The sequence below is a fragment of the Somniosus microcephalus genome, chromosome 2 (genome assembly GCF_052327205.1).
Source record: "Somniosus microcephalus isolate GS21.2 chromosome 2, FLI_Smic_1.0, whole genome shotgun sequence".
NCBI lineage: Eukaryota > Metazoa > Chordata > Chondrichthyes > Squaliformes > Somniosidae > Somniosus > Somniosus microcephalus.
In genome coordinates, this window is record NC_140988.1 from 119313744 (window position 1) to 119385832 (window position 72089).

Sequence of the window (72089 nt, forward strand, 5' to 3'; positions counted from 1 at the left end):
GCTCAGGAGAGATACAACCAGGCACACGTGTCCACACGTCAAGTGGTGGAGAGGACAATAGGATTTCTGAAATCACGCTTCCGGTGCCTGGATAGGTCAGCGGGGACCTTGCAGTACTCTCACCAGAAAGTGGCAAGGATTGTGATGGCCTGTTGTGCTTTGCATAACTTTGCCCTGCAGGAAGGACTGACCCTTAACACTGCAGAAGAGCTCCCTGCTGAAATGGAGGATGAAGGCGATGGCAATGTGCATGTGGCCAGGCCTCATAGGGAGGAGCCAAGTGCTTCCGAAAGTAAGGCTGCTCGGGAACTGCTAGTAGCCAACACCTTCACGAGGTAGTGTCGCCTTGTACCTACCCCTCCCCCTGCAAGGCAAAGAAAGGAGCAGACACAATTTAAAGTGAACAGTGAACTTTTATTGCATCATCAAACAGTTTTCAGGTTCAGTTTTGATGTAGATAGTTTATAACTTTTAAATGTTAACTAGCTATTTTCTACTTTTCAAACATTTGTAAACATGAATAGTTCAGAAAAAAATTTGGAAACAGTTTAACGTGACTTTTTCTGGTTTTAGTGCAATAAAGACATTCAAGGTGGAAACTAGCTATTTTCTAATTTTCAAACAGTTGTTGTAAAAATACTTTTGCTCCAATAAAAGTTGAAATTTCTCTCAAATTTCTGTACTGTTTAAATGAAAAGGTTACATATCCTTTCAGTCACAAATATACATTTCAATGAAAAAAGCAAAGACAACATTTAACATGTCAATAAAATGAAAAATTTTACAATTGAACAATTTGCCCCCTCGCATCTGTGACAGAGGGTCCAAGGAGGTGCATTGTGCAAAAGGTCGTTGTCGTACGTTTCTTCGCACTGTTCCCTTTGGGGAACTGTATGAAGTGGTGGAAGGATTTCTGGCCGCGTTAACGCTCCTTCCGTGACCGTAACCATCTTCATACCAGCCATTAGGGTAGTTAGTCCTATGGCGGGAGGGTTTTGCGGGCTCCCACAACCCATACGAGGGGGGGGTGCACCCACACCCACGGACGCAAGTATTCCGCTGGATGTCAACCCAGAATTTAGAGTCGGAGCTTCGACTCCACTTGCCGGGACTGTGTAGAGCAGTGATCGAAACCCTACTCCTTCTGGCCCAGCGGCGGGGATGCTTACTGCTACGCAAAAGGCCCACTCCGCGCAAAAGGTGACACCCTAACGTTTCCTGCACCTTTTCCCTCCCCGTGACTGGAGCCCTATGCTGCCACTTGAAAGACCAAGCTATCATCTGTCCTTTTCGCGGCGCCCTGGACTTCTCATTCCCAATGATGCGCAGGCACTGCGCCTGCACCTCGTTGAGGAGATTGCTGAGGTCATCGTCAGTGAAATTTTTAGTTCTTTTAATGACGTGAATTGTGCTCATTCCAGCCATTTCACATTGCTAATTAAATAAACTGAATGAAAAAAATGCTTTCAGGGCTTTTAAAACTCTTTAAATTGCTTAAATTCTGTTTAAAGCTACTTCAGATTCTTCAAAATCATGTAAAAGTATTTAAAAGTTTATAAAAGTTACCAAAAGATTCATAAAAATACAAAGAACCTACTAAAAATCCTGCTCTGCATGTAACAAGGCTTTGCAGCTTGTGAGAAAGATTGGGGGCGTGTCCTATGCTAATGCGACCTCACAGGGCGTGTCTCACTTACACTCCGCGCTGGACGCTTCGCGCTGGCTGCACTCCTGGGTGGCGTGACGTCAGACGCTGCCCGGGAGTGATCCTCAGCAAAACGTAAATCCACGGAGGCCCAGGCCTCAAATGTCGGCATGATAGGTATGTGTAGGTCGGGGGCTTGCACCCGCGGGAAGCCCCCGACACGAATTTCTGGGCCAATATATATTAATGATCTAGACGAGGGAACTAGATGTAATATATCCAAGTTTGCAGATGACACAAAGCTGGGTGGGTGTGTGTGCTGTGAGGAGGATGCAGAGAAACTCCAGTACGATTTGGACAGGTTGGGTGATTGGGCAGATGCATGGCAGATGCAGTATAATGTGGATAAATGCGAAGTAATCCACTTTGGTGGCAAAAACAGGAAGGCAGATTATTATCTGAATGGCAATAGATTGGGAAAGGGGAAGTGCAACGAGACCTGGGTGTCCTTGTGCACCAGTCGCTGAAGGTAAGCATGCAGGTGCAGCAGGCAGTTAAGAAGGCAAATGGTATGCTGGCCTTCATAACGAGAGGATTCGAGTACAGGAACAAGGATGTCTTGCTGCAGTTGTACAGGGCCTTGGTGAGACCACACCTTGAGTATTGTGTGCAGTTTTGGTCGCCTCATCTGAGGAAGGATGTTCTTGCCATGGAGAGAGTGCAGCAAAGATTCACCAGACTGATACCTGGGATGGCAGGAATGACGTATGAGGAGAGATTGGGTCAATTCGGCTTATATTCACTAGAGTTTAGAAGAATGAGAGGGGATCTCATTGTAACTTATAAAATTCTAAAAGGCTAGACAGACTGGAATCAGGAAGGCTATTCCTGATGGTGGGGAGTCCAGAACCAGGGGTCACAGTCTAAGGATAAGTGGTAAGCCATTTAGGACTGAGATGAGGAGGAATTTCTTCACCCAGAGAGTGGTGAACCTGTGGAATTCTCTACCACAGAAGACAGTTCAGGCCAATTCATTAAATATATTCAAGAAGGAGTTAGATATATTTCTTAAGGCTAAGGGGATCAAGGGATATGGGGAGAAAGCAGGGACAGGATACTGAATTTGGATAGCAAAATACTGCAGATGCTGGAAATCCGAAATAACAACAGAAAATGCTGGAAAAATTCAGCAGGTCAGGCAACATCCGTGGAGAGAAATAGAGTTGATGTTTCGGGTCGAAACCCATTTTCAAAACTGGAAAGGAAATGAAATAGATCGAAGGCAAGGCTGAGATAGAACAAAAGAAGTAAAGGGACATTAAGCGGTATTCAAAACCAGACGAGATGGTAATAGGACAAGTGGAGACAAAAGACTGCTCAGATTAGGTGTGAAGTGTATTGGCAGGATGAGAGACAGCTGCCATGTGGGAGAGAGATAAAAAAGGAAAGGGGGGGGAAGGGAAGTCCCAAAAAAAAGGCGTGGAAAAAAAAGTAAGTAAAAATGTAATAGGGGCCGAGATTATGATCTGAAATTGTTGAACTCAATATTGAGTCCGGAAGGCTGCAACGTTCCTAATCGGAAGACGAGGTGCTGTTCCTCGAATTTACGTTGAGCTTCCGTGGAACAATGCAAGAGGCCAAGGACAGTGAGGTCCGAGTGGGAATGGAGCGGTGAATTAAAATGACAGGTGGCTGGAAGCTCGGGGTCACCCTTACGGACTGAATGGAGGTGTTCCACAAAGCGGTCACCCAATCTGTGTTTGGTCTCCCCAATGTAGAGGAGACCGCAACGTGAGCAGCGAATACAGTAAACTAGATTGCAAGAAGTACAAGTAAATCGCTGTTTCACCTGGAAGGGGTGTTTGGGGCCCTGGACAGTGGGAAGGGGGGAGGTATAGGGGCAGGTGTTACATGGGAAGGGGGGAGGTATAGGGGCAGGTGTTACATCTCCTGCGCTTGCACGGGAAGGTGCCAGGCGAAGGGGAAGGGCTGTTGGGGGTGATAGAGGAGTGGACCAGGGTGTCTCGGAGGGAGCGGTCCCTACGGAATGCTGAAGGTGGAGGGGAGAGGAAGATGCATTTGGTGGTGGGATCACTTTGGAGGTAGCGCAAATGGCAGAGGATGATCCGTTGAATGTGGAGGCTGGTGGGGTGAAAAGTGAGGACACGGGGAACCCTATCGTGGTTCCGGGAGGGAGGGGCAGGGGTGAGGGCAGAAGTGCAGGAGATAGAATGCTCACGGTCGAGGGCCATGTCAACCACGGTAGAGGGGAATCCTTGGTTGAGGAAAAAGGAAGACATGTCGGAAGCACTGGTGTGGAAGGTGGCATCGTCGGAGCAGATACGGCGGAGATGGAGAAACTGGGAGAATGGAATAGAGTCCTTACAGGAGGTGGGGTGGGAGGAAGTGTAGTCCAGGTAGCTGTGGGAGTCAGTGGGTTTGTAGTAAATATTGGTCAATAACCTATCCCCAGAGATGGAGACGGAGAAGTCGAGGAAGGGAAGGGAAGAGTCAGAGATGGACCATGTGAAGGACCAGTCCCCATCCACCACCACCCTCCTCCAACTGGCTGAACTTGTTCTCACATTGAACAACTTCTCCTTTAACTCCACTCATTTCCTCCAAATCAAAGGTGTTGCTATGGGTACCCACATGGGTCCTAGCTATGCCTGCCTTTTTGTGGGATATGTGGAACACTCTTTGTTCCAGTCCTACTCAGGTCACCTCCCTCACCTCTTTTTCCAATACATTGATGACTGTATCGGTGCCGTTTCCTGCTCTCGCCCCGAATTAGACAATTTCATTCACTTTGCCTCCAATTTCCACCCTTCCCTCACCTTCACATGGTCCATCTCTGACTCTTCCCTTCCTTGACTTCTCCGTCTCCATCTCTGGGGATAGGTTATCGACCAATATTTAATACAAACCCACTGACTCCCACAGCTAACTGGACTACACTTCCTCCCACCCCGCCTCCTGTAAGGACTCTGTTCCATTCTCCCAGTTTCTCTGTCTCCGCCGTATCTGCTCTGACGATGCCACCTTCCACAGCAGTGCTTCCGACATGTCTTCTTTTTTCCTCAACCGAGGATTCCCCTCTACCATGGTTGACACGTCCCTCGACCGTGTCCGTTCTATCTCCCACACTGCTGCCCTCACCCCTGCCCCTCCCTCCCGGAACCACGATAGGGTTCCCCTTGTCCTCACCTTTCACCCCACCAGCCTCCACATTCAATGGATCATCCTCCGCCATTTCCGTTACCTCCAAAGTGATCCCACCACCAAACACATCTTCCCCTCCCCTCCCCTTTCAGCATTCCGTAGGGACCGCTGCCTCTGAGACACCCTGGTCCACTCCTCTATCACCCCCAACAGCCCTTCCCATTCGCCTGTCACCTTCCCGTGCAAGTGCAGGAGATGTAACACCTGCCCCTATACCTCCCCCCTTCCCACTGTCCAGGGCCCCAAACACCCCTTCCAGGTGAAACAGTGATTTACTTGTACTTCTTGCAATCTAGTTTACTGTATTCGCTGCTCACGTTGCGGTCTCCTCTACATTGGGGAGACCAAACGCAGATTGGGTGACTACTTTGCGGAACACCTCCGTTCAGTCCGTAAGGGTGACCCCGAGCTTCCGGTCGCCTGTCATTTTAATTCACCGCTCCATTCCCACTCGGACCTCACCGTCCTTGGCCTCTTGCATTGTTCCATGGAAGCTCAGCGTAAACTCGAGGAACAGCACCTCATCTTCCGATTAGGCACGTTGCAGCCTTTCGGACTCAATACCGAGTTCAACAATTTCAGATCATAACCTCGGCCCCTATTACATTTTTACTTACATTTTTTTTCCACCCCTTTGTTTTGGGACTTCCCTTCCCCCCTTTCCTTTTTTTTCTCTCTCCCTCATGGCAGCTGTCTCTCATCCTGCCAGTACACTTCACACCTAATCTGAGCAGTCTTTTGTCTCCACTTGTCCTATTACCATCTCGTCTGGTTTTGAATACCTCTTAATGTCCCTTTACTTCTTTTGTTCTATCGCAGCCTTGCCTTCGATCTATTTCATTCCCTTTCCAGTTTTGAAAAAGGGTTTTGACCCGAAACATCAACTCTATTTCTCTCCACGGATGTTGTCTGGCCTGCTGAGTTTTTCCAGCATTTTCTGTTGTTTTTACTGAATTTGGATGATCAGCCATGATCGCATTGAATGGCGGAGCAGGCTCAAGGGGCCAAATGGCCTAATCCTGCTCCTATCTTCTATGTTTCTATGTAATGATTTTAACATTTATCTCCCAGATACCGGATTTGAATATTTGGACTTTTAAACAAAAATCTCAGGACCGTTTTGGACCAGTTGAGGACGAAGTTTCAATCTAAACTTCAGCTGCAATAGTGGTTGTTCTCAGTAGGTGTTGATACAATCAGAAGCACCGCTTATACCGTGCAACCTTTTTAGCCGATACGTTTAAATTAAAGCTCGACGTTTTGTCTTTACCCTTTTGTGTGCAGAAGGAAAGGATGGTTTGTGTCAGCTCGGTGTTCTCAGCTGGCTGTCGGTACTGCTCCAATGATGTGTTTGGCGATGCTGGAGCTCTGTATTTCTAACTCCGGCAGAGCAAGAGAGCCCCAGGTGGGCAGAGGAAATGCTTCAAAGACATCCTCAAAGCCTCTTTGAAAAAGTGTAACATCCCTACAGACACCTGGGAATCCCTGGCCCAGGACCGCACAAAGTGGAGGAGAAGCATCCAGGAAGGTGCTGAACACCTCGAGTCTCTTCACCGGGAGCAAGAAGAAGCCAAGCGCAGGCAGCGCAAGGAGTGCACGTCAACCCAAGCACCCCACCCACCCGCCCCTTCAACCACCATCTGCCCCACCTGTGACAGGGACTGTAGGTCCCGCATTGGACTAATCAGTCACCTGCGAACTCAATTTTAATGTGGAAGCAAGTCATGCTCGGTCCTAAGGGACTGCCTAAGAAGGAAGAAGATTTCTAACTCACTGCACACTCCGCTCCCAAATATTGTGTGGCGTGTGCTTGGCTCTTTTCTTCCCTGTATTATTTGTGTCCATCCTCTCTGATTGTATTTATTTCCCAAATAACTACTTGTCTCCCGAAACACTAATTTGTATATCTTGTTGAACTGGTCCTTTGAGGCCCTGAAAATCACTCTTAAGATCTTTCATGTTCTGCAGAACTAATCCCAAGGACCCCTTCCAAATCCAACGTGAATGGGTCTGTATACTTCTCCTTGACTTAATCCTTGTGGAAACTCTCACCATCATAGCTTTGTTTAGTTTAGGTGATATTTAGGCATTACTGCTGACTAGCTTAATCTGGCCTCAGGTTTGTATTAACTTGTACTAACATTTGTTAATGTTAATGTTATAATGTTAATTGTTAGTGTCAGCTGTGACTCAGTTGGTAGCACACCCGTCTCTGAGTCAGAAGGTTGTGGATTCAAGTCCCACTCCAGGGATACATAAACACATAAAGCTAGGTTGGCACTACAGTGCAGTGCTGCACTGTTGGAGGTGCCGTCTTTCAGATGAGACATTCAACCGAGGCCCCGTCTGCTCTCTCAGGTGAATGTAAAAGATCCCATGGCACTATTTTGAAGAGCAGGGGAGTTATCCCTGGTGTCTTGGCCAATATTTATCCCTCAACGAACATAACAAAAACAGATTACAAAAGCAAAATACTGCGGCTGCTTGAAATCTGAAATAACAACAGAAAATGCTGGAAAAACTCAGCAGGCCAGGCAGCATCCGTGGAGAGAGAAACAGAGTTAACGTTTCAGGTCTGGGACCCTTCATCAGAACTGGAAAAAGCTGGAGATGTAACAGATATTAAGCAGGTGCAGAGACGTGGGGGGGAGGAAGGAATTGAAGGAATATACTGTGCTGTATCATACTGTAAGAGGCAGGAAAGACAAAATGTTGCAAATGGGTATGACAAAATCATACAGCATGAAAAATGGGGGCAGGGGTTATAGTCTGAAATTGTTGAACTCAATGTTGAGTCCAGAAGGCTGCAAAGTGCCTAATCGAAAGATGAGGTGCTGTTGCTCGAGCTTACATTGAGCTACATTGGAACAGTGTAAGAGGCCGAGGAGAGAGAGATCAGAGTGGGAGTGAAGTGGAGAATTAAAGTGACAGGCGACCGGAAGTTCAGGGTCATCCTTATGGACTGAACGGAGGTGTTCCGCAAAGCGGTCGCCCAATCTGCGTTTGGTCTCCCCAATGTAGAGGAGACCACATCATGAGCAGTGAATACAGTATATTAAATTGCAAGAAGTACAAGTAAATCACTGTTTCACCTGGAAGGGGTGTTTGGGGCCCTGGATAGTGGGAAGGGAGGAGGTAAAAGGGCATGTATTACATCTCCTGTGCTTGCACGGGAAGGTGCCAGGCGAATGGGAAGGGCTGTTAGGGGTGATTGAGGAATGGACCAGGGTGTCGCGGAGGGAGCGGTCCCTTTGGAATGCTGAAAGGGGAGAGGCGAGGAAGATGCGTTTGATGGTGGGATCACGTTGGAGGTGGCGGAAATGGCGGTGGTTGATCCGTTGAATGTGGAGGCTGGTAGTGTAGATGGGAGCAGAAAGTTGTAAAGGGAAATTGATAGGACAAGGGGAACCCTATCATGGTTCTGGGATGGAGGGGAAGGGGTGAGAGCAGAAATGCAGGAAATGGAATGGACACGGTCAAGGGCCGTGTCAACCACAGTAGAGGGGAATCCTCGGTTGAGGAAAAAGGAAGACATGTCGGAAGCATTGGTATGGAAGGTGGCATCGACAGAACAGATGCGGCGGAGATGGAGAAACTGGGAGAATGGAATAGAGTCCTTACAGGAAGCGGGGTGGGAGGAAGTGTAGTCCAGGTAGCTGTGGGAGTCAGTGGGCTTGTAGTGGATGTTTGTCGAAAGCCGATCGCCAGAAGTGGAGACGGAGAAGTCAAGGAAGGGAAGAGAAGAGTCGGAGATGGACCATGTGAAGGTGAAGGAAGGGTGGAAATTGGAAGTAAAGTGAATGAACTTATCTAGTTCAGGGCGAGAGCAGGAAATGGCACTGATACAGTCATCGATGTACCAGAAAAAGATTATCTGGTCATTATCACATTGCTGTTTGTGGGAACTTGCTGTGTACAAATTGGCTGCCATGTTTCCTACATTAAACAGTGACTCCACTTCAAAAGTACTTCATTGACTGTAAAGTGCTTTGAGATGTCTGGTGGTCGTGAAAGGCGCTATATAAATGCAAGTCTTTCTTTTTTCTTTTTTTATACTATTGTTATTTTGCTCTATATAATGTAATGCTGGTCTTTTTTAAATTTCTTTTTCTTTTTTACCTTTTGTTTGGGGTGTTGGGGGGGGGGGTGGGGGGTGGTCCTTTTAAACTGCAGCCACTGTTTTGTAATTCAAAATTCCAAAGATAAAATAAGTTCAGAGCTCTTTTAATTTAGAGTTAAATTAAAGTTTGGACAAATATAAGGAAACAATTAAAGGGGGAAGAGCAAATAAAGTGTAAATCTGATTTCAGATGAATTTGATACAACTCTAAGTTAGGTGGCACAGTAAATAGTGTAGATGGGAGCAGAAAGTTGCAAAGGGAAATTGATAGATTAAGTGAGTGGGAAAAACTGTGGCAGATGGAGTTCGATGTGGAAAAATGTGAGGTCATCCACTTTGGACCTCAGGAAGATAGATCAGAGCACTTTCTAAATGGCAAGAAGCTGGGAACTGTGGAGGAGCAGAGAGATTATGAGGTCCACATACAGAAATCACTAGAAGCTAATGAACAGATACAAAAAATAACGTAAAAAGCTACTGGAATGTTGGCCTTTATCTCAAGAGGGCTGGAATACAAAGAGGTGGAGGTTGTGTTACAAATGTACAGAGCATGGTTGGACTCCATCTGGTGTACTGTATTCAGTTCTATGCAACACACCTCAGGAAGGATATACCAGCTTTGAAGGGGGTGCAGCGCAGATTCGCCAGAATGATACCGGGGCATAGGTTGCATAGACTAGACTTGAGACTAAGCTTGTATTCACTTGAGTACAGAGAATAAGGGGTGATCCAATTGAGGTGTTAAAGATGATTAAAGGATTTGATAAGGTAGATAGCGAGAACCTATTTCCTCTGATGGGGGAATTCAGAACAAGGGGGCATAATCTTAAAATTGGAGCTAGGCCGATCAGGGGTGATGTCAGGAAGCAATTCTTCACACAAAGGGTGGTGGAAGTCTGGAACTCTCCCCCCCCCAAAAAAAAAATGCTGTTGAGGTTAGGTCAATTGAAAATTTCAAAACTGAGATTGATAGATTTTTGTTAGGTAAGGGTATTAAGGATTACGGAACCAAGGCGGGTAGTTCGAGTTAAGTTATAGGTCAACCTTGATCTAATTAAATGGCGGAACAGGCTCAAGGGACTGAGTGGTATACTCCCGTTCCTATGTTCCGGTGTGACAATGCAATAGATGGGTACAGGCCTTATGGAAGTTGCGTATTTACTCAATTCGTTTTTATAATGTAGTTTCGCTCAAGGTGCTGTATTGATAAAATGATCAGCCCCCAATGTATCTTAATTTAATACGCCTACGTACTCAGGGACGAACGAATGTCCTGTTAGTGAACGGAAAAAACGAGGACCCGCTGGTAAGGGAACAGTTGAACTGGTGACACCTGTAGTGACTAGCATTATACATCACATTTCACTATGAGTGAAAATGAAGAGCAAAGTGTGAACTCGGATGGTAGGGGCATCGATTGCTAAAAGTCGCTGCTCTGCTCAGTGTGGTTCTGATTGCCACGTCTAAAGGTGGTGTGAGGATGTGCTTCCACCAATGATTGACAACCTTTAATGGAAGCAAGGATAAAAGACAGCGTCCAGCAACATAAACAAGCTGTAAGTACAGAACTGTCGGGAAGGCATTCGATTTTGGTGTTACCACGGGAGCTAGTCAGCCATTAGAAGGGAATTATCTCTCGGTTACTTTAAGGAGACAGACTGCTAAATTTAAAGCTGTAACAGAGACGGTCCAATAAAGGAGGAGCATTTCGCAACCGCCCTTTTTTGGTACGAGTCAATTTCTGCTTGTTCTCGGAATAGGTCTCAATAAGTCGACCAGTAGCACAGCTCCGGGACCTTAGACTGAGTACAATGGGGAAAATTGGCAGAAATCGCAATATTACCGGCACCAGTATGGACCTTTTATTACTAAATCACGCCTATACCAAACAACAGGCACCGGATAACAAGGTCTAGCGTTCAATAGGCACATTTGTAATTTAAAAGAACTGTTTTTTCTCTCCATCAGTTTAGATCATTACTATATTTGACAAAAACCATGTCCTAAAAACACCTCGTGAAAATACGCAAAGATTTGCAAAATTAAGTTGTATATTCCAGTAAAGTTACATTTCTTATGGGGTGGTGGTGAAGGGGGTGGTGGGATATCCTACAGCAGTCAACCGATGCTGCTCCATGCTGCCACCTTTATAAACATTGATCTAACCCTACTTGAACTAGTAAGAGCCCAGGTGCGTGAAATAGTCTGCTTCATTTGGAAAAAGGCATGTTTTAACTGGACGGAAAATGAAATGTCACCCGTTTGTGGGCAGCTGATGTTATTTAAGGTGACAGCTGGAAAAGGAATAAATCACCGTGATGATTGTAAGGGAACTGATGCGGCAGAATTGGTGGAAATATTTCCTGTCAGAACAGAATATACACAAGATCTACCAGGTGACAATTCAAGAACAAACAAAATGGTTCAAACAGTTTGGCAGAATTTGAGTTTGCTTTTCAGCAGTCGCTGTGGTATATTGGTGGAAGCAAATCGTCAAATTGCCATGCAAGTACCTGACGGAAGCGTTAACATTCTGGCTGTCTGTGTGTGTGGGGGGGCGGGGGGGGGGGGGGATTTTTTCTGACAAGATACCAACTTTACTAGATCTGTACTTGAATGTAGAGCAACCCCTGCAAAATCACTACGTTAGAATTACTCCGAGGACAAATAGAATAATTTAATATTCAGAGATTTTAACCAGACACGAAGAAGATAAGTTATTTAGATAGGTGCACGCTCATGAAAGGGATTTTACAGGTATATGCGTTTGTGTGCACTCACGCCCGAATGCATAATGCTGAAATTTGTCACCCCTTTAAACAGGTCTTTAGATTGAGATTACAGACTAGGTTGAGGAAACGAAGAAAAATTGGGAGTTGTTAGAAGGGTTGGGAATAAGATACAGAACAATTGCTCTCTTTCATACATATTAAGTGGGATTAGACAAATACGTGAAACACCGGATGCTATAGAGATGTTTTATGAAATGTCGGTGTTTGAATGTAACCATAAACGGATAAGAAACAGTCGAAATTGTATCCATGCACTGTTACTAAAGTAAATTTGTCGGAAGATATAATTTAATCTAAACTGTTGTGAAGCAAATAATATAACATTAAAGCTTTAAATAAAAGTAGAATTAAACCGAATATCTACATTGTGCCCTATTACTTTGCTTCTGTCTGCAAGTAATATTGTACCGTACAATATTACCGTTTTATGTATACAGAATAAACTATTCATTGAACATTTGATGAGGTGGAATTTTGTGTAGACCTTTGTAATACTGCAAAGATAAATAGACCTGTTCGCCCAGTCATAAGAAGCAGTGTCGAACTGGGAATAAATAGACTAGAGGAAACTCTTTTTCGAATGAATATTTTTCTTGGACTTTTTTTGTCATTAAAACGAACGAACCGACACCAGACTATGGAAACTAAGACACTGTAGGGAATTTAATTGGAAATATGAAGAAATAGGACTACAGACTGAACCAATAATTGGATTGCATATCACTAAAATCTGCTGAAAAGAGGGTGGCAGGATTATAGAGTTACAGATTCAGATATATAGACAGATTCCGGAATTCTCTCGAGACACCCGGTGACCGTTGCCGAGTCAGGAAAAGAAAAGGCAAAGGATGTAAATATACCGACAATTTTTTGAAGAACAGCGAGAACGGAAGTTAAATTTTGGCACAACAGAAAAAGTAATATGGTATTAACACATTGTTTACTGTGGGTTAGGTTTTGGCATATAGTCGGAGGGTCAAAACTAGTCCCCAAACTGCAAATCAGAGAACCTGGCGATCCGAATATTACAACCAATTTCGAACGAATATCAATGTAAAATTGCGAGTTATCTAAAAACATGCCGATTGGACTTAGATGAAACGTAGCTGCCTTCTTCGTCACCGGCTTGAGTTTACTATACAGCTTACTTTTAACCAGTTATTGGGTGTTGGAGGTGTATGTGCATGTTGTGCAACACTGGGTGTTCTCGCAAAGTTCTTAAGTTGCAACGGGAAAGCTCCCCCCAATTAAAAACACATAAATGCAAAGACTCAGTATGACTGCACGCCCACACCAAGTAGGAATTCGTATCATGTCCCTGTGGGGGGAAAAACACATTTCCATTCCTGGCACGGTCACCCTTCAGCTCATAAATATATGGAAAGTCACTGTCAAAAACTGATCTATTAAGAACAAAAAAGACACACCAAGTGAACTAGTCAACTGGGGCTATGTCTCAGGGCGACACCTCAACTCCATGTTCTGTGTGTTTGTTCTCTCAGTTTGGAATGAGGTGACCTGAACACATGTTTCGTCACAAGATTGCAAAATACAGTACTGATTAATCTCCACAACATGTGACCGAGTGAACTTTTAACCTACTTATTTATTAGGCTCAATTAAAAGGTAACCATTATTGCTGATACAATAATTGGGGAATTTGTCATATACTTGGTGTGTGTCGTTCAAGTGTTCTGTCTGTCATTGCGATTATTGCTCATGTTAAAAACGGTAGCAGGAATATACAGCAACGTGTTTACCTGGAAGATCCAAACAATTAACCAACCGTGAGTGGATGTAGCATCAGAATCACTTCGCTCAGAACCTCAACTCCTGAAGAAACACCGATCACCCAGCCTAAAAATCGACAATCTGTCACTATTTTAATAACAAATGTCTCTGATAGACCCTTCAAATGTTGGCCAATGTGCATTTCAGATAGAAAATGTCCCAACATTCCTATTCAAGGGGTACCTGTTCATGGGTTAACGTCTGCCTTTAAAAAGTGCGCAAAGGAATTTAATCCGAGCGCATCAAGCGCTCGGCCGGAAAATATCCCCCTTTGTTACAACTAACTGGAACATGAAAATACCAAGCATTGTACATAGCAGGGAATGGCCAAGTCAATTTGATATTAGTATATCAATGACAGGGAATGTGTGTTTGGTTGACACCAAGTTTACGAAGTAATACTTAAGCCTATCAGTGAAAAACAAATCACGTTCGATATAAATTTGCTACACTGCCACTGTTTTGGAAAGAAACAGTTTGCGAAGTTGGTTTCCCAATAACTTAGCCAATTCCTATTCCTGTCATTTCATGTGCACGACGACTGTTGACTCTGCTGAAAGGATCCAGGAGAGAGAATACAATTAAACAGAAATGTTCAGCATAAGGCGTGGACTTTAACGGTTAATGTTCAAATAGAACATATTCTATCGCTTTGCAGGCCGTTGCTTCTATGATACTGTAATATGATTGTATTGTTGACAAAATATAACTTTCCTCACCGGAACATTTCAGAAACCTATATTACCCTGGATTGCGACCAATTGGAGGATGACTGTCTACAGGTACCACCAGTGTACTGATCACCAAGATTCCGCTCTCAAATGGTGAATTGCATTGAGGTTTAATGTTACATTGACCCTATGTCTGAGCAATCGGATTTTTCCCTCCTTTCAACAGTCTGGAAAAATATTGGTTATGCCAAGTAATTTTGTTTTGGGAAAACAAGCTGTGAAAACGTGTACGTATCGTTATGAGCTGTTTTGTTATCCAAAATACAAACCTGGTGTACTTTTAATATTAAAATGTCACATTTTGTATTTTACTCACATCTATAATTACTAATTACACTAAATAAAAACCTTGGATGCAGAGTCCGCGACCGTCCATTTCAAACTCCTAATAGATTAGGAAAGATTCCCGCTGTTCCCTATTTATCTTTAAGGCATATAAGCCCCATCAACGGAAGCCTACTTCTGTGGCTCTTTTCTGATCCCATCTATGCTGCATTTTAAAACGAATAAAATCTGACATAAAAATCTTTCTTGTTATGCACTCGTTTGCATTTACACAATTTCTACTTTATCGAGCCCAGAGATCATATTAATATTATTATTATTTCTTATAAGGCGAAGAGTATATTCATACTTCGGACTATTTTGCTGGTTCCTACTGGTCACGCGCAGTTTTATTGTTCAAATGATCTGCTTACATCGTGATCCCATGCAGTTAAAATTTGAAAAATTGATGCATTTTCATCAGAGACAATGCAGCAATAACGGAAAGAACACCAACACTCGCACTTTTAGCAGGTAAACTCTTAACAGTTCCAGTTAACTTCTACTCAGAGGTATGAGTTTTACGGGTCTGTCTATGATTGTATTGTGTTCCTTGATACAGTCAAGTGATCACTCACATGAAACATTCCCAATCTCCACACTTAACCAAGTGTTTCGTACAGTAGATATTATGCAAATTGTGACAGTCAAGTCAAAGGTACAATAAACACAAACATTCAAAGACAAGTTACCCTAACCAATATTGTGATTTGTTGCAATCATATTTCCACATTGCTTTTTCTTTGAAATGGTGTTGTTTCTTTTAATAAGCAACATATCAGCGGTATCATTACCAGTTACGATTTAATACCATTTATACTTTTTTGTTGTTGTTTAATGTTTTAATAGGAGCCACTCACCTATAAAAAGAGTTCATGCCTGGTTCTGGAAATCAGCTCAATATATTGAATTGTAATGAACCTGGATGAATACAAAAAAGAACACAAGGGCGCCGAGTTAAGCTGACATTTGCAGTAACTGGTCGTCCTCTGAACCGAGCATGATCAGGCTTAAAACTACAAGACAACAATGAGAGAGTGTTTAAAACCGATTACGAGATGAAATGCACAGTAAGAGGCGACTTTATAGTAAATGTACAGTCAAGTTCAATTCACTTTATGCAAGGATGGGCAATTATCCCTCAGTAAATTCTGCACATGTTTTAAATTGGATGGCGCTGCTGAACAGGCAATGTGGTCACGCTTCATTCAACACTTTCTTTTGCGGCACATCGACTCCGGGAGAATGAAAGACCTTTATTTTCGCCGCCAGGCAAAGCGCAAAATCACGTTTAATTTTACTGGAATAATAAATGAAGATTTCGAATAGATAACGTAAACTAATATTAAATCAAAAGCAACAATTATTAACCGACTCGGCAAATGAATGATCATTTTGGAAATTCTGTCCAGTATTGGTCCACAAACAACATTAAATCCACTGACAGCGTAAATCAGTCAATAGGCAAACAGAAGATCTTACTTTTCGTCTTAGCACAGAATGATAAAGTTTGCAATGGGCACAAAACAAAGTACCGAAGCCGGCAAAATGCACCTCAGAAAGCATTCAGCGTTCTGGCAATAACTACAGTAGACCATTTTGGGGGGACTAACGGGAAGTGAATTCCCAGTGTCAGCCAATAGGAAATTGTGTATCAGGTTTGCAGAAGCTCCCCCTCGCTCTTTCTCTCACTGTGTGGAATGCGAGACCTAGATCCGGATTCTGATTTGTGATTTGTTCCCTAATTGACCTAAATAAAGCCACTGACTGACAAGCCCATGTAGCCGCGGGCACACTGTACGAAACAGAACAGTGAACTCATTGCAAGCAATTCTCCTATTTTCTTGAGTAATCCCATTTGCCATTGTACCCGTCCAATCCGCGGTATACTCTTTGCATGTTAAGCATTTAACTCGCCTGACATTTTAATTTCATCATTGCCATTCCCCCTGCCCCCCCCCCCGTATCCTCACTGACTGGCGCCGAGTGGACGATGTGTTCGTGCTTATGTTTTTCGGAGGGGGAGAGCCGTTTGGTACGCTTTTGCTTTTAGGTACCGATTGCTATGATCGCTCGGAGAATCGGCCTCTCACCAGAGGAAAACTCGGTCTGTTATTTAACCGGAAAGTCCGTTGCCTGGGGTTGAGCAGATATACTCGCACCTTCATTCACCGATAAGGATACCATGCCGGACAAAGTGACGGAAGCTCAGAGCCCGCCGCCTGCCAAGGTTTCTTCGTTTTTTATAGAGAATCTACTAAGAAATAACGGAAAAGGAAAGCAGACGGACAGAAAGGAGGAGACCGCGGAGCAGTTTGCTCCTAGATCAAGCCGTTTCCACAACGGAACTGCCGGCAACCATTGCAACCAGGTCTGCTGTCAGATCTCCAGTCTGGGCTTCTGTGCACAGACCTATCCACTCAGGGAAAGTACGTTACAGTGGTACACGCGAGCACAGCCCAGCTGTCCGGGATGTCCCAGTCCAGACAGTAAGTTCATCTTCTTATTGCTGCGATTATTCACAGCCCGGCACCCGCAGTCAGTCGCCGAGACCCCCGTCCCCTCCGCCAACGCCTTGTTTTCGATCCTCTGTTCGCCGAGTCCTGAAATAAATGGCGAGGCTTTAGGTTTCTGCTGTTAGCTTCTCGCTTTCTTCCGATGTCAGTGTTGTAAACAACACGGCGCGGCTCCCGAGCAGTCAAATGTCCCGCGGCTGAGAAGCTAATTGCATCGTGAAACCTTTACATCTATACTTAGTTGTAACACACCTACCAGAAGATATTATGGGATGATATGAACCCCGACTCTCATTCCTGTCAGTTTCCGCTCTGTCTAATTGACGATCACGGTTAATCAAATAAAACATAGCGAAGAAGTGCAGACCAATTCTCCGCACCAATTCCTTTTTTTTAATGACCCGGCCTACGAGAATGAATTACTGACGTTTTGCGATTTAAAAATCAAAAGCGCGGCAGTATGTCTAAAATAATATACTATGCAGCAAGCAGTGCAAGTATCGCCCATTTATACAAGTAATTAGCACCAATAGTCACGGTTTAAAAGTGGCTTGAAATCCGTACGAATTTGCTGCGGGGAAACCGCCACAATTGAGGAAAGCTGCTCCCGCGGAAGAGCTTTCTGTGCTCTGTGTTTTCTTTCTGTGTTTGTGTCTTTCGGTTGCCCCCGTGTCTTTGAATGTACGGTGCTCCGTTGAGGGCCTGAATCCGCAGTTGCCTTCACTGTTACAAAACTGCAAATCACTTACAAAAAACAATTTGTTAACTTAAAACAAAACTGTTAATTTCTTGATTTTATGAACTGCTGTCAAGGAATAATGATTGAAATAGATGTGCTTGTGTGGATTTATCCGAACGTGCTTAAAACCCAAATGATACCAGAGTCATGCTTTCGCAATTAGAAATAGTAAAGGTCCGTGAGACTAGGTTCAGCAACACACAGTACTAGACAGTAACAGTACTAACAGCCTTTACTGCGGAGCTCCCTTTGTTTAATATAATCGTCTCAACCTGTGAACTAACCCGGGAGCTGACCTGTAACTGCCATTTCTATTTGCGTCCACAGGTCCGAAACGCGGAAGCCCCAGTTCCGAGGAAGAACAGTGTTTGTCTGTCACAGCCAGTGATCTGGACTCCCCGCCAGTTTCGGACAAAGGAGACAGCCACAAGGAGCTCTGCAGCCAAGAGGGGGACGAGCTACGGGAGGGGAAGAGGTCAGAGGCGGAGAGCAACGAGGCTGCGAAAAGCCAGACGGACTCTGACCAGAAATCCGGCCGCAAAAAGAAAACGCGCACCGTGTTCAGCAGGAGTCAGGTTTTCCAGCTCGAGTCCACATTTGACATGAAACGCTACCTGAGCAGCTCCGAGAGGGCGGGCCTGGCCGCTTCCCTTCACCTGACCGAGACCCAGGTCAAAATCTGGTTTCAAAATCGTAGAAACAAATGGAAAAGGCAATTGGCCGCAGAGTTGGAAGCGGTTAACCTTTCTCACAGTGCACAGAGGATTGTCAGAGTGCCGATTTTATATCACGAAAACTCACCACCTGGCGCCTTAAGCTTCAGTCTACCGCAAGTTTCCCCTCCTCTGGTTAGTTTCTCCAGCTCTGTAAATTACCCTCTTACAACATTCCCTTCTTCTATGCCTTTCCTCAGGTCACAGATGAGTGGACTTGTCTAAATATGACCTTCGATCAGAAGATCCTACATTAAAGGTGAAAGTAACTGTCCTACGATACAAAAAGAACATTAAGCAAAAGACTTTCGGCCCACTCCAACTCTTTCGTTTTGCCTCTAACACTTTTAGTTGGTACAAATGTGCAATAATTTACTTTGAGGTGCTGTGGCTGCAGAACCGAACAGGAAATGTGTGCGTTTTAACACCCAAATAAATGAATACACAATGAGAATGATGGTTCCCGCGTCCACTGCTCCGATGGCATAATGTTCCACCTTGCCCATGGACTACAACATAAAAAAAACTTTATAGGTAATTTCTATAAAGTCTCATTTGCTTACTCAATATATTGCTGTGTTAAAACATTAGATTTTTTTTACTCATAGGTCTTGTTCGGATGAAAATGAGAGGACTGCAGAGCAAGTTCAAAGTGCTCGATGGGATTTTATTACTTATTGTAAGCATTAGTTACTGGGAGCGCTCCTTCTTGATTTTATTCTTTTAACTCTTTCTAGTTAACCACATTTACATTATTAGAGTATACAATGACTGCAATAAACCCTGGTTAAATCCTACAATACCCAAGCAATCCTGTGTTTGAGTCAAAGCATCATTCATCATCTCATATCGTTTGATTTATATCGACCCATTTATGGCTTGGGTTGTTACAGAACTATCGGAAATCTCCAATACTGATACGCTTTTGGTGTTTATTGTTCTTCATGTTATTTTGCATTGTACTTTATATTTAACACTTTACATATATGATCGCACATTTTCGGTGAATTCCGCGTGAGTTATGACCTCGACAACAAGACATGATAAACAGTTCTCCTCATGCGATGCAATAAAGATAAAGAAAATTACTTTGTAGCTATACAAGTTGTTAAAAGTGCGTCTTACAAACCAATGCTGAGCTTCAACTATGCAACATTCTTATGTTTAGTACAGTATCCCGGAAACTGTACTTTGCACTAAAGTTCGAAGATAACGTTATACGCATTTGCCAAATCATTTATTTGGAATTGTATATTCTCAGTAAGGCGACAGATACACTGCTATACATTGAAGCATAGAAGGGGATACTTTCACGAAAACAAAAATAGCCTCAGTCCTAGTCATGATTTTTCTGTTTCCGGTTTTATTGTGAAAATTAAAATTGTCGTAAGGTGAGACTTTTTATACAGAATGCATGGTTGATATTAAGAAATATAAATACTGTTAATAAAATAGAACTGACCTATGACATTAAAAGCTATACTTAACCAACTCCTATTGTTTTATAGCTTCCCTTAGATTCTGTTCCACGGTCCTCTCAATAAATCTGGTTCAATGATTCACACTCAACTACTTGGCAAAACCGAACCATCTTCGATTTTCTGAAAGCTCTTGAGTCTAATCGTTCAGTTTTTCTCGTTTGCAATTTCCAAACGTTGCTATACCAGAATTTATGCGTTGCCATGAGACTTCTGAAATAAACGTATGAAGTAAACGATCGCCCGTTTAGTTTGCACACTGCCCAGGTTGACAGTCAAAGAATTCCCCATGTGTTTCGGCAAACGTCGATCACTGCTCATCAATACACCTCATTAATGAACTGACTTCATTCTATGCATCTGAAGGCATCAATGTGCCATTAGCTGCGGCTTTAATTGCGCTGCCTATGATGCCTGCAACGTTTTAAAAATTGTGAGATCGACATTGTCTGCATTTCAAAAGATCTCCTATGGCGATGAATTTATTGTTAGAATAAGATTGGAAAAAATGCAAAAAGGCGTCTAAATTTAACATTTGTGGCAATTAAAAACATTCCAGGAAAGCGAAGCAGAGGGCGATGATTTGTGTATGACTGACACGATTTTTCAACAATGAAGTTATTCTGACAAAATTATACCTCAAAGCCTGTAAAAGGTCCACTGCTCCAGTGGCTGATTGTGGTATTCCAATGAATTGGAGCTTAGGCATATAAGGAAGAGTGGTAATGTTTTGTAAACCATGCCTATGCTTCACATATACAACAAGGTAACACTAACTAGAATTCAAGTCATTAAACCCGTTATGAGATTTTGTAAAATAAATGGTGTATACCAGTCAGAGCATACTAATCAACATTTGCTCCATTTGAATTTTATATTAATTGACCCTTGTGCGAACCGACTACAAACTATAGTATTCTATCTGTACTTATAAATTGTTCAGATTATTGTCTCAGACATGGAAGTGTTAAATTGCGTCGTTTGACTGTGCGCCATATATACTTCGCAGACTTGATGTAAATAGAGCTGTGCTGATTACACAGACGGAGGAGGCACCGAATGGCATTTTTTTTCTGGGCTCGCGGATTGCTGACTTGCAGTTTTGAACGTTTTGAACACAATACATTGCAAAGCAGTGAACTGAAAGGTTCACTGATTTCTGACATAAAATGAACTCAGTCCAGAAGGGACCCAGAACACAACAGTAGAGCGACATACTGGGTAACATGCAACCAGAACCCATCATTTCACAGAATTCATCCTTGCGAACCAGCTTCAGATTCATAATCATCAGTTCGGTGATATTATTAGCAAAGAAATGATATAAGGAGAAGGCAAAATACCGTCAGTGCTGTAAATGAAAACAGAAAATAGCCTCTGTGGAGAGAACAGGCATGCTTAACACTGGGCTATGGGCCCTTTCTCATGGGCTAAAACATAAGAGGTAGCGAGGCATATTAGTATAGTCAGTAAAAAAAGGATATATATATATATATGAATAGTGAGTGGAATGGTGTCATAGATCATTAAAGATACAAAGATTGTGTAAATACTAAGGAAGTGGAAGGTCTGGGGAAATAGCAGAATGGGAATAATATATTTGCTATTCTACAAAGATGAAATTAAATATTTATTACTCCGCCATTTCGGATTTTCATTTAACTGCTATCAAGCAAATATATAGCTGCATGGCATTTAAACTGAAAATAATTACTGTGCAGCAGTTGGTCTGATGCTGTCTTGTTTAAAGCCATAATGATGTAAAGGTTTTCCATTCGATTCAGATCTCATCTCTAAAATTCCAAACGTTAAACATATACAAGCCCGATGACTTGGCCTCCAATTTGTAAGAATGTGCACAAAATAACGATTTCACTAACTAGGTGCTACTGTACATATACAGATCAAAGACATGCAGGTCACTAGAACACGGATTTGGTGTGAGACTTCACTGGGTGAGCCCGGGTAACGCGAACTGAGCGGAATCTATAAATTAGAAACTTGTATTTGCAATGACCTAGAGCTGTATATAAAAAATCAACCTTCACGGTTTGAAATCCATACAAGACACTTGCTCTGCACAACTGTTTTAAATCTGGTTTATATAAACGAGGTTCTTCTGAAAATATTGATTTACAGAATGTGCTCAGACATTTTGTTAGGCTGGCAGCGGAGTAATCGAGAATTACCTTATTATTCATCGCTGTACGGTTAGCCATTTAACTAATACAAGAACGTGGTATTAAATACGTTGCACAATTAGATACCCGTGATAACAGTTAGGTTTGGCACTGAAATAAATAAAATGATGTGAATTTACGCAGTGTTATGGCCCAAGCATTCGAAAGCTGGTAATTTTACTTGCTTTTGAGTTCAACTACTATCGGAATCCTCATGTATACAGCTATGCGCACTGTAAACATAAAGGACAAATAACATGCATATTTGAGCATCTTATTGTTTCCCCTAGCTCACGTGGTTAAAAACTCAAGTGGAGTGGATGGTAGGAGATTTAATAATGGACGTTAAAAGAATAAAAACGTATTTTAACCATCACTAAACCATATATAATATCAGTAACTCCTATTATTGTTGACGATTCGACCCGGAGATGACTCAATGGGGGAAAAATTCAGTATCCTCCCGTTTGGGGCGCCATTATCAGCTGTGCGCAAAGTTTAGCGCCTGCTGCTAATTATCGCCTCCGATGGCAAACTTGGCTTTTATCGCCCCTGGAGGTGATCGGAGCGTTAAATCAGGCGCTTCACACCTGTCTTAAGGCGCAAAGGCTGAGGAGCGAGGCGCTACCTCAGAGCGCTGGCGGAGCTCATGTGATGTCAGTCAGCAATGGAACACAGGCACACTGGCGCCGGCCAGTTCTTAAAGGGGAGTTCTTCCGAAAGGTCATCGACCTGAAACGTTAACTCTGTTTCTCCCTTCACAGATGCTGTTTGACCTGCTGAGTTTCTCTAGCATTTTTTGTTTTTATCTTAAAGGGCAGGGTTGATTTTGCTCTCCATCCACATCCTGCTTATTGCAGCCTTGAATCTCGGCCTGGAGAGACCTTTACATCAAATCTGCTTTGAAAGAACAATGGAGAGACCCAGGGAAAGAGCTCAGAGTGCAGCCCCCACAATCTCTTCTAAATCGAGACAAGGAAGGGCAAATCAAAATGAACCTGCAAAGTACTGCTCAGTTCCCAAAACTCCTTCACACAGCATTGAATCTCTCCAGAAGTCTCTCTCTCTCAGAATGCGTGGTGCAAAAATGCCACCAACCAAAAAAAGGCAGGAAGGGTCGCCTTTAACTAGCACTCCCCCAGTCCCTTCCTGACTGCAAAACACTCCCCTCAACCTGTCGTTGCTAGCGGCAGGTGGTAAGGCAGGGGGCGCCACTCAATATCCAGTCCGGGGTGCTACTGGGGCATTGTGCACTCGACTGATGTCACGATCTGCCGGCGCAGGAGATCGTGGTAGTAGTGTTTAGTGCTGCCGCAAAATGTCTAGTTAATTTCACGAGTGGCGCAAACATCGCCGCGCCCAGGCACTAGTTGCTTTGTGTCCCATTAGCGCCCTCTTAAGGCGCTAACGGGAGGTGCAAACCAACTGAATTTTCCCCCCAATAAGTATATGAGGGTATTGCAACTATCTGAATTGCTGGGTAACCATTGCCCTAGGAGAAGGAGTAAGCGAATCGGAGGAATATTGGCAATGCATTTTTACTTTTCTGGGAAAAGCAATAAAGTACCCTTAAAATTTATGATATGAAGAGAAACATAGAAACATAGAAGATAGGAGCAGGAGTAGGCCATTTGGCTGCTCGAGCCTGCTCCGCCATTCAATGTGATCATGGCTGATCATCCAAATTCAGTACTCGGTCCCTGCTTTCTCCCCATACCCCTTGATCCCTTTAGCCTTAAGAAATATATCCAACTCCTTCTTGAAAATATTTAATGAATTGGCCTCTACTGCCTTCTGTGGTGGAGAATTCCACAGGTTCACCACTCACTGGGTGAAGAAATTCCTCCTCATTTCTGTCCTAAATGGCATACCCTTTATCCTTAGACTGTGACCCCTGGTTCTGGACTCCCCGACCATCGGGAACATCCTTCCTGCATCTATTTTGTCCAGTCCTGTCAGAATTTTATAAGTTTCAATGAGATCCCCTCTCATTCTTCTAAACTCCAGCGAGTACAAGCCCAATCAACCCAATCTCTCCTCATACATCATTCCTGCCATCCCAGATATCAGCCTGGTGAATCTTCGCTGAATTCCTTCCATGGCAAGAACATCCTTCCTCAGATAAGACGACCAAAACTGCACACAATACTCAAGATGTGGTCTCACCAAGGCCCTGTACAACTGCAGCAAGACATCCTTGTTCCTGTACTCAAAGCCTCTCGCTACAAAGGCCAAAATACCATTTGCCTCCTTAACCGCCTGCTGCACCTGCATGCTTACCTTCAGCGACTGGTGCACAAGGACACCCAGGTCTCGTTGCACTTCCCCTTCTCCCAATCTATTGCCATTCAGATAATAGTCTGCCTTCCTGTTTTTGCCACCAAAGTGGATAACCTCACATTTATCCATGTTATATTGCATCTGCTATGCTTCTGCCCAATCACCCAACCTGTCCAAATCATCCTGGAGTTTCTCGGCATCCTCCTCACAGCACACACGCTCACCCAGCTTTGTGTCATCTGCAAATTTGGAGATATTACATCTAGTTCCCTCATCTAGATCATAATATATATTGTGAATAGCTGGGGTCCAAGGAACGATCCCTGCGGTACCCCACTAGTCACTGCCTGCCACTCGGAAAAAGACCCGTTTATTCCAACACTTTGCTTTCTGTCTGCCAACCAGTTTTCTAACCAATTCAATACCTTGCCCCCAATCCCATGTGCTTTAACTTTACACGCTAACCTCTTCTGCAGGACCTTATCAAAAGCCTTCTGAAAGTCCAAATATACCACATCCACTGGTTCTCCCTTATCTATTTTACCAGTTACATCCTTAAAAAATTCCAGTAGATTAGTCAAGCACGATTTACCTCTTGTAAATCCATGTTGACTTTGTCCGATCCTGTCACTGTTTTCCAAGTGCTCAGCTATTACATCCTTCATTATGGACTCTAGCGTTTTCCCCACTACCGATGTCAGGCTTACTGGTCTGTAATTCCCCGTTTTCTCCCTACCACCTTTTTTGAATAGTGGGGTAACATTAGCTACCCTCCAATCCATGGGTACTGTTCCAGATTCCATCGAATGTTGGAAGATGATCAGCAATGCATCAACTATTTCTAGGGCCACTTCCTTACGTACCCTAGGATGTAGATTATCAGGCTCTGGGGATTTATCGGCCTTCAGTCCCATCAATTTCCTTAACACCATTTCCTTACAAATACTGATTTCTTTAAGTTCCTCCCTTTCATCAGACCCTATGTTCCCCGACATCTCTGGGAGGTTATTTGTGTCCTCCTTTGTGAAGACAGAACCAAAATATGTATTTAATTGGTCTGCCATTTCTTTGTTACCCATTATAAATTCCCCTGATTCTGACTGCAAGGGACCTACGTTTGACTTCACCAATCCTTTTCTCTTCACATATCTATAAAAGCTTTTACAGTCAGTTTTTATGTTCCCTGAAAGCTTACTCTCATATTCTATTTTCCCCCTCTTAATTAATCCCTTTGTCCTCCTTTGTTGAATCCTAAACTGCTCCCAATCTTCTGGTTTACTGCTTTTTCTGGCCAATTTATATGTCCTCTCCTTGGATATTATGCTAGCCCTAATTTTCCTTGTTAGCCACGGTTGATTCACCATTTTTGTTTTATTTTTATGCCATACTGGGATGAACAATTTCTGTAGTTCATCCATGCAGTCTTTGAATACTTGCCATTGCCTATCCACCATCAACCCTTTGAGTGACATTCCCCAATCAATCCTACCCAACTCGCACCTCAGACCATCATAGTTTCCTTTATTTAAATTCAGGACCCTAGTCTCTGAGTCAACTACTTCATTCTCCATCTTAATGAAGAATTCTATCATATTATGATCGCTCCGACCCAAGGGGCCTCGTACAACAAGATTGCAAATTAATTCTTTCTCCTTACATAATACCCAGTCTAAGATGGCCCGATCTCTGGTTGGTTCCTCGACACATTGGTCCAGGAAACCATCCCGTAAACATTCCAGGAATTCCTCCTCCACAGTATTGTTACTAATTTGGTTAGCCCAATCTATATGTAGATTAAAGTCACCCATGATGACTGCTGTGCCCTTATTGCACGCTTCTCTAATTTCCCTTTTAGTGCCGTCCCCAAACTCCACATTACTGTTTGGAGGTCTATATACCACTAACGTTTTCTGCCCCTTGGTATTTCTCAGTTCTACCCATACAGATTCCACATCATCAGAGCTTATATCCTTCCCTACAATTGTGTTAATCCCTTCTTTAACCAGCAATGCTACCCCACCTCCCTTTCCTTTTTGCCTATCTTTCCTGAATATTGAATACCCCTGGATGTTGAGTTTCCAGCCTTGGCCACCCTGGAGGCATGTTTCTGTAATCCCAATCAAATCATATTTGTTTACCTCTATTTGTGCAGCTAATTCATCCACCTTATTCCGAATGCTCCTTGCATTAAGACACAAAGGCCTAGAAATTGGGTTTTGGCTTAGCCAGGGCTTTAGCGCCGGAAGTTAGTGCCGGCGCTAAGTCCCCTGCGCGCGCCAAAAATTCAGTGGCGCCGCGCCCAAACGGCTGCCGGCGCTACTGAAGGGTCTTTGCGGCGGTACATCGGCGCTAACTGCCGTTTCGCGCCGCAATTCCGGCGCTGCGGCACCCGATGCGGTGCGGCAGGCTGGGGATGTGCAGGCCTCCTCCTCCCGTTAAGGAGGAGCTGCCTGCACCCGGCCGCGGCCCGCGCAAATCAGCTTAAAAATGAGCCCGGCACCTCGGACAAGTGCCGGGCTTGCATCTGTTCCGGGGGGGGGGGGGGAGAAGTCCGGGGAGGGAGCTGCGGGCAGGCGGCCGGCGGGAAAGTGGCCGGCCGCCGCGGGGCCTTTAATGCGCCGGCGCAAACTGGAGTAAGGCACCTCTGCCAGAACGTTGCTTGCGGCTGCCACGGGCGAGGCGGCCGCAACTCAATTTCGGAGTTCGGGCGGGTTACCACGGCAACCGGGATGCTGCGCACACCGATGACGTCATCGGTGCCGGCGCAGCGCTACCGGTGCAACGCCGATTTAGGGCCCCAGGGAATTTTTAAACTGGCCATAACTCTGGCGCTAGTCCCTCTAGCGCCTCAAAAGCGGCGCTAAGGCTAGTGAATTTCTAGGCCAAAGTCTTCAGGCTTGCTTTTTAACGCTCTTAGACCTATTAGAATTATTATTTACTGTGGCCATGTTTGATTTAAACCGTTGATTTCTCTGACTGCCACTTTTGTTTTTCTCCTTCCTATCTTTTGCTTTTATCCTTGTTTCCCTTTCCTCTGTCCCCCTGTTCAGGTTCCCAACCCCCTGCCATTTTAGTTTAAACCCTCCCCCAGAGCACTAGCAAACACTCCCCCTAGGACATCGGTCCCGGCCCTGCCCAGGTGCAAACCGTCCGGTTTGAACTGGTCCCACCTCCCCCAGAACCAGTTCCAATGTCCCAGGAATTTGAATCCCTCCCCCCTGCACCATTCCTCTAGCCACGTATTCATCTGAAATATCCTTCTATTTCTACTCTGACTAGCACGTGGCACTGGTAGCAATCCTGAGATTACTACCTTTGGGGTCCTATTTTTTAATTTACCTCCTAACTCCCTATATTCAGCTTTTAGGACCTCATCCCATTTTTTACCTATATCGTTAGTGCCTACATGCACCACGACAACTGGCTGTTCACCCTCCCCTTCCAAAATGTTCTGCAGCCACTCTGAGACATCCTTGACCCTTGCACCAGGGAGGCAACACACCATCCTGGAGTCTCATTTGCGGCCGCAGAAATGCCTATCTATTCCCCTTACAATAGAATTCCCTATTACTATAGCTCTCCCGCTCTTTTTCCTCCCGTCCTGTGCAGCAGAGCCACCCCTGGTGCCAGGAAGTTGGCTGCTGCTGTCTTCCTCTGCTAAGCCATCCCCCCCATCAGTATCCAAAGCAGTATATCTGTTTGAGAGGGGGATGTCCACAGGGGACCCCTGCACTACCTGCCTGCGCCTACTACTCTGTCTGTTGGTCACCCCTTCCCTTTCTGCCTGTCCAAGCTTTGGCTGCGGTATGACCAACTGCTCAAACGTGTTATCCACGAATTTCTCAGCATCGCGAATGGTCCAGTATGAATCCAATCACAGCTCCAGCGCCGCAATGCGGTCTGCCAGTAGCTGCAGCTGGATACACTTCCCGCACACATGGTTGTCAGGGACAGAGAGAGATGTTATCTGCCATATGTTTATATACATAAAAAGAAGAGCTGATTGATAGACTTGATACAGATCCTCGGCACTGGGGAAGTGTTGATGCTGACCTTTCAAGGGACAACTCCTTTGTTTCCAATACTTGCTGCTCGGTGTCTCCGGCAATTGTTATTTTTAACTAATACAAAAGCAAAATACTGCAGATGCTGGAAATCTGAAATAAAAACAAAAAGTGCTGGAAATACTCAGGTCAGGCAGCATCTGTGGAGAGAGAAACAGAGTTAACGTTTCAGGTCATGACCCTTCGTCAGAACGCAGTTATTTTTAACTAGATATTTTAGAGCATCCTGCTGTAACTTTTCAGCCTTTTGTGTCAGCCTTGGCTCTCACATCTAAGTCAGAAGGTTGTAGGTTTAAGCCCCACTCCACAGACTTGAACACAAAATCTATGCTGACACTTCAGTACAGTGCTGAGGGAGTGCTGCACTGTTTCAGGTGTGGTCTTTTGGATGAGATGTTAAACCGAGGCCCGTCTGCCCTCTCAGGTGGACGTATAAGATCCCATGGCACTATTAAGAGCAGGGGAAGCCTCCTGGTGTCTTGGCATAAATTTTTCCCTGAACCACCCCCACTAAAACAGATTATCTGGGCATTATCTCATTGCTGTTTGTGGGACCGTGCTGTGTGCAAATTGGCTGCCGCATTTCTCTACAAAACAACAGTGACTACACTTCAAAAATTGTTTAATTGCTTGGGACGTACCGAGTTCGTGAAAGACGTTCTATAAATTGAAATGATTTATTTCTCTAAGTACATCGAAGAGCATTCTGTATTTGTCGATTGATATTGATATTTGCTAAAATATGATTTCCCCTCCCTCCTGTTTGGGTCTAAGGCAGTTTCATTGTACATGTGCATCGTGTTTGTGTGGGAAAGGTTCTTTTCATGGTAAACTGGTATCCTGCTTAATGCACTTGCCCCAACAGTATTGTCTTGGAACTGGTAAATGGAGGGGTGTCGTTTTATTGTTCGGGAACATATTTGATTGTGCTGAAGGAACATGGTGCATTTAAGGCGAAGCTGATGCATTTAAGGGGAAGCTAGATAAGTACATGAGGAAGAAAGGAATAGGAGGATATGCTGGTAGGGTGAGATAAGATGGGGGGACGCTGGCTTGGAGTATAAACACAAGATTAGTCCAGTTTAGGCAATGGCTAGTTTCTGAGCTGTACATTATTTGTCGTATGTAATGGCCCTCTTTGGCTTGATGTGTCAGAAATCTCATTATTAGTAAAAAAAATTACAGCGATTCTGGCATTTTTCTTCACTGTATCAATATAATGGTCAGACGCATTAAATACAAGGCCAAGAGATGTAGCAAATGAGTTCAAAAGCACTGTCAGGCTGATTTCATTGTAATAACCCTGGAAATAGCCTGTCCAGGGAAAACAAATGTATAACAAAACTTGACTTTCCTATTTCACGACACAAGAATGGGAGATTTTAATTAGTCCTCAAAACCTATCTCTTTAAAATACGAGGATTAACGGAACGGCCTAGCGGTTTATGGAGACTTTTGGGCTAAATAGCAAGTCTGCACAGCGATTCAGTTTTTCTTACAGTACTTTCGACATACAATATTTATGAAGCATTGCATTGCGCTAGTTTGAAACTGTAATACCCGCTGTTTGTAAGAACAGAGCAGGATTTCCTATCTTTCACTCAACAGGAGATGTACAAATAGTGGCCTTATGCGCAAACAATTACAGTAAAACACTAGAACGAATAGGCAGAATATAGAATGAAAATCAACGCTAATGCTGCAAAACCAATCATTTCGATCCTACTTAAGAGCGCTTATTAAACGCACTTGAGATTTCCATTGCATTACTTTTACTTTGAACTAGCAAAATGGAGCACCACAGTTACAACATCGGAGAGAAGCAAAAATCTATTTAGTGATGTATATCGTTCGGGCTATATGAACATGTTTTTCAACAGTTATTTTCTGAAGATTTACACAAATTCTGTTGATAACTGTTGATGACTGCCAGATTTTGATGTTGCATTGTAGCAGGCATTACAGTAAGAATCGTATACTGTCCTGTCCTCAGCCCGGTTCATAATGACTTAAGTGCTCTCCAGGCAGAGGCATGTTCACACACTTGCCGCAAATGTGAAACTAGGACTAGTTGATACGCGCGAGTTAAATAATTGCTTTTTCGCACGAATAGGGACGAATAAGCATCATCATCTATCAGATGCCATTTGTCCCAGTGCAGCCAGTCTCCCAGTGGACGCGAGTCAACTGTACACAACTCCTAATTTGCTAATCTCGGGTCAGAAATGCTAGGTTTTGAAGTGCTCAAATTGATCACGTCACTTAAAGGGAGGACAATGGAGATGTACTTTATAACTGTGAGAAAAAGATTGAACAACTCATCCAGATTTTTACGGTTCCAGGATTAACTATAGAGAGGCATTACAACCGCAGAATATGTGGCAGTTAATTGATGGCCCAATGACAAAAGCGTAGATAGAATCCTACAACATCAACTGGTATTATTTTTAACTGAAGTTTATCATCCATCCGAAAGCAATCTGTTTATATGATACATCAACAACAACCACTTGCATTTATATAGCGTCTTTAACGTAGTAAAACGTCCTATGGCGCCTCACAGGGGGTAATCAGATAGAAATTGACACGAGCCAAGGAATGAGATATTAGGCAGGTAAGAAAATGCTTGATCAAAGAGGTAGGTGTTAAGGGCAGACTTAAAGGAGGAGAGAGAGAAGTGGAGAAGTTAGGGAGGGAGTTCGGGCCTCAACGGATGTATGTACGGCTAACAAGAGGCCGAAGTTGGAAGCTATGACTTTCTAACTCAATTAATAATGTAGTCAGAGGGTTGTAGGGCTGGATGAGGTTACAGAGATAGGGAGGGACAAGGCCATAGGAACATCGGAACAGGAGTAGGCCATTTAGCCCCTTGACCTATTCCGCCTTTCAATGAGATCATGATTAGTTTATGACCTAACTCCATATACTCGCCTTTGCCCCAAATCCCTTAATACCTTTGGTTAACAAAAATCTATCAATCTCATTTAAAATTAAGAATTAACCTAGCATCAACTGCCATTTGCGGGAGAGAGTTCCAAACTTCTACCCGTTGTGTGTAGAAGTGTTTCCTAACTTCACTCCTGATAGGGAGGGGTGAGGCAATGGAAAGATTTGAACAGGAGGATGAGAATTTTAAAATAGAGGCCATTGTTGTGTTGGCTAGCTTTACGAAAACATTGGAGCGTTAGACATGTAGGCAAGACTTTCTGCTGCTTAGTATTTGAACAAATGAGCTTACTTAACATGGGAATTTGTAATGACTGTGAGAATAAAGCTTTCCTCCTGGAGTTACTCATATTTTTGAAGACTTTAACGCTTCATTTTCCCGTGACTGGTATACACATTTATTTTGAATTACACTTTAGGGTTCTTGGGCATGATGTAATTGCAAACCATTCAAACAAAATAAAGCTTATGGCGGTCAGCATAAAGTCACTGGCAGTCCCCCGTGTCCGCGGGATTTCACCATTAATCAACCAAATGAAGCAACATGTGCACAGTGACATCACACACAAATCAGACCTGACCAATGACAACCCTAGAACACGATAAACCCTTTATGACGTCACAGACAAGCGCTCGTGACATCATTACTCTAGAAAGAGCTTTTAACAGGAAACTCGGTATAAATTTTATCAACATTTTAAAAATTAAAAATAGGTTAGGCAAATTTAGTCTCCACAATATTAAATTGCTGTATCCAATAGCAGTCTCCTCCTACCCACCTAGTTTTAAAATGGGGAATTTAAAAACGTATTCTTCAATTCATACATCTTGGGGAACTGTATGGTTAGACACTGGAAATTCACCTCAGGAAGCTGGGTTCAAATCCAACCCAGACTGATGGTTTGACCGTCTTCTCTGTTGGCTTAGAGTGTCCTCTGTTAAACGAGTTTGAGCAATTTCAATCTGGGCGTTACTCCACATTACTTATACTTGAGCTAGGTGTGTTTGACGCTTACACTGAGTGTCTGAAATAGAAAGTGTTCCATTCCTAGCACTAACATCTCTCACCTTAATGAACGCAAAGAATTGCAATTTAAAATTAAAAAAGAACAAATAGCGTACCTTGAGGTCAAGTGAAATATTGCAATGGCGCTATTAACTAAATACTAGACGGAATATTCTAATGTGTAGTTTGGGCGCTCCCTAGTTTGATTGAATTTAGCAAATGGTGATAAAATAGATACATTGCAGCCCACGTTTACATTGATAATAGACACATCTGGAAAAAGCTTAAAATCATAATTAAAAAAAACTGGTAATTTGAATAGAAAACCACAATATAATCAATGGCTTAAAGATTTGTTTCCCAGTTGTTGGAGTGGCTAGCATGTTAAAGGAATGATGTCCAATTCTGATGTGCATCTGCAAACTTTTATTTCAATTGTTGTGAACTAAGCAACAGCTCAATTAGTACAGTTACCATTTCCCACATTTGAGTAATGTATGTGGAGAAAGTTACTCATGTTCTACGTATTCCACTCAACTTCTGTCAATTGTATGTTTAAATATTTTTGAACTGGAGATCTATGGACATTCTAAAGTGCCAAGTAATGCTTGAAATAAATTAGATTCCAGTATTAAACCTGCTAAAACACAAATATTAAACTTCAGTTTAATTATTTTAAAAAGCATTATATAACTTGGGGATAGCCACCGGAAACTATACTGGCACAGTGAAAAACAATGATAGAAAAATAATGGCTTTAATGAAGTCAGTGCGAATCCTCGCACTATGCTTCGGTATTTGAGAACAATGCCTGGGATGCTTAAACTGTGAAAAAAGTTAATGATCCACAGTATGCGTAGAATTTGCCTTTACCATTGTGATCGAACCCAAACCTATGACAATTCACCTGACCATCGAGCTGAAAACTTGAATGGACCTTGGAAGACGCTGTCGGTGGTGAAAATAAACGGAGCATTATTAGTAGCACGGGAGCTGAAGTGGGAAGTCACCCATCCTGCGCACCACAAGGGCATGCCGTCCATGCAAGACTTTACCAGAGACTATTCTTTTATTCAAGAGGAATGATAAAGCACGGCAAGCATGAGGGGACAATGGGGAGCATTAGTGATGAAGCTGTCGAAATCTTAGCCAATACTTCACTGCAGCATAACACGGAGTAGTATCCTAAAGCAAAGCAGAACACAGTCTGTGCATATAAAGGAGATCTAATTCTTCTGATTACACACATACATACATACATATATTATATACATGTAGCCGAAGCAAGGTGATTTCTGTGATTATAAGATACCAGCAGTCCCTGGAAGAAATCTGGCATTTAAATAGCACATGGTTCCAGTCCTGAAATCCTTTTTGGTCCAAGTTCTGCGTCCAGCAGCTTGAATACTCCCAACGGCGTGTTTGCAGACAGTGGTTTCCGTGGTGCACCAGTTGTCAGAGAGCAGAGGATTGGAGCTTGTGTTGGATGCAGTGACACTCGGAGCGTGCAGACACATTGTAGGCGCTTTCCTTATCTAAATCTTCACTGCAGCGAATCGCGAAAAACAAAATAATGAAGAGCCAACATAACGGTTGAACCCGGTCTGTTGCAGTCTACATCAATAAGAAGGATAACATTTCCGGTGAGAAGCCTGTAGGCCGAGACCATGGTGGAGGTGGTTATTGACCAGTTACAACTGTGTAAAAAATGGCAACCTCCAAATATTATGGACATTATTAATTGAGTTAAAAAGTCATATCGTATAATTACTTGTCTGTTTCTTGTTCCGAGCCACTTGCTCCTCTCTCCGCTGCAGTAAAATCAGATGATAGAATAAGTTGAGGGGAGGGTAGAGCTGATAGTCTATTACTTTTGAATGCCATAGGCCAAAGTTGACAATATAGGTGCAAAATAACAAAAATTAAAAGCAGACTCAAGCTGCAAGAATTAAAAGCTGAAACCGGATAAGAGTGCAGCAAGTTCCCCGCACCTGATGGCCGAAGCACACAGCCAGCCACAGCTATATTGTGAATTTAGACATTTCTGCATTTCTGGATTGTCGAGTGATGGCGATGTCGCTGGCAGACAATTGTTCGGCGTTGGCAGCTCTTAAGCCATATATTAATGTGAATAAAAAAAAGACTCTATTTATATTAATGTGCTTTGAGAATTGTACTCTGTCAAGCAGCGGACGCACTAAAGTGCAAGTCACCGCACTGCCGAGTGGAGCAGCCGCCTCCCAGCGGCACAGCCCGCCTCCTTCCTCCCATTGGATCAGTCCGGCTGCTTACATCTCGGCCAATGAAAGTGCCCAGGAGCCGCCATCTTCCCGCTGAGTGAATAACTTTGGGTGAAATGAGCGAGTGCGGCTCTGACCGGGCAGGAATGCTGCTGGCGGGACGGAGATCATCGCAGAAACCTTCAGGACAATTCAGTGACACGATTACCGATCACGCTGCATCAACTGGGGCCGCTCACATCGGGGAATGATGAACAAGGAAGAGAGCCTTCAGTGTCAGCCGCTGTCGCTGAAATTTACCATAGATAGTATTCTGAAACCCAGTCCAAAATGCAAAGAGCCTAAACACGACCGTGCAAAACAGCAAGTCATATCTACGTCAGAATTAAAAACGCGGAATGAAGCCACAAGAACGGACATTAGGCTCGCGAAGGACTACAGGAAAACAATTCAAGGTACTGTAAGCGTTAGACAGAGGCAGCATCGGTGTTGTAGCTTCCGCGGGAATGCTGTTATCTTCTCATTCTAGCCGCTGTTTGTCACGCTCTGGCTGTTAACTAATGCACGCATTTACATGAAGAGTTGCAGGAGTTTAATTCAATTGAAAATTCTAATCTCACCCATTGATACGGCATTGTTTTTGGTGGCGGGTTAGGAATGCCCAAGCTGAAGGTTATTCTTTGCATGAAAGGTTTTAGCTCAAGAGACTCGCTGCTCAGTTACCCGGTTCTACGAGCAATGTTTTCACGGTCTATATATTCAGTAATTATCCTATAATGTACCGTACATAAGATTGCAATGCTTATACAATAATAGCACAAGAGAAAACTGACTTTGCTGGGTTTTGTGATGCAGAGACAATGAACGCTGGTTATCTCACAACCTCTTCACTCGAATTCACCATGGACGCAAAACATTCAGTAAAAAGCCCGGAATCTCGCGGATCGCTAGAAACGGCGGATCACAGCGACGATTCTGCCAAAGTTAAACACAACAAGAAAACCAAAATACTGGCAAAAAAGAAGACGCGCACGATATTTTCTAAAAGCCAGATCTTCCAGCTCGAGTCGACGTTTGACATGAAGAGATATCTGAGCAGCGCCGAGCGTGCTTGCCTGGCGAACTCCCTGCAACTCACTGAAACCCAGGTCAAAATCTGGTTCCAGAACCGCAGAAATAAACTGAAAAGGCAGCTGTCCGCGGAACTGGAGGTCACAAACGCGACCGAACCTGCCCCCAAGATAGTCCAGATGCCAGCAATGTACAAAGAGAGCAGTTTTCTGCGCAGATGTTTGCTGCCAGTGTCTTTCCCCGTTCTCTACCCGGGGAGCAGCACGCCTTATCTCTGCTTCCCCGATGCCAGCAAATATCTCCATGTCCTGGATGGGGACCTATAATCGCTTAAAGCAGTGCATAACTGTATCAGAGGAACTTTTAGTGGTCGTTTAGTCACTGTTTATATTGTTTAACAGGGAAAAAATATATGGTATGTAATTTGTTAAAGACCTCCCTTTTATTTTCTCTTCACCCTTCACTGCCTTTTTCCTATTTAATTTTTATCTCTATATTTCCACGCGTCGCCCTTTTAAATGTATATTTACCTGATCAGCTTCAAAACTTCCAAATTCTGGATGGGGATTTATGTTTCAGTAAGCAACTTATGATTTTTTTTAATCACTGAATTAATTCAGTCACTGTAAGGTGTTTTGTAGGACACGTGATTTGCTTAAAAAGGCAATACCCAGTTTAAGTGCAATCTTTATTTGTGTTCTTATTTTTTTTACACACGTGGGGGTACTGTGGATATACGCGGTAGAGCTGATGGATTAATAGTACACATACCTTTCAGATCTTAATTCAAAATCACTGTTTCCACCATTGTCTAGGGCCCAACCAGAGTCGTATTTTTACTCGAAGAGGCCGATTTGACCTTGCATTACGTAAACAACGCGCCGCTGACTCTTAATGTTCTATCTAGGTTATGTTAAGAATAAAGCAAACGCACGACCTAAATTGGATGCTCGACCTAAGATAAACTCACGGCCTTTTTCTCTTCTGCGATCTCCGGTCTTTTCGTCATCTCGTCTCTTATATCTCACAACTTTCTGCCCATCTGCTTTTCTCTCCATATCGATTTTATCTTCACTCGCGTTTCTCACGTCACATATGTCATTTGCTCCTTTTATATGTCAACTTCAACAAAATGCCCCAGATCATTTAATCGACGGCGTTTGACAATAGCCTAATTTAGTATTTATGCACTTTTTTCTCGCAAATTTGGTGGAAAAGGTATTAGATAACGAGCTGATTTTTCCCGAGGCACCCTTTAAACACACACCAACGCCCACACGCGCAATATGCTAAATTCCAAAGGAAGGCCTTCTTTTAAAAAGCATCTTCTTCGGACCATGGCACTTACATCTCGTTTGTTTTGACTGCATTGACCGTTATCAATTAATTTACAGTCTGGTATTTATCCAGCTTTCACTGCGTGGAGTCGATTAGATCACTGATAATCCGATTTCCTTGCTCGGATTGTTTGTAAATATTGTGCAACATCGGTTTCAAGGATACAACCTAATACCACGTCATATCTATACATTATATGGTACTGGTTTGATATTAAATGTGAACGTTAAAATTAAAATGCAGTTTATTGCTCAGCCAGATGCTTGCACCTTGGAGATTGCCAATATGCAGCCCCACAGCTGAATTTAAAGGGATTATGCCACATTACGTCTCATAGGCAATCGCGAGATAAATCCACACTGAAATTTATTCACGCTTCAGGTACCACCCGGCTGGAATTGCCAGCTTCATTAAGCAGTGTTTGTTGTTAATTTAAAGATGAAATTGCTATAAATTCAGGAATAAAAAGTTTCATGGACATCAGTTATAACATTAATTGTTTCAAATTTACACAAACTCGATTTTATTAAAGTGGGACAGTTATCTGATATTTATTTGACAGAAGTGTAGAAATACCGAGCAGGCGAGCTGGGCGGTGCGCGGAATCCAATTTGCAAGAACGGTACATATAACGTTTAATATTGATGTTATATGCTGCACTTTACACCAGTTTACACAAGGCCTGCCTAGAATATTTGGGTTACGTGTGGCCAGAATTTACCCAGACTCGTCGAGCATGATTACACGTTCCCATCGTTTAAATAAACCTGCTTTTAAGAATGCACTCCCAACATATCTCAGTCGTCTCTTAAGTACGATTTACGTACACAGACGAAATGGATTTGATGGACGAGAAAGATATCGTTCCGCTTTCACTAATAAAGCAGTAGCTCCCTGACAAGTACTGGATAAATCCAGGCTGGAGTAATTGTTAGCTTTATCCGTGTTACCAACTCTTAAATGTTCAAAAATGTTCAAATGTGCACCTCAGCTCCGTGCTGTTTGTTGTAATGCCTGAGATTAATGAGTGTTTTCATTTTAACCCGTTCAGCCAGAAGACCTGATAGTTAGAATTCCACTACAAGTTTAAAAGGTACATTCAGTTATTTTGAATTACAGATACAGCTACATTTGACAGAGTGGGTATGTTTGCGAGCACTATAGACAAAACCATTCAGTAATTGCATTTATTTCCTAATATTTCCCCTCCTTATGTTCTCTGTTTCTTAAAAAAAGACAACACCGGCTAGGTTGCAGACCTGGGCCGTTATGTCCCGCTAACCGGTGTTGTTTTTGATACCCGCTCAATTCAGTGACCAGAATATTTATCGTGGCCACTTTTCAATATTGCCATTCTGTAAAACCGTTCTTTACTCAATGGAGGGACAACTTTTCCTAACTAGCTTTTGCGGATCTTTCGCAAAATGTAGAAATTTTCAACGAAATGGCGGAACCTTGGTTAATTTAAATGTTGAGAACAATGAGAGATTTTTCACATGTACATAACTCAGAGTCTAGGAGTGTTAATGGCTAGAAACTCTGGCCAAACATTCGCAACGCCCTGTTTACAATCAGCTGGGGCTCCAATTATAGCAATCGTTAAGTAACTTTGTGTACGAGCACGTTTTACCACTTTGGAAAAAAATGTTCTCTAGAGTGAAGTAAAAAACACACAGCACACAAACATGATGCCACAATAACGCAGAATCACAATCCAGATCACATAAATTGCAATGTATTTGTTTGTTTATCGTAACCGGTTTCTATTGCTATACTTGAACATCTTTTTTTACAAGAAAGCCACTTATATTCAGGGTTTACTTATTCTAATCACTCACGCTTCTACTGCGCATAATCTTGTTATTGTCCAAAATTAGATGCTTAAACTATATGATAGGTTCAGGTATACTCTCGGCATGTATGTGTATGTATTTTAGAGACAGCTAACGCAGTTGTTATACAGTACTGTTACTATTTTGATATTAAAGGACCCTTAACGTTTCGAATCCTAATGAATTATCAATGTTAAGCAGTCCTTTTCTAAAATTAATAAAATCTAAGCCGCAGCCCGTGGAAGAAACCACCAGGTTTCAGTCTGATAACCGTCTCAGCACTGAGCTGCGTCTGTTCTGGTTTTGTCTTCTGAAGGCAAAGTGGTAAACATCACAGTAAACTACTTAGTGGATTAAAGTTTTTATTTCATTGTTACAAACTGGTTGATTTCTACACCAAACTTGTGAAAAGCCGAGGAAAGATGCCGAGCACAGAAATATGAATTGAAACCATGATTGAAAAGTAGTAACGGCAATTATTTGAGGACATAATTCAGACTTCCAGTTGTCTAGTTTATTGTGCGTTTCAGACGCACAATGCGCCGACGAATGTTACCGCACACAGATGTTTTTAAATATTTCACATTACAATAAATCAAACTGTTTCCGCGCAGAAGTTGTTTTAGCCCCGGGATATAATCGACAGCTGATTTCCATAATCACCAGCGAAATAGGATATTTGAGCAAGTATTCCGATACAATCGCTGCAGTATGAATAACTGCTGCTCCGGGTGCAGGGTGTGTATGTATGGGGTGTGGGGGAGAGGGGGCTGTTAATATATACACACAGCACCATATATCTTATGACTTATATCAAGTACAACTCACATATATGTGTAGTGGCAGAAATCAGTAGTTTTATTTCACGAATAAAACTTTTCCATTGATTTTGGGATTGAGGGGATTTAAAAAAAACAGATAATGAATGCACCGTGCAATACAGAATCGAACGAGGTCCCATTAGTAGTAATGTTAGACCAAAGCTGCAATACGTACAACGATTGCAACACAATATTTGCTAACAGGGGTTCTTGGCCACATAAATATATTCCAATATACCAGTCGTAGTATAAACTCGCATTGAACACGTAGGGTGCCAATATTAAAGCAAATAAACAAAAACAAGGAACGCGGTGACTGCACCATGTGATATCACATTGGAATAAATAACCTCTGGCCTTTAATGTCACAACAGAGAATGGTGGCCTCTGAGATACTCATTGAACTGACTGGTAGAATGAGGAGCAGCAAATGATTAAAACTGGGAGGAATGGGCCAACAAAACTGACTGCAGTTCTTTGCTGGACATTAAGTATTATCCTTCAAATTTCATAAATAAATCATTATACAAACAACTTCAATTCTTGAAAACAACATTGCCTGGGCCATTTGTATTGAGCGATGACTTATAAACTGACGAATACTCAATACAACACATTTATTTATAGGAAGTAATGGAACGTGTTTCTAAATGTCAGCATTATTGATAAAATAAAACATGTAAAATGTTTGCGCCAGAAGATCACAACCTTTTATTTTTCACTAAACGCTATGCAATTCTTTCTCCCTTTTCTAAATAACGGCACACCCGCACATATTTGAAGGTTCAATCGCCGTTTCTAAATGCTACATTATGCAGCAGGAACATATCTGAGCGCAATCCCGGTATGAGACCTTGCCTTCGACACTAAAGGAACGAAGCAGTTCAAGAACCAAGGGACATTAATAATGCAGGGCACTGTTTCCTCACAATATTTGCCATTTATCGGTTTTCCTTGTTGCATAAAACGATAATGAACTGTATTTTGAAATGTAGACGGATAACAGCGTAACTTTATACCGCCAGTTTTTGACATACACAGTCTATCTCGACGTTGTTTGAAATACACACCATGCAAATATATAAAATATAGTTTCTCAGAGTGTAGAATGTACTTCAGTTATATTTATAATGAGTTAATGTGTAATCCAGTTTCACAAATCAGTGTGAAAAATTGTTTATTTCTCAACTAGAAATAACCAACAGGTGTGAATGTTTTATGCCGCGTTATTTAAAGTGCCTACTCGTTTTAGCGCATTCATTTTAAGTCTTATATAATCATAGTCGGCCAGAAGTAATTGTGGTAATGTGTAATGAAAGCAACTGAAGGTGGACTTATATGATCGAAGTGGTAAGAAGGGACTTTACAGGGCTGATTTGGCTCCAACATGTCATGTCTGGTGATGAGAAATTGGAACTCAGTATATTTCCTGTGGTAGACTCAGTAATCGGACCTCTTAGCTAGGAGATTGCCATGCTCCAGTTCCTGCTGACTGACCAGCCAGCCTGATCGTTGGTGGAACCTAAAAGGATAGGCTGGTCATTAACCTGAAAATTCTCCCTATTTATCTCCACGTATAGGGTGCTCCGAGTTTCCCAGCAGCGGGAAGCTTACTAGTGCTCTGAGCTGGTAAGCAACCATGTTTTTTGTTGGTTAACTCCCAGCAGTGCCCTGACACACACTGGGGTTGCTAAACCTTCTGTACTTACATTCTGTGGGCTTTGTTTAGTAGGTGGAGAGGGTCCTAAAGCGAGAGGGGCCAAAGGGAAACTACCTGTGTGGATGTCTCAGCGGTTTAGTCCCAAGGGGCTTGAGCAGATACCCGGCTGACCAAAAAAAAAGGTAGAATTGCACCCCTTACACCAGAAATAAATAGCCGCGGCTGGAAATATTTAAACAACTTTAACATTGACTCTACGACAGTTTTCTTTTGATGTCGAGGTTATTTTACACAATAATGTCTCAACCTCACGCAAAGTGCGAATCTGGTTTTAAAAGTTTTAAACACAACTGTCTGCATTCGTGCTTGTGTGTGGAAAGCTGCCGGCAGGAAATGGGGCAAAACAGAATCAGATTCCGAGCTCATTATGTTTTTTTTCTAAACAACTACAGGAATCACAATTCACTGTTCAAACTGTTGATACATTACAAGTAAGTCTAAAAGAGCTTGGATTACACATTTTTTCAATTAAACATAAATGAAAACGGGTTGACTTCAAGAGCAACACTGCAATTACCGTCTGACTAATAATAAAACGCAAGAAATAAAAAGGAATTAATAGATCCGAACAAGGTCCAATAAACGATGTATATAAATCGTGGCCATTTAAATATTAAACATCGTAATTTTAAATTAATAACTGATAATAATTTGTTTCTGTTCAACTGAGAGTTCAGTTTTGTTTTTGGTTAAGTAGTCTGGTTTCATTTAAGAGAACGAGCTTGACTTTTAAAAATATATTTTTTTCTTAATTACACTCCAGAAAGTGGCGAATAATTACAATGAAAAGTGATTCAGCATGCGACATACTTGCCTTGCTTTGTCTTTGGGCCACTGACATGCGAAAACAAACCAAATAAAATACAACAGATTCATGTAACCAGATAGTTCTGGTAATAAAACCTCCTAATTCTACACTTAGTTAACAGTATGGCATACCAGGAAATATATTCTCCTCACATTTTAGGAGTCCTTATTTGATTATATGCTATTGGTCACCAGTTCATCATTCAGATGAACGTAAATTGCAACATTAGCGAAATAATTTATTGTATGTGTATGTCGATAATTTTAGCTGCTTAAACGGGCACGCTTTACAACTAAAGTTTTCTCACTCACACACAAATCCATACATTGTTGCCCACACAACTAGCTTATCAGATGAGAGAGACCAGTGCTTTCTCGCGTTTGACTTGGATTCCTGTAATCTTTAGTTAAATTGGGAGTCTTTCATATGGACCTTTGTCAAACGCTTTCGAAAAGTCCGAATAAGCTACACAGAATTTCACCATTTACTTCATTTATAACGCTCTGGAAGAGTAGAGGATGTTTATCAGACATGATCTTCGAATATCATTTTTTCTGCTTCTGAACAAATACGAAACCGAGGAATTCCAAGGATGTATTTTAGTGAAACAGTACTTCGTTTAAACTTATTAAGAATAGTATGTGATAGACTTAACTACGCTTCAAAACAACACGAATATATTTTAAGAAATGGCTGTACGAAATCTGTTTCTATATATTTGTATGTGTGCTGTCTTCCAAGAATTCTATTGGTTAAAGCTGTTTTAAACACGTTTTATAGTACTTCTCTTTGCTGATATATATTATCTATATTAAACAGTTTATTTATTAATCACCTGTATCGCGGAGAATGTTGCTAAATATGCAAAGTATCAACCTGCGTGGAACTTTGAATTACCTTTAACCATATCCATTTTTCAAAAAATGGAGGCAAAACAAAATGCAGTTGGTAGATTTTTAACAGTGGATGATGAGGTGTATGGTATTGGGTATGGGCTCTTGTGAATTGGTCTTTGAATTATACTTTCAAGCATAATACAGTAAAGCGCTTTGAGACGTTCGGTGGTCGTGAAAGGCGCTATATAAATGCAAGTCTTTCTTTATAATTGCAACACTTACTGGCCTAGATCCAATAGGATACCCTCACACAGCTTTGCAGTTCTTCCTTGTGCCACCCTTATTCGGTATATTGCTTTAGTGAGTACACTTAGGTTTCTGATAAGCTTTATGTTTCCCTTCCATACAACCAATACTGCTGTTGCAATGTTGCTTCTCGAAACTACGTGGGTTGTAAATGATGCAATTGAGACCAGATTTTTAATAGTTAGAAAAACAGTAAGGTGACTGAGACAAGTAAGCAGGTTGTGACTACCAGAATTCAAAGTATACAGAATATAACATCGTGTTCTGCCGACTTTCAGAACAATTGAGATATTTTAATTTTGCGTAGGGAAATTTGACGTATAATTACTGAAGATTGGAAATAAAGCACATAACATGCCGAGACGGTAAACACAGCTCTGCCAACTGATACTGTTGAGCTTGCGACTAAAACAGAAACTTTCCATTAAGATGTGTGTTTTGCCAAGTGTTCCGCCCTGTTGAAATGAGCCAACAGGATCCACTTCACAGCAGAGAATAACATATCATCTGATTAAATGCGGCTGTACTGGATACTCCCTCACAGGTACACAGAAACAAGTAGCAACAATATGCAAGGAGGTTACAACACGATGTAAAATGTAATCTGTGATTCTTGATGTAGTCGTCAACTGAGTTTCTAGCAATAATTGTACTTTGTGATATCTAATACACACACAACAATTTTTTTGCCCAAGCTACAAGAGGGAAACGTATGACCAAGATATTTTTTTACTGGTTTCTGTATTTAATGAATATAATGTTGAACTGCTGAGGAATTTGACAAGATAGACTAATTTCCTTTAAAATAAAAATCCGATACACATTTGATCAAATGTGAGTACAAGTCTGGACTAAAACAAATCCAAATTGTCTAGTAACTTGAGACTGTGGTGTGCGACCAACTAGGCTTGATAATAGGTTATTTCGTATTTATCGGGCAAACACTATATTTGGAACTACGTATTTCTGGCTCAGAATCTTGGTTATAGAAGATTTTTGAGGAAAAGCAAATTCCTGATAGAACAAAGTTTACTCAAATGAAAACTCTATTTGATCTGAAAAATAATCTCCCAACACAAAACTTGGAAGTGTGGTAAACAGTAATAGACTTCAAGAAGACATGGACAGGCTGGTGGAATGGGTGGACACATGCAGATGAAAGTCAACGCAGAGAAGTCTGAGGTGATACATTTTGGTAGGAAGAATGAGGCGAGACCTGAGCTGGAAATTGCGGTCGGAGGCTTCCCGCGGGTGAATGCCTCCGAACCGCAAGAAAAGTATGAACCTACCTGGTGCCTCCGTATCTTCGGACTCTTGCACTCCTGGGCCTGCAGGCGTAGGCCTACGTAAAGGCCCATGAGTCCCAGGGGTGCATGTGGTTCGTAAGCGTCCCTGGGATCACATGGGCCAGCCATTTATGTATGGAACGCCCATAAGCTTAATAGGAATCACCCAAAAAAACACACTTTCACCCCACTTAAATAAAATAAATCATCACATGTTCAAAATTAATTAAAATACATTTTAAGTAAACATTTAAAACAAAAATGTAATTTTTTGAAAAATAAATGTAAACATTTTTAAAGGGGCCAAAAATAACCTAAACTAATTTTAAAGGTTTTTGAATGTTTAAATCATTAAAAAATTATTTTAATATTTATTTAAACCCTTACGCTGATAAAAGAAGGCCTTATGTCTGCTTTTACCAGGCGTAAGAGTTTTGTTTGCATTCGCTGGGCAGTAGTTCAGCAAATTGCACCCGCGAATATCCATTTCCTACACATTCGTACAATCTGTCAAGCTGAAACTTGACAGATCGCAAGTTCCAGGTTTTCGTGCAGGTGCATCGCACACAGAAACCCAGAACTTGTGGGGCATTTATGACCACATATGTGTGCTTACACCGTCATAGGCCCCAGAAAATCCAGGCCACTAACTGCTACAATTTGAAAGGAGGTGCAAGAACAGAGAGACCTGGGGGTGCTTGCACACAAATCTTTGAAGGTGGCAGGTTACAAAGCAGTTAATAAAGCATATTGGATCCTGGGCTTCATAAATAGAGGCATAGAGTACAAACGCCAGGAAGTTATGCTAAACCTATATAAAACAGTAGCTCGGCTCCAGCTGGAGTACTGTGCCCAATTCTGGGCACCACACTTTAGGAAAGATGTGAAGGCTTTGGAGAGGGTTGGAGTCAAATTAGATTTACCAGAATGGTTCCAGGGATGAGGGATTACAGTTATGTGGGTGACTAGAGACGTTTGAGTTGTTCTTCCTGATACTGGAGCAAATGCTACTTTTGGCTCCTTGCTAAAGCTGTCTATCAACATTTCTATGAATCCGCCTTTTCACCTCTTCCATCCTAATGGTACAGTTACAAAAGAGAAAATTAATTTTTCTGCCTCATTTTTCTTCAACTCATATCTCAATATTCTTGGTAAAGAACCTTTTTCCATTGTTTCATTCTGTTGTATCATTATGACAGACATCAAGTTTTATCTATAATATGTCTATCAGATTCTCCACTGCCTGACTCCAATAAGACCTCTCATCCTGATAGTATCCTTCCAACCATCTTCACAATGTTGTCTCTGAATTTATCATTCGCCTTTACCATCTTTTCAATATTTCCTACTCTCAGTTTATCATTTCTTTTCCTTGGAAATTTGCTTATATTCAACAACTTGCATTTATATAGTGCTTTTCACATAGTAAAACATCCCAAGGTGCTTCACAGGAGCGTTATTGAACAAAATTTGGCACCAAGTCACATAAGGAGATATTAGGACAGATGATAAAATGCTTGGTCAATGAGTTAGAATTTAAAGAGCTTCTTAAAGGAGGATAGAGAGATAGAGAGACAGAGAGGTTTAGGGAAGGAATTCCAGAGCTTAGGGCCTAGGCCACTGAAAACTCAGCCGCCAATGGTGGAGTGGTTAAAGTAGGGGATGCACAAGAGGCCAGAATTGGAATTCACCCCCATTCTTAAGAAAGACGATCCATCTCACCCACTCAACTATTGCTTCATTGTTCTTATTATCCGTTTTGGAGGTTGCTGTTAGCTGTCAAATATCCATCACTTTGAAATATATAGCCTAATCCATGATTTTCAAATATAGTGCTTGCCTTGGATGTTCCACTGTTGCTCTTGTATTGGTAACTCACCTAATATTTCATTTTGTATCTTGACATACAGTTTTTTAAATTTTGCCTCTGTGAAGCTCTTTAGGATATTTTTCTACGTTAAATGTGCAATATAAATGTTAGGTTATGTTGCCTATATTATATACCTCTGGAATTATGTTCCTGAAGACTTTGGTGTATCATTTATCATTGCCATGGGCACCCCTAACATCTTTGACAGAGTCTGTCATTGTGCACTTCTAAATAAGTTACAATCAAATATTCTCCCACTGGATCTATGTTCAGTGTCATCTTGTTTCTTTTCAAAATCATTTCTATCTGTACTGCAATTGATGGTCTTTACCTGATTCTTTTGCATTAATTCAGGGGACTCTTCTTTGCCACTCTTCTTTCTTCATATCAATGATCTCTTATTATCCAACCCTATTGGAATTTATGCTGATATTTCCACATGCGTTCATTAACTTTAAATCACCTTCTTCAATACACTTAATCTATTTTCTTTTATAGTTCAGTGGGTGGCAAACTGCATCTTGATATCCTCTATGCCCTATGACGGGGGAATAAAAATCTTGTTTCTTTCAATGCTTCAATGAAAAAATTCTTCATGTCTTTCACAAAACGAACCTACAATTACTATTTGTTACTATTGGTAGCTCAATCCTTCTTCACTGATCAATATACTTTGTCTCACTATCTCTCCTGACATCAAATGCAATCCCTGCATTTCCCCCATTGCTAAAACTGTCTTCAAGGATCTCGATTTCCTTTACCCCAATGTCTTTGGTGTTGAGTTGCATGAGAACAATTCCTCAAGGAGTTCCTATTAGCACATATGGTAACAAGGCAAGTACAGAACTGAATACACAGTTGTCATTTTTATATTTCTACATCTTCTCACTGATGATCATTATCACCTAATTGGTTTCTATAACCCCCTCTCTTCCCTCCCCTTTTCTCTTTTTATCCAGCTTAACAAAAATGCATGTTTATCTCTCAGTCTTCAATTCTGATGAACAGTACACATTCAAAACTTCATAACCTGACTTTTCTCTATACAGATGATGAATGCCCTGCTCTGTATTTGCAGCATTTCCTGTTTTTATTTCAGATTTCCAGAATTTTCAGTTTTTCCTTTTTTATTTTACAATCTTTAAAACAAGTGTTGAACATTATCTCAAGATGATAAAATACTAAAATGATATGTAAAAAAAAAAAATCCTCTTAGGTGGATGTTAAAGATCCCATGGCACTATTCGAAAAAGAGCAACCGAGTTCTCCCCAGTCTCCTGACCAATGTTTATTCCTCAACCAACACCACTACAACAGATTATCTGGTCATTATCAAATTGTTGTTTGTGGGAGCTTGCTGTGCACAAATTGGCTGCTGCATTGCCTACATTGCAACAGTGACTACCCTTCAAAAAGTACTTAATTGGCTGTAAAGCACATTGGCACATCCTGAGATCATGAAAAGTGATATATAAATGTAATTTTTTTTATATAAGATCTCAGGGTGCAACCATCTATTTTCGTCACACCAAGCTAGGCATCACCTAATCACTATTTCCTAATTTACTTTGTCTTGTCTTTTTTTCCCCCAAAACTTGATAGAATGCTGCATGAAGGCCTTGGACTTTCACTTTGGCTTCTCAATACCAATGACTCTCCTGCTTGCTCAATGGCACTCCTGTATGCTATTCATTGCCATTTGCTCTTACCATTGCACTGACAGTGAGACAAGGAGCAGTATGACGACAGAATTATCCCAGCATTTTTAGTGTTCACAAAAGCAGCATACTTCCTTCTATTTCCTTAACCATACAGGATGCTGGGATAGCCCTTTTACTATAGTCAGCGCAACAATGAAGTTCAGAGGAAGCAGCAGCACAGAAGATAAAAAATAAAAGATGAGTAACTATGAAAAATAAAGGCACATTGGATGGGAGAGATGGAGATTTGAGACATATTGGCCCAGAAATTAGGGCACATCTATTTTAGAGTATGTGCCTGAATGGTGAGGTCCAAGGCTCCAAAGTTATTGGGCCTCGGGCCCCATTATACTGAAGCCAGTGTGGCGATTTAAGCCCGTCGACAAAGAGGAGTGCAAGATTGGTCCACTGCTAGAGTTGCAGTGGCCATCTGGAAAGTGGGTCTGGGCGTCGGGTCTAGGAGCAAGGCTAGGGATCGGAGCCCAGATCAAGTTGGGTCTGGGAATCATGGGGGTTGGGGATTCTGGGGGCCAGGCATCGTGAGGGCCAGGAATTGGTGGAGGGAGAGTAAGAGTTGCGGTCAGGAGTTGGGGCGGTCAGGGCCGGGAGTGCGGATTATTGGGGGTTCAAGGTTGTAAGTGGGGCAGGAGTGGGGGTTGGAGCCAGAAACATGGCATATCGGCAGTCAGGGCCGTGAGCATGGGAAATCGGGGGGCGGTGAGTGGTGGCGATCAGTCCCTTTAATCTGGCATGCCTGCCCTTCCCAACTGCACATTTAGGTAACTTACTTCCCTTCTTGGTTGGGCCTAGCAGGCAATCTCTAGGCTTGGTTTCTCTGAGTGCATCAGGGCAAACCAATCTTGAAGAAGGGGCCTCAATCAGGCATTAGGCCACTTACTTCCATATGCAAAGGGCCTAACGCCTGTTTTAGGCGTGGCATAATTTTCATCCTTACCCAATATGGTGGGCGGTGCACTTCTGGCCAGAAATGTGCACATGCTTCCTGCTCACCATACTGGGGCCTTAGTAATCCGAGTAGTGCCTGAAAAATGTGCACTGCTGGACCAGTTTCTAGGCCATTGTAGAAGGCGGGTGCACTATTTGAACCTAACAGCAGGCATGGGTGGGAACAATGTCAGACATCAAACCTCGGGTTATACTCCTCAAGGCTACTAGGCAAATTTTGGTACTGTATATCACATACATTAATTTGGATAGGGTACTCATCCATGAAAAATTACTCTAGATGAATAATTGTATCATATTATTCCATAACTTTTAGTCTGTAGTCTCCCAGATATTTGAATACATCAGAAAATAATAATGAAAGATGAACATAAACTTCAAATTTGCTTTAGGTCAAATAGATACTTTGACTGGGGAACAGGAACTACTAACTGAACAAACTTATGAAAATATCAATTGTGAAGCACTTATATATTCTACACAGTCAGCGCTGTAAATGAAACTAAATATAATAAAGAAATATTGTACCAAATTGCTGGTGTGTTACATATTGTGTTCAAATGTAAACTACAATTAACCGGGGAATCACATATTTTTCATGAGCTCCTTATTGATTTCACAAATGGAAGGAAATATATATTTTAATGTCAATTTATTAACTCCAAGTAACTACTGCTAATTAACATAGAAAGCCATTGGAGCAAGTCGACAGAATAAGTGCATTAACTAATAGGGCTGATCAAAAGAACAAACCTTAAGGGAAAGTAAATGCTGAATCCTGGTTAATTTAGACAGACATTTGATAACAACTTCTCATGCTACTCCCTGGAGCTACAGAAAGGGATTGATAAGGTTGAAATTTGAGAAGATCCAAAAGGATATCACATAAGAAACATGTTTTTTTCACTGGTTTAAACTAATTTTTTAATATGTGAGGAGGGCCTGATGCAGCTTGAAAAAATCTGGTAAGAGCTTAATATTAATTTCTTCTTTAAACTTTACTCAAACTTATTTGATTCAGCATTAAGATTGGATTATGAGAGCCACAACACACTTTGTAATGTAGAATTGTACATCAAGGGAATTCATTCCATAGTACACAATTTCGCAGGTTGTAGTGCTTCTATTCAGAGCACAGGTCAGATAATGAAGAATTAAGTGATTAATGCTGATCTCACTAATCAAGTATTTACTGATTAACATTAGAAATAAGACAACCAGCCACTTGGTTTAATGAATTCAAATCAAACCAAGCCCATCAAAGTAAATTGAAGAACTAATCCTTAACCATTTACTCAATGGACTACAATCCTAATGCCCCTACTTCCAGCACTATCATACACTGTAAGGATTGTAACCAACACTAATGACCTTAAGTCTTAGAATTAATTTTCTACCCAGACGCATGTTTGACTCCTATATGATCACATCATCTTCCAGGACAACTTGATTAAAGCTTCCTGCTCTGAGCTCCTCTGATACTTGTTGAGTCTGTGCTTTCAAATGTAGTTATGCTGAATAACTGGACACAGACTACAGAATACTTAAACAGGTCTTTAGTAACTGAGGGTCCTCTTTTTATTTGAACCCAAAAAAAACAATTCGACTGTAAATAAACAAAAGTTCAACTAAATCTTAGCAAATCAAATTAAAATTTGGTGTTCCGAATTGATGGTGCACTCCAGTCCCTGCGGCGCCCAACGGTCGCGGAAATACTCAAGCGTACCGGCGGACACCGCGTGCTCCAACTCCAGGGCCACCCGGGCGCGAACATGGCCGCGGAAGAGAGGCAGGCAATCCGGCTGGACGACCCCCTCGACCGCCCGCTGCCTGGACCAATTGATTGCTCTTTTAGCCAGGCCCAGGAGCAGGCCCACAAGGAGGTCCTCCAGCCTGTCCGCTCCCCTCCGCACCGGGTGACCGTAGATCAAGAGCGTGGGACTGAAGTGCAACCAAAAATCGAGGAGCAGCCCCTTCAAGTAGTGAAAGAGGGGCTGCAACCTCTCACACTCCATATAAACGTGAAACACGGACTCCTCCAGGCTGCAAAAAATGCAGGCGGCCTGGGAGTCCGTGAACCTACTTAAAACCTTATTGCACGGGACCGCTCCGTGCAACACCCTCCAGGCCAAGTCCCCGATGGAACAAGGGAGGACTCCCGCGTAGAGAGCCCTCCATTGGGGACCTCCACCACCGCCAGTCGGCAAGACGCCACGCCAAGGCGTGTCCGGACGGCAGACGAAGATGGCAAAGTGGAGAGTGTGCAGGAGCAGCCCGTACAGGAAACCCCTCTGCGCGGAATGAAAAGGCACGGAGGGTATTTCCTCGAGACGGCTCAAGTTGTGAGGCGCCGGCTCCCGAGGGGAGTTTCGGGGCCGGGCGCCGATGAGGAATTCCGTCCGGACGGGGGTAAGCTCGGACGGGATCGCCCCACGTGCTTGAGCCGCCTCGATACACCTAGTGGAGTCGGAGCCCAGTGCCGCTTTCACCGACTCAATGGCTTCGGCCGCGAGCCGGACGTTGGCACAGGACAGGCGCCACGCCAGCTCCTCCAGTGCCATCCAGCCCGCTCCTCCAACATTGAGCAGGTCCCCGACTCTGGTCACATTGCCAGTCACAGCCCTGCCCTCCGCCAGCCGCCCGAACCCACGTTCGTGGAGGTGCGGATTCCTGAGCAGCGCCTCCCGAAGGAGAGCCGCCACTCCTGACGGGGGAGAGCTCCGCCTGGAAGCGACGTAGTTCCAAACCCATAGTAGTTCCTGGTAGAAGACAGGCAGCTCCTGCAGGTCGGCACGCCTACCGCCCACTTTCACAAACAGGAGCTGCGTGTCGTAATTGAGGCCGTGCAGCTGGCGGAAGAAAAACGTCGCCAGCGCACACCATCTCGGAGGAATCTCAACGTACAGGTATCTCTGCAGCGTCTGAAGACGGAAAGTCGCAGCCTGGGTGCGAAGGCACACCAGCGCCTGACCGCCCTCCCTAAGCGGGAGACACAGAACCGCGGCAGAGACCCAGTGCTTCCTTTTGTCCCAGAAGAAGTCGATGAGCTTCTTCTGCATCTTGGCGACAAACGCAGGGGGAGGGATCAAAGTGACCAACCGGTACCACAACATGGCGGCCACCAGCTGGTTTATGACCAGCGCTCGACCCCTGTAGGACAACACTCGGAGCAGTCCTGTCCAGCGTCCAAGGCGAGCGGTGACTTTGGCCTCCAGCTCTTGCCAGTTCGCCGGCCAGGCGTCCTCGGCAGGGCTAAGGTAGACTCCCAAATAGAGGACATGCGTGGTGCTCCAGGCGAAAGGCCTGAACTCCTCCGGCAGGGAGTCCACCCGCCACTGACCCACCAGGAGTCCGGAACATTTCTCCCAGTTGATCTTGGCGGAGGATGCGTCTGAGTAAATCTGCTGGCATTCCCGCATCCTCCGCAAGTCAGCGGGATCCGTGACCGTGAGGAGCACGTCATCGGCGTAAGCCGAGAGGACCACCTCCACGCCCGGCCCTTGCAGAGCCAGTCCTGTCAGCCTCTTCCGCAAGAGGCGCAGGAATGGCTCCACGCAAATGGTGTATAACTGACCAGACATGGGGCATCCCTGACGCACCCCCTTCCCGAAGCGAAGGGGCGCCGTCAAGGACCCGTTAACTTTAATCAGACACTCTGCGGTGGCGTACAGAAGTCAGATCTGGGCGACAAAATGCGTCCCAAACCCGAATGCGCGCAGAGTCCCGAAGAGATACTCGTGATCCACCCTGCCGAACGCCTTCTCCTGATCCAGGGAGAGGAAGGCGACCGACAGACCAGCCCTCTGGGAGTGGTGGACCAGGTCCCAGACCAGATGGATGTTATCATTGATGGTCCGGCCCGGGACCGTGTAGGACTGGTCGGGGTGGATCATGTGGGCCAGCATGGTGCCAAGGCGAGCAGACATGGCCCTGGCAAAGATTTTATAGTCCGTGCTGAGGAGGGAGACCGGGCGCCAGTTCTTAAGGAGGCGGAGATCGCCCTTCTTAGGCAGCAGGACAATGACCGCCCTGCGCCAAGAGAGGGGCATCTCCCCGGTCACCAAACTTTCCCCCAGGACCCGCGCGTAGTCGCCCCCCAAGACGTCCCAGAACGTCCTGTGAAACTCCACGGTCAGCCCGTCCAGCCCCGGGGACTTTCCCCTAGAGAGCTGGCGGAGGGCGCTGGTCAGCTCCGCCAGGCTTAGCGGAGCGTCCAATTTTTCGGCGCCCTCCGGACTGACCTTCGGCAGGTCCTCCCACAAAACTCTGCGCGCATCCTCGCTGGATGGATCCGGAGAGAACAGAGCCCCGTAGTAGGCGCGGGTCTCCGCGCTGATTCCCTCCGGATCCGAGACCAGAGATCCGTCATCAGCCAGCAGCCCCAAGAGCTGCTTACGGACCCCTCGTCTTTTATCCAGCGAGTAGAAGAAGGGGGAGCCGCGGTCCAGGTCCCGCAGGAGCTGGATCCGCGACCTCACGTACGCGCCTTGGGACCCGACGAGCTGCAGGTCCTTCAGCGCGCCCTTCTTCTCTTCGTACACCTTCCGCAGGGCCGAGTCCCCGACGACTTGACCGAGACGGGACTCCAGGTCGAGCACCTCCTTCTCCAACCGCCCGACCCTGGCCTCCCGCCTCTTGGTCGACCCCTTCGCGTACTCCTGACAGAAGAGACGCATGTGAGCCTTGCCCACGTCCCACCACAGCCTCAAGGAGGGGAAGACCCCCTGCTTCCTTCTCCAGTCGGCCCAGAAACGACAAAACAAATCCCGGAACCGCGCGTCCTCCAGCAGCAGGGCGTTAAAGTGCCAGTACGCGGACCCCCCCCGTGCGCGCAGCGGAACAAGCTCCGCCCACACCAGGTGGTGGTCCGTGCATGGCACCGGCCGCATGGAAGCCGCCGGAATGCAGGAGACGTATGCCCGGGAAATGTAGAGGCGGTCGATTCTGGACCCTCCTCCTCCAGACCTCACGCTAGTGAAAGCGCTGGAGTCGGGATGAAGATTTCGCCAGACGTCCACCAAGTCGAAGGACCCGACCAGGTCCCTCAACTTCTCCATCACCGACGGGCATCGCGGGGGACCCGGACGGTCCCTCGCCTCGAGGGTGCAGTTAAAACCCCCCCGAGGATGACGCACTCGCCCACGTCGATGGAGCCCAGAAGAGCGGACACTTCTTCAAAGAAGCGCACTTGCTGTGCACTGGCCTGAGGGGCATACACGTTCACTAGATGGAGCGGCACGCCCCCCAGGCGAACAGTGACCTGGAGCAAGCGGCCCGGCACGTGCTCCTTGACCCCCAAGATCTCCGGCTGAAAATGCGGGTCCAGCAAGATAGCCACCCCGCTGGAATTATTGGAGAGGTGACTCATGCTGACCCCTCTTTGCCACTCCAGGAGCCACGTGGCTTCGTCTCCCGGAACGGTGTGGGTTTCTTGCAGGAAGCACATCACATACTTCCCGTCCCGAAGGACCGAGAAGTTATTGAATCTGCGGCGCGCCTCCCTGCTGCCGTTGATGTTGAGGCTGGCTATGGTTATCTTCATGTCAGAAGCATAGTGCAACCTCTACCTACACCTAACGGGGGGAGGAAGCACAGCCGCTAGTCAGCCGCCACTTCCTCAGCAGCCCAGTGAGAAACATTCTGAACCGACGCAGCTCAAGCGGGTTCACACCCTCGTCCGCGCCCATGATCTTAACGGCAGCGCGGACGGATACGATGAGCAGCGCCAGCTCCGACCACCTGTCGAGGGCCAGCCGGACCTTCTTGCGCTGACCCAGGCACGTGGCCATAAAATCCTGGAGTTCCCTTACGGGAATGAGGGGAGACTCGGCAAGGGGCACGAGGTCATCCATCGCCTCGTCGGCGCTGGAGTCCGAATCGTCCTCCGTGCCCATCACCGAGTCCCCATCCTCCTCCAGGGGGTCGTCACCAGCGGCCGACCCATCCACCGCGCAGTGCGCAGCGAACGGCTCGGCCGCACCAGCCAGCCCCGCCTCCGCCCGGATCCCACCCCCAGGATCGGCGGCAGAGGATTTCTCCCTGGGCTCCTCTAGGGGTGCTGGGCCAGAAGACGGCGGCGGTTCAGAGCTCCCCTCCGCCCCAGATGCCGGTTCGACCGGAGAAACCGGGGAGAGAACAATTCCCAGCTCCTCCAGTACGTCCGGCACCAGAGACGTAGCCAGGGGGCCATCCTCCTCCCCGTCGCCAACCTCCGACCCAGCGGATGGGGTTTTCTGAATAAAATCCTCAACCAGGTCGAGCAGCCCCTGGGAGATGTCCGGGTTGCATTGGGCGAGCTCATTATCCCCGAGCTCGCCCGATCCAGACCCCAGGCCGCCCGACCCGGCGAGGGGTAACGGCACCGATAGAACATCAATTTCGTTTTCCGCCGCGGGTTGTTCCGCGACCCCCCCCACGGGCAGGGTCTTGTCCCCATCCCCGGGAGGCAAGAGCCGGACAGACACATCTGCCTCAGCCTCCCGAGGGACAGGCGACCCCTGCCGATCACTGGTGATGACGACAGCGGGGGGGGGGGCGCAGTACCCGCGGCGGGCGACGACTCCCCCTGCTAGGAGGGACCTTCCTCCACCCGGTCCTCCTCCTCTTCCAGGGGGTCGCGCCTTCTTTTTAGCACGGAGGGAGCGAGGGAGACCTCCATGCCTGCAAAGGCCTCCTCCTCAACTCCCTCCGGCGGAGCAGGTTTGTCGGGTTCCTCGGGCCCGAGCCTGGCCGCAGGTATTGGCGTTACCGCTGCGGCGGTTGCGGCCACAGGCTCGGGCACGAGGCCCCTCCCGCTCGCGTCTGCCCCGATCAACTCCGCAAGGAGCGCGGGTGTAAGGGGCTCAAGGGGCAAGGGCTGGCCATCCACGGGGGGACCCGCCCTAAGGTATTTCTTTTTTCCCCGCGCCTTCATTCTGGCCGGACACGCTCCCTCCCCCCTGCCGGAGGCCTTGCCCCCCGACGACAACCGTGCATCAGACGTTCTTGACGCGCGGGCAGACCCGGGGGGAGGAGCGGCGGCGGCGCCAGCCTCGGCCGCACGAGATGATCCGGTGGCCTTGGAGGCGGGGCAGTTCTTCCTGATGTGCCCCACCTCCTTGCAGGCGTGGCACCGCACACCGTCTGACGTCCAAAAGACGCGATAGGCGGTCCCCTCGTGGAGGACGACGAACGCCCCGTCAGTGTCCTCCTCCCGCGCCAGCTGGATAAACAGCTGGCGCCGGAAGGAGAAGACGTGGCGAAGGCTGGCCTCCCGGACGCCGAGCGGGATGGGTGTGATCCCCGACCTCACCTCCCCAAGTTGACGCAAATGAGGAAGGAGGAGCTCACCAGGAACATAGGGCGGGACGTTGGAAACGACGATCCTCTGCACGGTGGCCTCGAGAGGATCCACTGGCAGGAAGGTCCCGCCCACGGTGAGCCCCTTGGTGACAGCCAGGGACACCGCCCGCTCCGACCCCAGGAAGAATACAGCCTTCCCATACATTTTCGAGGCCGCGACGATGGCTGAGGGGCCGACAACCCCAGCCATGGCTTTGACGCAGGCCTCAATGGTCATAGTGGGGTGAGTGTAGCTCTTCACCCCAAGCTTTTTTGTTATTAATCTAAATGGCGATGGGGCAGCAAAAACAGCGGGAGCAGCTGTGGCTGTGGCTGCCACTCCCGCATAAGTCCTGGCTGGCCCCGCCACCGGCGAAGATGCAGTCGCCATTCTGGGGTGCTTTTATAAGGGCTACACTCACCCCAAGTCACAGGCCTGAAGGTTTCAATGGCCTCGGGTATATATTTTTTTTGGTCCTCTATTGAGCAGAGGGAGCTGGTTAAAATGAGGACACACCTCTCCCTTACTGGTTGAAATTGGGAGAGGGGCCTTCTCCCCTCTGCTCAATAGGCAATTAATAAAAAAGAGATGAAACTGAGGTGCCTTAGAGAAACAGGCAGAGAGAGACAAAAGGAGAGAGAGAGAGGGGGTGGGAAGGAGGGAGGCCGCAAGGGCAGTGTTGCCACTCAGGATGGTGGGTGGGTGTTGGCAGGGGTGCACTCTCCGATGAGACTTAGAAGTCTATGGTGGTGGTGGTCTTCTGGCAGGGGGAGAAGATGTCTTCACCTGGGAAAGCTGGAGATGCCCAGGCTCAGTCCTGCAGCAGGTCTTAACGATGCAATTAATTAAATTAAAAACTTCACCTGGGCAGCTCCAGCTCTCCCAGGCCAGGCAATAGAAGGGATGCTAATTAGTGGTGTGCGTGGCCTAGCTTTTGACACGAGCCACACACACACACACTACACCCCTTGATGATCCGGCCTTGCTTCTTCTTTTCTCCCCCCACCTAAAATACAAAGTCTTTGGGAGAGTGCCCCAAATAACACCCACCTGTAGATGTTCGGAACGATGTTTCTTCCCTCCTTCCAAACAGTTGGTTGTTTTCTGCTGATGTTTCTCTCCCCTCTCTCCCTCTCCTGAAGTGGAGGCCAATTTGGGGAGGCAGTGATAGAAAAGGCCTCTCCCCTGGTTGGTGTTGATGCGGGCCTCCTTTCTCCTTCTCCTCCTCTGTCCTATCTCTCCAGGCACCCCAGTTGCTGTGATGATGTTGGAGGAGGTGGAGGTGGTGGTCTATCGTTCTCCTCCACTTCCTGGTCAGGAGACCACCACTTTCCACTCTCCACTCTCTTGGTTTGGCTGCTCCTTCTCCTCCTGCTGATTGAAGCAGCTGCACAGCCAGAAATGCACTGAGGTCTTTAGTAACTGAGGCTCAGGGCTGAACTGAAATACACTTTGCTCCACAGTGTTTATATACCGGTGTAGTCACCACCGGTACTACAATGTACAGGAGCCATCAGAAAGTAGTCCATCACCTTAAGGTATCCTCTTAAGGTGGTACAGGTTACATACACTACAATTCCTCCCCTTTTAGCTTAACAGTGTACACCCCAATTTAAACATAACATGGATAACATATATACAACTTTCACACAAAACTGTTCAAAGATTCAGTCTCTGAGGAGGTCTCCTGATCCGGGCCGGATAACGCCTTTCAGGGGTCTCTGGTTCTCGTTGCTGGGGTGACTCATCCATTTGATCTCCTATGGATTGAACATCGTCATGTACGTTCGAGCCTGAGGTAGATGCTACAGGCTCAATAACTTCTTCAACAGGTGTCTCTGCCGTAGACATGGGGTCGACCCTTTTTCTCGATTCCACAAGTTGGTCAGCATGACGTCGTATTACGTTCTCACCAACGTCTACCGTGTACATCAAAGGTCCTTGTCAGGCACGAATTGTTCCGGATTGCCATTTATCATTCCTATAGTCCCTGGCCAACACTGGTTGTCCTATTTCGAAAGTCCGAGTGGCCTTGTTATTTACGTGCTGGAATTGCTTGTTCTCGACTTCCCTACGCACATTGGGTTTTAACAAATCCAACCGGGACCGCAACCTCCTGTTACAGAACATTATGGCAGGGCTTTAATTTGTCACTGCATGCGTGGCGTTTCGATATGCCATCAGGAAATTGTCCACCTTGTGTTGTAGTGGAATATGGTCTTCGCTCATGGCCTTTATCGCCTTTTTGAACGTTTGTACAAAACTCTCGGCCAACCCATTGGTAGCCGGATGATATGGGGCAGATGTATAGTGTTTCACCCCATTTTTTTTCATGAATTTCTGGAATTCTTCTGACATGAACTGTGGTCCGTCGTCTGAACATATTTGTTCCGGCAACCCATTCCTTGCAAATATGGTTCTTAGAACTGCGATCGTCTTTTCAGAGGTAGTGGTCGACATCTTAATCACTTCTGGCCATTTAGAATGTGCGTCTACCGCTATCAAAAACATGGAATCCATGAATGGACCTGCAAAGTCGATATGCACACGTTGCCATGGGGTTGAAGGCCATTCCCACGGATGCAGCGGTGCAATTGGAGGTGCGTTTTGAACTTTTTGGCACCCTGAGCAGCTTTTAGTCAGATCCTCTATTTGTTTGTCGATACCTGGCCACCACACATAAGCCCTAGCAAGGCTTTTCATCTTGACTCCCCCCAGATGACCTTCATGCAGTTCCTTCAGAACTCTCTCCCTTAATTTAGGAGGCATAATCACCCTTGTTCCATACATCAATGTTCCTTGACAGACGGACAGCTGTTCTCGTCTGGCTGAGAATGCAGGTAACAGTGGTTCGCCATGTGCTGGCCATCCCTTCACTGTCAAATCGTAGGCCCGAGACAGTGTCGGGTCGTTTCGGGTCTCTCTCTCAATACTCGCATTGGTGACTGGTAAGCATTCGATGATGGTCGAGTGAAATATCTCGACAGGGTCAACTGCCAGTGCCTCTTCCGCTGTAGGTAGTGGCAGGCGCGACAGCCCATCAGCATTACCATGTTGCTTTGTACCTTTGAATTCAATATCATATTGATGTGCCCCTAGGAAAAGGGACCATCTCTGAAGCCTCTGCGCCGTCATAACCAGAACACCCTTCTTAGGGTTAAAAATGGAAACCAACGGCTGGTGATCTGTCAGCAGCGTAAACTTTTGGCCTTGCAGGTAATGGTTAAATTTCTTAACTCCCCACACGAGGCTGAGAGCCTCCCTATCTATCTGAGCATAGTTGCGCTCTGCGGAGGTCAATGATCTGGATGCGAACGCGACTGGCCTTTCCAAGCCATTTGGCAACTTATGTGAGAGCACTGCCCCAATACCATATGGAGAAGCATCACAAGCTAAGCGAATAGGCAGCGTTGGGTTAAAGTGAGCCAACACTTCCTTAGAGGTGATCAGTGCCTTGCTTTTTTGAAAAGCCCGCTTACAGTCCTCGCTCCACTTCCATGGTACTCCCATTTGCAAAAGAGCGTTCAGCGGGTGTAACACCGTGGATAAATTTGGAAGAAACTTGTGATAATAGTTAATCAACCCAAGGAACGACCTCAACTGGGATACATTTTCCGGAGCGGGAGCTTTCACAACAGCTTCGATCTTGTCAGGTGACTTATGAAGCCCCTCCTGGTCAATGACGTGGCCGCAGTACGAGATTCGCTTCTGAAAGAACTCACATTTCTGGCGATTAACTCTGAGTCCATATTCTTTCAATCTGGTGAGCACCTGCTCCAAATTCGCGAGGTGTTCCTTATCATCATCTCCTGTAATCAGAATGTCGTCCAGGTAGCATTGAGTGCCTGGAATTCCCTGCAATACCTGCTCCATGGCCCTTTGCCAAATCGCTGGAGCCGATGCCACTCCAAAAACCAGTCTATTATACTGATATAAGCCCTTATGTGTGTTGATCGTGAGATACTGGCGTGACGCTTCATCAACTTCCATCTGTAGGTACGCCTGTGCCAGGTCTATCTTGGTGAAGTGTTTCCCACCAGACAGCGAAGTGAAGATATCCTCAATCCGCGGAAGCAGGTATTTCACTGTGTGAAGAACCGGATTAACAGTGATCTTGAAATCGCCACAGATGCGAACCTTCCCAGGTTCCCCCGGCTTGTTGCTCAACGAACGCTTCATGACGGGAACAATGGGTGTGGCCCATTCACTCCAGTCCACCTTTGACAGTGCTCCTGAGCGTTCTAGCCCTTCCAGCTCTGCTTCCACAGCAGGTCGTATCGCATAAGGTACCGGTCTGGCTTTGAAAAATTTTGGGTTTGCATGTTCTTCAACCTTGATGTTTGCCGTAATTCCTTTCAGTGTTCCCAGTCCCTGTTGGAACACCTCCTTAGCATCGTCCAATATTTTGGACAGTCATTTAGGTTTGACGTTGTCCTCTTTACAGGAATCTACAGTTAGTGCTTGTAAGGAATGCCAGTCCACATTTATTCTCCGGATCCATTCCCGTCCCAGTAGTGGCGGACCTCCCTCAGGTAACACATACAAGTCCATTTCCTGACTTTCTTTACCATTGTAGACCACCTTTACCTTTATCTTTCCGATGCGGTATACTCTTTGCCCCGTGTATGTTTTCAATACAATCTCCGTATCCCTCAGGGGAATGTGCGAGAATAACCTTTTGTAATCTTGCTTATTCATGACCGTCAATGCTGATCCAGTGTCCAATTCCATCTTCACTTGGACTCCTGCTATCCGAAGCATGACCCAGATAGTTTGGTGGTCTGCTGTGTTACCCACATTATGTATTTTTAGACAACCCAGTTCCTTACTGCTGGAGTCTGAATCCGTCTTCTGTTCATCCGAACTGTTCTCTGTCACCTTGTGTACTTTTTTGTACTTCTCCTGCGGCGACTTTTTGCTGCTGGTCTTCTTTCCTGACCGGCATACTCTCGCTATGTGACCAAGTTTGCCACATTGCCTGCATTCTTTATCTTTGAACCAGCACTGGTTCTGGTCATGCGTTGTCCTTCCACAACGATAGCACTTTACTGCGCCCAATGCCATTTCATTGGTGCTGAATTCCAATGGCCTTTGCTGCATTTCTGCAGTGCCTTGTGCTGCTGCCTCGTGCGATGCTGCAATGCTGAAAGCTTTGTCCAGCGTAAGATCCTTTTCCTCTAGCAGTCGCTTCTGGGTTCCTTCCCTTAGTAGCCCACGCACAAACTTATCTCTCAGAGCGTCTGCTAGTCTTGCACCAAACTGACAGTACTTTGATAACTTGTGCAGTTCGATTAAGAATTCAGCGTTGCTTTCCTCTTTCAGTTGAATTCTTTTGTAAAATTTAAATCGTTCCGCTATCAGCAGCGGCGTGGGGTTTAAATGCTCTTGCAGGATAGTAACAATATCCGCGAAACTCTTTCCTACCGGTTTATCTGGTGTTACAAGGTGCCTTAATAACCCATACGCCTTCGCACCCATCGAGTTTAATAGGGTTAGTGCTTTCTTATCCACCGGTACCTCATTCGCTGTACAGTAAACTTCAACGCGTTCCACATAAGTGGCCCAATCTTCCACATCGCTATCAAAAGCAGTGATGTTACCCGTTTTTGGCATCCTTGTTGAGTTTCCTTTATTTTATTTTATTTTTCAAAATGGCGGCTTCCCGCGCTTGGCGGCTTTTCCCGCGCTTGTCTTCTTCCCCCGCCGACTAAAAATGGCGATTACCGCGCTGTTGCCGTTCTCGCCTCCCAGTGGTCCTTTATTTCCCCCGACGCTGCTGCTCTTGTTCCCCGCCGCTCCCGCGGTCCTTGTGGACATCAACGCTTTTCTGGCTGCTGCGCGTCTCTGCCCCGATTGCAGTCCGGCCCCTGACACCGGCTGCGGTCGTGTTCTCCACCCTTTTCTTTGTTTTCCCTCCCCTTCTCCCACTGACAACTCAGCCGACTTCCCCTCCGTGCCGCTTGATCGGGCTTACCCGCCGCTGTCGTAGAAGGGATGATCACTGCCTGTTGCTGATGGTGGACTTCGTGGCCAACAAACCAACCCGGGTTCCTGATGGCCTCCTGTGCGATGCAGTGCTCAGCAGGATGTTGAGGGCGGATGCCCCTTTTCGACGCCTGTTCTGAGGACGAAGCTTCCTTGGATGCAAAACTGCCGCTAGGTACGATCAGACTCGTCGCCACTGTTGAGTCTGTGCTTTCAAATGTAGTTATGCTGAATAACTGGACACAGACTACAGAATACTTAAACAGGTCTTTAGTAACTGAGGGTCAGGGCTGAACTGAAATACACTTTGCTCCACAGGGTTTATATACCGGTGTGGTCACCACCGGTACTACAATGTACAGGAGCCATCAGAAAGTAGTCCATCACCTTAAGGTATCCTCTTAAGGTGGTACAGGTTACATACACTACAATATTGATTCTTACTCTAGGCTTCACCAATTGAAACTCAGTCTCCCAAAATAAACATCCTGGGCTTCACCAGTGCCTGTCAGTCTTTTTTTTATTCATTCATGGGATGTGGAAGTCGTTGGCAAGGCCAAAATTTATTGCCCATCCCTAATTGCCCTTGAGAAGGTGGTGGTGAGCCACCTTCTTGAACTGCTGCAGTCCATGAAGTGAAGGTACTTCCACAGTGCTGTTAGGGAGGGAGTTCCAGGATTTTGACCCAGCGACGATGAAGGAACGGCGATATATTTCCAAGTCAGGATGGTGTGTGACTTGGAGGGGAACTTGGAGGTGGTGGTGTTCCCATGCACCTGCTGCCCTTGGCCTTCTAGGTGGTACAGGTCACAGATTTGGGAGGCACTGTCTGGACAGATTGTTCCAGTTCATTTTATTGTTCACTCAATGATAGATGTTCCAGGCAGTTGGAATCATAGGCAAATCTCTAGGCTGATTTCTCTGAAGATGGCTGCTCCAGATGGAAAATTCAGCAGGCTTTATTTGAGAACAGACACTTTGGGATTGTAAGCCAGCTGCGGCAGATGTGCACTCCAATGTTACACATCCAATGGAGAAAATACTTTTGCTAACATTATTTATCTGCTGTTAGATTATTGCTGCATTTCCAAAGTGGTATTACTAATGTAGTTTTATGAGACAATCCAGAATCTTGTGAAAAGTTTGTCTTAAAACAAACTTCTATTTGTTCACTTGAGCAGTAACACATTCTTCTGGTTATAATCATTTTATTCTTTAACTTCAGCATAAAAAGCAATTATAAGCAGAGTAAAGTCACAGATAGATCACGTGAACCTAGGTATGGGTCTTTTTGTGCTGCTTGAACAAAGGAAAAAGCTTATATTTATACCCTGTTTTCTTACCAAACTGGAACCGGCATTACCTTATATAGTTGTCTCTGGCTACTGCGTAGTCCAGAGACACAAGTCTACATTTTCTTCAACAACGTTAGATGCACATAAAAACACAGTGGCCTTGCTGTGGTAAGCATAAACCATCTAGTTTCTAGACATTCTTATCATAACATAACATTTCTAATCTTAACATTCTGGACATGCGTAGTGCATGCACTGAAAACCGGTATTTCCGATCTGTCAAGAATGCTCTTGACATTTCAGATGTCTGCCTTGGAGAAGGGCCTCTGCGGGCGGATAGTTCCGCCCGCAGAAAACCCTTAGAAATCTTACAATAGCAAAATACTGCGGATGCTGGAAATCTGAAATAACAATAGAACATGCTGGAAATACTCAGCAGGCCAGGCCGCATCCATGGAGAGAGAAACAGAGTTAACGTTTCAGGTCTGGGACCCTTCATCAACCTGCTTTTACCAGCATAAGAGTTGAAAAAAGTAAAAAAAAAAAAATCATTTATAATTTAAAAATACTTTAAAAAAGGTAAGTTTATTTTTAGCCCGTAAAAAACTTTAATTATTTTTTTCAAAAATTAAATTTTTGTTTAAAATATTTAATTTATTGTAATTTCAACTCATTTTAAAAATGTGCTGTTTTTAAAATTTATTTAATGTTTTACTGTGTTTTTGGGGTGATCTCCATTCATATATTTGACAGGTCTATCTGTCAAGTGTATGAAGGGAGAGTCCCTTCTTTGATTGGGTCCCCCTGGTCCACGCGATCCCAGGGACGCTTGCGAACTGCATGTGCCTATGGGATAAGTGGGCCCTGCGCATTTCAAGTTTGGAGAGGCCCAGGAGTGGAAGTATACACACCTCGGGAGCCCTCAGGTAAGTTCGTAGATTTTTTCCAGATTGGAGGCCCCCGCACACGGGAAGCCTCCGATCGGAAAATACGGGCCTATATTATGAAAATATTCAAGGTTGCAAACACCAGCTGTTGCTAAGTGAAATCTGCATCTCTCCCTTTCTCTCTCTCTCTAATGATACCAACCACATTTTTTCCCTATATCAAATGAACTAAACATGAACACCTTTCAGAAGCTGAATTACCTGACTTCCATATGCCAACAAAGTTCACAAACATGCCTGAATTCAATCTTGAGAAGTAAAGATTAGTTTTGGTCCACTTTTTTTATAACCATGCAGATTTGCATTACTTATACTCCTCAACAATTTTTGCCACTGATTTGTTCCCCGACCCTACTCCTGAAGATGTTGATTCCTTGCTCGGGTCCAGTTTCATTGGCACTGGATGCCCTCTAGTACCTCATCCAAGTGATCATTAATCATTAATGAGCCTTGACAATGAGTGTTGGTGGGCTATATAACTACTGGAGTCACCACAACCAAGTGTGATGATATCTTCATCTGACATCCATACACACAGACCTCCAGTCAGTCACTAGATAGCGATTAAGAGTATCAGTTGGGAATGGTAGCATAGAGGTTATGTTACTGGACCAATAATCCAGAGGCATGAACAAATGATCCAGAGATGTGAGTTCAAATCCCACCATGGCAGCTGGGGAATTTAAATTAAGTTAAATAAATAAAGTCTGGAATAAAAAGCTAGTGGAAGTATGAAACTACCAGATTGCTATAAAAACCCATCTAGTTCACTAATGTCCCTCAGGGAAGGAAATCTGCTGGTCTGGCCTATATGTGGCTCCAGACCCATAGCTGGTTGACTCTTAACTGCCCTCAGTTGTAACAAACCGCTACGCAAAGAACAAGCAAGATTCTAACCACCTCCCCTTGACATTCAACGGCATCGCCAAATCCCCCACCATCAACATCATGGGGATCCTTGACTAGGTCGGCCACTTAACTGGACCAGCCACATAGAATACTGTGGCAACAAGAGCTGGGTATTCTGCGGCGAGTGTCTCACCTTCTTACTCCCTAAAGTCTTTCCTCCATCTACAAGGCACAAGTCAGGAGTGTGATGGAATGCAGCCTCAAGAAGCTCAACACCAACAGCCTGCTTGATTGGCACCTCATCCACCACTGGCCTTGGATGCAGTGTGTACCATCTACAAGATGCACTGCAGCAACTTGCCAAGGCTTTTTCGGCAGCACCTCACAAACCTGCGACCTTTACCACCTAGAAGGATCAAGGGGAGCAGGCTCATGGGAACACCATCACCTGCAAGTTCCCCTCCAAGTTACACACCATCCTGACTTAGAATTATATTGCCGAACCTTTATCGTCACTGGGTCAAAATCCTGGAACTCCCTCCCTAACAGCACCATGGGAGTACCTTCACCACATGGACAGCAGCGGTTCAAGAAGGTGGCTCACCACCACCTTCTCAAGGGCAATTAGGTATGGGCAATAAATGCTGGCCTTGCCAGAGATGCCTACATCCCATGAACAAATAAAAAAAAATTCTCCCCTTTCTAACTCTGAGGTGCTGAGGCCAATTGAACTGCCCTGACTGAGATCAGACAAATCATCACAGTTTGGGGATCAAATTACACTGATCTCTAAGGAAACATTCTGTTAAGAAATGGCTGCCTTGATTTGGCAGTTTTATTAAACTGGTAAGCCATCCAATTCAGTCAGAACCTAACCATGACATCTCCTCATCCCCTCCCCAATCCAGTATACAAAATAACTCTGTTTCCTACTATTATTCCTAATTTAATTTATCAGTGTTTCTCACCTAACTGCAGACCATAATAATGGCACTCTTTTCTCAAATATAAAGGTCTATGGAAAGATGATTAGAATTCAGCCTCTTTTATTTCAGTGACCTTTGGCTAATGTCAGATAGCACACACTGTTGAAATTCCTCACCACATTCGTAACCATGATTACCTTCACTTGATTATATTGACCACAGATATTGGGGGCACTGACATGTTGGGTTTAAGTTGTAAACCATTAACTTCTCTCCTCACCACTCTGAAGCTATATGGTGGTGCTGCGTTAATGCTGATTTCTTCAAGTTGAACAATTAAGCTTTTACAATAAAAGGGTTTATTGGTGACTATCCATTGAAACGATCCTGTTCTGGTAGCTTATGATTCATAAGAACATAAGAAGATAAGAAATAGGAGCAGGAGTAGGCCAATCGGCCCCTCGAGCCTGCTCCGCCATTCAATAAGATCATGGCTGATCTGATCCTAACCTCAAATATACTATTACTCTCCATCCCACCCGAACCCATGTGATCTCCCAACTTCATGATATTTTCTAAAAAAAAACTTTCTTTATCATTTAGAACATTGTCACTCATGCAGCTGCTAATTCTTTAATGTTAATCAAAATTATTTGGAGGGGGTGTCGCGCAGATTCACCAAAATGGTACCGGGGTTTAGAGGGTCCAATTGTGAGGACCAGCTGCACACACTTGGCTTGTATTTTCTTGATTATAGGAGATTGAGGGATAATCTGATCTAGGTATTTAAAATGTTAAAAAGATTTGAAATGAAGGTATGGAAAAACTATTTCCTCTGGTGGAGGAATCCAGAATAAGGGAACATAATCTTAAAATGAGAGCTAGGCTATTCAGAAGTGAAATCAGGAAGCACTTTTTTACACAAAGGGTAGTAGAAATTTGGAACTCTCTTCCCCAGCAGGCTGTGATGCTGGGTCAATTGAAACTTTCAAGACTGAGGTCAATAGATTGCTGTTAGGTAAGAGTATCAAGGGATATGGAGAAAAGGTGGGAAAATGGAGTTGAGGTGCAGGTCAGCCGTGATCTAATTGAATGGCGGAGCAGGCCTTAGGGGCTGAATGTCCTACTCCTGTTACTAATGTTCCTATATTCCTAAATTGAATGGTAGGATATACTCTTAGAATATAAAGTTTAGAATTGAAATAAAAGCAGTTTGCATTTTGCTACAATCCATTTTTGTCCTGGTTAAGCTTATAACAATAAAAAGGCAACAGGATTCTTGAAGGCATGACCAGTACTGCAGTGATATTCATAAAATTGCTCATTGTGTTGCAGAAATATTGTAATTTACAGCTGGTATGTCAGTAACTGTGACGCAGGTGCAGGAAAGCTATACTATTGCCAGCACCAAATATAATCTGCATCTGGTCTATGAATAGTTGAAGAAAGGCAGATCCACCCGAGGGTAAAAATTATATTAGATTTATTGATACACACAGGATAAATGCCAGCAGTTCAGTGGTGAGCCACAAGGCTGATCCCCAGAGATCTGAATTAGAAGGGAAAGCTGGAGAAACAAGCTTTTCATCCTTGGAAGGAGGAGAAGGAAAGGTATATAAGATAGTAAATCCAGAAAATTACCTCAAAGTCAATTGTTAGAGCAGGATAAGGGAACACAGGTTCAAATGAATGAAAGGCAAACTTAGGACTGGTGTCTGGAAGTTCTTCTTCACATAAAGAGTGAGCAATATGTGGAATAGATTCCCAAGTAGAGTAGTGTAGATGAAAGCCCTGGAATCATTTAAAAAAACAATTGGATGCTGCAATTGGGGGACTTTAGGGTCTTTATGCATGAATTAACTAAGATGGGTTGAATGACCTTCCTCATCTGTAATTATCTTGTGATCTTGTCATCCTTATGGAGGGGAAACCACCAGTCATGGCTCCTAATTCTGATCACTGTTCATTGACTCATTGGAAAATTCCAGTGCATGGATGTCAGGGGAGGACAGGTTTCGGCTTGGGGGTGATAAACCACAGAGTGAAATAGGGAGTTGGCATTCACTCTTCGGGCACACAGGTGAAGAATAGTCAATTAGTGAGGTATCACAGGATTGCTGGTATCTGTGGAATTGAAAACAAGCAGCAGTCAGGAATTTCAGGTGAGGAGGGAACACTGGCAAATAAAATCCAAACATCAACAACAAAAAGCTGCCATTCTCTAAATATTAAATTGTGTTTGATGCCAAAGCTAAGCTGCTTAATGTTGTGGTTTATTTGCCTGGCAGCACACATGGGTCTCCCATTGTACTGTGCAATCAATTGATATAAGACAACTATCAACAAGACTGGATTTTAGACAAGTACAGAGAAAAATAATGCTTGATATTTTTAAAGTTGCAGTCTTTGGATATCATAAGAGGCTTTTAAAGCCTCTGATGCATTTTCATTCAGTTGGCAATAGCTTGATTCTTCAAAAGAGCTCCTTCATGACTGTTCATTTTCCTAATTTACCGATCAGGAGAGTTACAATGAGCCAATGCAAATGTCAGATTCAGATTTGAAAAGGAGAATTCAGTCTTCTTTATTGTCACGAAGTACCTTGCTGGATAGCTTCATATGTCATTCACAATACTTGAACAGATTCTAGTAAAGAAGTAGAGGTAGGAAGCACTGGTCTTGAGCAGAAGCCTGGAGAATACTTTCAGTATAAATGAAAATCCTGTCCACTAAAAGCAGGACAAATCCAACCCAGCCAATTACCACCCCATCAGTCTACTCTCAATCATCAGCAAAGTGATGGAAGGTGTCACCGACAGTGCTATCAAGCGGCACTTACTCACCAATAACCTGCTCACTGATGCCCAGTTTGAGTTCTGACAAGACCACTCGGCTCCCGACCTCATTACAGCCTTGGTCCAAACATGGACAAAGGAGCTGAATTCCAGAGGTGAGGTGAGAGTGACTGCCCTTGACATCAAGGCAGCATTTGACCGAGTCTGGCATCAAGGAGCCCTAGTAAAACTGAAGTCAATGGGAATCAGGGGGAAAATGCTCCACTGGCTGGAGTCATACTTAGTACAAAGGAAGATGGTTGTGGTGGTTGAAGGTCAATCATCACAGCCCCAGGACATCGCTGCAGGAGTTCCTCAGGGCAGTGTCCTCGGCCCAACCATCTTCAGCTGCTTCATCAATGACCTTCCCTCCAACATAAGGTCAGAAATGGGGATGTTCGCTGATGACTGCACAGTGTTCAGCACCATTCACAACTCCACAGATAATGAAGCAGTCCATGCCCACATGCAAAAAGACCTGGATGATGTTTAGGCTTGGGCTGATAAGTGGCAGGTAACATTCGCGCCACAGAAGTGCCAGGCAATGACTATCTCCAACAAGCGAGAGTCTAACCACCTCCCCTTGACATCCTGGGGGGGTCACCATCAACCAGAAACTTAACTGGACCAGCCACATAAATACTGTGGCAACAAGAGCAGGTCAGAGGCTAGGTATTCTGTGGCGAGTGTCTCACCTCCTGACTCCCCAAAGCCTTTCCACCATCTACAAGGCACAAGTAAGGAGTGTGATGGAATACTCTCCACTTGCCTGGATGAGTGCAGCTCCAACAACACTCAAGAAGCTCGACACCACTCAGGACAAAGCAGCCCGCTTAATTGGCACCCCATCCACCACCTTAAACATTCACTCCCTCCACCACCGGCGTACCATAGCTGCAGTGTGTACCATCTACAAAATGCACTGCAGCAGCTCACCAAGGCTTCCTCGGCAGCACCTCCCCATCCCGTGACCTCTTCCACCTAGAAGGACAAGGGCAGCAGGCGCATGGGAACACCACCACCTTCAAGTTCCCCTCCAAGTCACACATCATCCTGACTTAGAAGTATATCGCCGATCCTTCATCGTCGCTGGGACAAAATCCTGGAACTCCCTACCTAACAGCACTCTCTCTCTTAGGCAGTCCCTGGGAACTGAGGATGACTTGCTTCCACATTAAAAATGAGTGCTCAGGTGACTGATGAGTCCAATGCGGGACCTACAGTCTCTGTCACAGGTGGGGCAGATGGTGGTTGAAGGGGTGGGTGGGTGGGGTGCTTGGGTTGACTTGCGCTGCTTGTGCTTGGCTTCCGCTTGCTCCCGGCGAAGAGACTCGAGGTGTTCGGCGCCTTCTCGGATGCCTCTCCTCCACTTTGTGCGGTCTTGGGCCAGGGATTCCCAGGTGTCGATGGGGATGTTGCACTTTTTCAAGGAGGCTTTGAGGGTGTCCTTGAAGCGTTTCCTCTGCCCACCTGGGGCTCTCTTGCCGTGCCGGAGCTCCGAGTAGAGCGCTTGTTTTGGGAGTATCGTATCGGGCATGCGGACGATGTGACCCGTCCATCAGAGCTGATCGAGCGTGGTCAAAGCTTCGATGCTGCGGATGTTGGCCTGAGCGAGCACACTGACGTTGATGCATCTATACTGCACCTAACAGCACTGTGGGAGTACCATCACCACACGGACTGCAGCGGTTCAAGAAGACGGCTCACCACCACCTTCTCAAGGGCAACTAGGGATGGGCAATAAATGTTGGCATTGCCAGCGATGCCCTGATCCCATAAAGGAATAAAAAATAAGTTCTCCTCTTTCTGCCTATTTTCTTTCAGAAAAAAACATATCTGTCTCCAACTTTATGGGAGATAGGATCAATTTAACAACTCACTCACCTTCCCATTGAGATCCACCATTTCTAGTCCAGTAAAGGTTCTGTTGTGGCTCAGATTGGCTTAATTTATTTAAAGAAGTCAGCATTTTAGATATCCCCTGGGTGCCACTTTTTCCTATCGTTTCTGCAGTTTTGTATCCTAGAAAAGTTAGTATTAGCTGTAACAATCATTGTGATAAAGAAAGTTTCTCCAGGAACTTGGATTTCTGCAAGGATTACTTTAAAACAAAAAAGCCAATCAGTGCACCATTCTGAAGTGAATTTACTGTACCTCACACCACTCAGTTTATAGAGTGTTGCAGATTCTTCAGATTTAAATTGTGGCTCATTATCTGATACAGCTTCTTCAGGGAATCCATGGGAAATTAATTAAGGTTTATTATATATTGATACATTTTGTAGTGGAAGTTGAAGAAACACCTGACCATCTGGAATAAACATCAATAGCAACAGAATGCATCTGATGTGTCCTTTTCAGCAATATCAAAGTGAACTCTGCTCGTTTAACGTTAATTGCATGCTGCATGCAATAATTTACCTCAAAAGTCTCTGGTTTGTGCACTACATACCAGTCTATCCCGAACTGCATTATCTAAGGCCCAAATTTAAACACAATAGATAGATAGCTTCTTAAAGTTAGCTATGAAAACAGTTAACATTTCAGGTTGCTGACCTTTCGTCAGAACCCATTTTGACGAAAGGTCATCG

At 44.5% G+C, this 72089-nt stretch overlaps 2 protein-coding genes across 2 annotated transcripts; both read left to right on the forward strand.

The window, feature by feature from the left end:
• Positions 1-16362: 16362 nt before the first annotated feature.
• On the forward strand, positions 16363-20865 carry hmx1 (H6 family homeobox 1). Its single transcript, XM_085962170.1, has 2 exons — positions 16363-17114; positions 18208-20865. Exons 1-2 carry the CDS (start codon positions 16811-16813, stop codon positions 18816-18818), a joined length of 915 nt encoding a protein of 304 aa, XP_085818296.1. The 5' UTR covers positions 16363-16810; the 3' UTR covers positions 18819-20865.
• A 13975-nt stretch (positions 20866-34840) lies between these two features.
• On the forward strand, positions 34841-39206 carry hmx4 (H6 family homeobox 4). The gene is made up of 2 exons (XM_085962177.1): positions 34841-35242; positions 35643-39206. The coding sequence occupies exons 1-2, from the start codon at positions 35035-35037 to the stop codon at positions 36182-36184; spliced, it is 750 nt and encodes a 249-aa protein (XP_085818303.1). The 5' UTR covers positions 34841-35034; the 3' UTR covers positions 36185-39206.
• The last annotated feature ends 32883 nt before the right edge of the window (positions 39207-72089 follow it).

Bases quoted from the DNA above. Each gene is read 5' to 3' on its own strand.
- hmx1 (XM_085962170.1), top strand. From the start codon at position 16,811: ATGCCGGACAAAGTGACGGAAGCTCAGAGCCCGCCGCCTGCCAAGGTT. The intron at 17,115-18,207 runs GTAAGTTCATCT...TTGCGTCCACAG, and splicing joins GGGATGTCCCAGTCCAGACA to GTCCGAAACGCGGAAGCCCC.
- hmx4 (XM_085962177.1), top strand. From the start codon at position 35,035: ATGATGAACAAGGAAGAGAGCCTTCAGTGTCAGCCGCTGTCGCTGAAA. The intron at 35,243-35,642 runs GTACTGTAAGCG...TTTGTGATGCAG, and splicing joins CTACAGGAAAACAATTCAAG to AGACAATGAACGCTGGTTAT.